Source organism: Chelon labrosus (genome assembly GCF_963514085.1).
Source record: "Chelon labrosus genome assembly, chromosome: 2".
Taxonomy (NCBI): Eukaryota; Metazoa; Chordata; class Actinopteri; order Mugiliformes; family Mugilidae; genus Chelon; species Chelon labrosus.
The window spans coordinates 11,482,257-11,554,345 of record NC_140338.1 but is presented as its reverse complement, the minus strand read 5'-3'; the positions used below and the strand labels follow the sequence as shown (position 1 = coordinate 11,554,345).

Genomic DNA, 72,089 nt, shown 5'->3' with positions numbered 1-72,089 from the left:
CTGTTGACCATTATTGGAGTAATGATGATGATGTAATGATGATTAATGTGGTTGGGGGTGAAGGCGGCTCATATTGCCAGCAGCAGCAGAAGCAGCAGTGACGACAATATTAATCGTGGTCATGGTGACGATGGTGTAGATTAAAGGAACAAATAAAGGGGGAAAAAAACATGATGTATGTGAAGATTAATCAGGGTAATGAATGATAATGACATGCTTGTTAACCTAACTGTAATTGAAATGGGGAAGTAGGGGATGAAAAATCGTACCAAACCCTTAGAGAACAAACTAAAACAATTAATAAAAAGAGGAAGGGCGGTGGTTTTCATCATAATTTTGCTGTGCTGCAGGCTGTGGCATAGTAACCGAAGCCAGCACAGGCTCCCCACCGTGCACTGGCATTCTAGGATTACAATGCACACTTATTTTCTTTGATAGCCTGACAGGCTGTGAGATTTTTCCATTGTGCAAGACTGAGATACAATCAGAGGCACCAAAATGTGACTTGGCGGGTACTGCATGTGGTTCTGACAGTGATTGTAGAGCGTGTGAAGAGAATGGTGTTGCCTGAATTGTGTTAATTTGCTTTTCAGGAACAGAGAAAAATCCTCGGAATGGGAATTACCGGCCCCGAAGGCCATCCTCTGAGTCGTCCTGAAGAGGTGATTTTCACGCGCAATTTATCTCAGTCCGCCTATTACTGTGTCAGTTTGAGGAGCTCTTCATGTCGTTTCTGTGCAGCTGGAGGCTGAGGCGGTGTTCCGTGCCATCACTCTTGGCAACCGTGTGAACTGTCCTGTCTACATCACAAAGGTGATGAGCAAGAGTGCAGCTGAAACCATCACTCAGGCCCGGAGGAAAGGTTGGCATTCCCTTTCTCACTTTTCTTTATCACCTTTCTTTATCACATTATCACCCTTTTCTATGTTTATTGGCAGTTTCCTTTCAGTCTGAATTTTACTGTCCTACCATCGTCTCATCCAGGTTCTGTAGTTTTCGGGGAGCCAATTACAGCCAGCCTGGCCACTGATGGTTCTCACTATTGGAGCAAAAACTGGGCCAAGGCGGCTGCTTATGTGACGTCTCCGCCTCTGAGTCCTGACCCAACAACTCCAGACCATCTCCACACACTGCTGGCCTGGTACGACTCTAGTTTGTTTAACAATAAATGCACTAACACCAACCAAGACCACACCTTAATTGCTGCAAATAAGTTTATTGACAGACAGGTTGTGAGACAAATGGATGGAGGGATGAGAAGGGTCGAAAGGTATGGGATGAAAAGGGGGCGAGGGGATGGGATGAAAAGGAAAGGGGGTCGAGCGTATGGGATGAAAAGGGGTCTTAGGGAAGGGATGGAAAGGGTCTAGGGGAAGGGATGAAAAGGGGTGAGAAAGGCTTTAGGGGATGGGATGAAAAGGGGTCGAGGGGGTGGGATGAAAAGGGCATGGGATGAAAAGAGGTCTTAGGGAAGGCATGAAAAGGATCGAGGGGAAGGGATGAAAAGGGGTGAGAAGGGTTTGAGGGGATGGGATGAAATGGGGTCTTGGGAAGGGATGAAAAGGATCGAGGGGAAGGGATGAAAAGGGGTGAGAAGGGTTTGAGGGGATGGGATGAAATGGGGTCTTAGGGAAGGGATGAAAAGGGGTGAGAAAGGTTTTAGGGGATGGGATGAAAAGGGCATGGGATGAAAAGGGGTTCAAGGGGATGGGATGAAAAGGGGGAGGAATGTGTAGACTGACGATGGCAGAGGAACCCAGGGAATGGGACTAGTTCCTGAACTTAAGTTACAATAACTTATTTTGTGCAATCTTTAATCCAAGATATACATGTTACAATAACAAATTATTACACTTTGTGGAGCCTGACAAAGTACGTTGCCCACAGTGTATTTCATAACCACCAGAACTTGTGAAAGGTTTCGTGATTAATGCAGGGTGAGGGCAAATAAAATGCTTAATTTAGCTATAACCTCTGCACAATGTGAAATGCAAATCAGCCGGATGACATGAAAGGAGGCATCTGCAAGAAACCCTCATTGCTTATACCCCCACGCATTCGTTAGGCATTCATGTCACACACTACTGCTGTCAGGCTCAGTTAAAAAGAAAAGCAGATGGAGAGAAGGTGAAGGTGTGTGTGTGTGTGTGTAGAAAAAGAAACAGGTGAGGAAGACTTAATTATAAATAAACGACTGTGTAATGATTTAGAAACCCATTTAAACGGAGTGTAAAGTACAGTTCATGGTAATAGTTAGTTAAATTCTTCTCACACACACATATGCAATGCACAGCAGTTCCAGCTGTACATTTTTGACTGTCCCCGATTCCAAAAATAGCACAAGAACTAGAATCCTTCATCATCCGTTTCCTTGGCTACCAAGTGCCTCCCTCCTGCTCATCCTCCTCTTCCTCCTCCTCCCTTTTTCCTCCACCCGTTCGTCTGCAACTCCCTCTTCTCAAGGCGGGTCCACGCTGTCAGGGCGGTGGTGTGATTCCGCAGTTGCCTCTCCTGAAACGACACGGTGCATTTCTAGGTTCTTTTTCCAGACACGTGAACAAAGGAACAACACTCTTTCTCGGTTTCCAGTGAGGCCCGTTATTTGCCTAATAAGCAGTCTCTTGGCATTCGGGTGATGATCCCACAGCTCACATATTACTGAATAATCACTGTAATTAGCCAATAAATAAAAGGGCTCATATCGCAAATCATGATAATCGTAGCTCCTTATCTTTCAGATGCAGCCTCTTGTGTGTTAAGCAGTTTTTTTAACAACAAAAAAAATGCAGTTTAGCTTTATGTAATCTCGTAGATGCTTCAGGGTTTGGTACTGCAGCTGTGTTGCACCATTCTGACTAGTTCAGCTGGCTGGTTTTCTGCCTCAGGCCACAACATGACTTTAACTTTAACTCACGCTCGCTCAAAGAGGACACCTGGTGGCTAATTGTTGAAATGCATGTCTTTGTATTTGAACGTAAACATTGTCTGCTTTTCAGACTTTCCTGAGTTCCCTGTATTCAATAGTTCAGCCCTACACTTGACAGGTTAATTATTTATGTATTAAATGATTTCTTATCTTTTTCCTTGTTTCGACAGTGGGGACCTGCAGGTGGTGGGCAGCTCTCACTGCGCTTACAGCACTTCCCAGAAAGCTATCGGAAGAGATGACTTCACCTTAATCCCAGAGGGAACCAACGGAATAGAGGAGAGGATGGGTTTCGTCTGGGACAAGGCTGTGGTGAGCAACGAGGCCACGTGTGTCTTTTGTGTAGCTGCGAAGTTTTTGTGTGTCATTCAAAACGTCATTTTTATTTTGTCTCGCAGGCCATGGGGAAGATGGATGAGAACCAGTTTGTGGCAGTCACGTCCACCAACGCCGCTAAAATCTTCAATCTGTACCCACGCAAGGGCCGGATAGCTGTGGGCTCTGACGCAGATATTGTCATCTGGGACCCAGACAGCGTCAAAACCATCACTGCCAAACTTCAGCAGTCGGTGAGAACAAAAAGAAAACAGGGCTGAGGGAGAGGAAACACGACGAGAGAGAAATCCGAGCGGAACCAAAGGAAAGATTGAGGTGGGGGGGGGGGGGGGGCAGGAGGGAGGTTTCAAGGGAGACTGCGGGAGACATGAGTGTGAAATAGGATAAAAGCGAAGTGAAAGATCACACGAGGTGAAGAGAAACCTGAAAATTACTTTTAGGTCGGAGTGATATTCAGTCAAGTCTGACATTATTGCATAGGTGCGGCGGGTTTAGAAGAACACAAGGCATATATTGCAATACATACACTGTACCTCTGTTTATTAAGGTCACATCTTTGAAGGACACCGACAAAACATGTGCCAAGCGACTATGAGATTTATATTTGAAGAGGCAGTTCACCCAAACGATAATAAATGTATTGTCTCATTTGTCTCAAGCGCTGTCCACTTAGATTGCCTTGATTGGCTCGGGTTTGAGATGCACTCAGCTCTGAGCAAATCTGAAATCAAACATTTCTACTGCCACTTATGATGAATAATACGAATAATGAAGACAAATGGAATTCCCTTTGACATTAATTGGAAATGACGCTGAAAAATTGCAGCACATTTAATTGAAAGTCATTCCGGTGCTCACTCAGTGTGGACTGTGGATAATCCAGGACATGGTTGGTGTAGTCCTTTGAGCTCCGCAAATGAAGCTCCATTCGCACCCCTTTGCGTTACAGACAGCTATAGAACAGCCTTGATAATCAAACTATGTCTACATGCGACAATATATGCTGTAGGTAAACAAGAACATACAGTATGTCGTTTCTTTCAGATTGGATGAAGACACATTTCGAGACAACATGATGCATTTAAATTCCAGCGAATGGAGTTAAAAAATGTGCCCAGGCAATGTGACATAATTCAGTGAAAATATTAGACAGTGGTTAATGTATTCGGTCTGTTCTGCCACTCTCAAAGGCATTTATCCAGACTGGTGTCGGCTTTAGGGTATAATCCCCCTTCACCCCTCACCCATTCTGGGCCACTATCTCCACCCATCCCCCTGTATTAACACTGCCGTCTCTCTACTCTGTGCCCCGAGCCTCTCACTAGTACACCCCCCCATCCTCTCAACTGCGTCCATGAAACCCTCTGATAGAATTCTTGCTCAAATGGCACAGTAGGCCTCGGCGGCAGGGGGAAATGAAAAAGCTCTCTATTGTGCCTTTGCTTAATCCAGATTTCCTTTGTCCTTGTATTTTTCTCCCTCTCCAAACACAGGCTGCAGAATACAACATCTTTGAGGGTCTGGAGTGCCGGGGCGGTCCCGCGCTGGTGTTGAGTCAAGGTCGGGTTGTGTACGAAGAAGGCAAGCTGCACGCTCAGCAGGGCACCGGTCGATTTATCCCACGGAAGCCCTTCCCTGACTTTGCTTACCAGCGCATTAAGTTCAGGAATCAGGTACAATATGCGGATGACTTTAAAAACACTTCTAAAGCAGCAGTAGGGATGTGACAGTTTCTCAGCTCTTATAGAATGAGATGTTCAGTAAATACACAGTGATACTTTCACCACTTTCTCTTAACAGAACTCAGAAATACCTTGAAATAAAACCCTGAACCTTAAGTCACATGAAGATTTGCCTACTCATCAGCACATATTATAAGTATTAGTATTTTCTGCAGGCTAGCTAGACATTGTCTTGTTGCACTGAACATTTTGGTGCTGTGCTGTCTAACTCAGGTAGCAACATCACCAGTAACCACCAGGTGGCAGCCGTTTATCTTTGGATGGCAGCTGTTTTAGCATTAAAGGAAAATAAAGTGACTCCTCACACTCAGCTGCTTCATTGCGTTACATTCCCTTTTAGGTTCTGCAAATTCAAACAAAGAGCACCTGGGTTTTTAATGTGCAGTGGACTAAAACATTTACAGTGCAACCATTGTACCACTTAAACAACAGGCACAGTCACACATCTTACTGTTTATTTTGAAATGACTGGCTCTCTGGCTTCCCCCGGGGATCGGATCAGGTTGCGTATGACAAAATCAAGTTAGTGCAAGCCCTCCAGGAACACATTCAGATTGCATTGCAGTGTCAGCAGTTTGAAAAAAGATAAATTGAATTTATATGAGAGTCTACGAGTATAGGTGGGCTCGTAGACTCTCCAGACATGGGCTCAGTGAGCAAAGTTTGATGCTGATTGCGCTGTATTCGGAGGCACGTACCCTGGCAGAATGAAGTGGAGAAATCCCTTCCTTCCTTCCTTTGGCAGGACATCACCACATCACACTCATGCTGTGATTACGCAGCTGTCTGTGCATCATAATCTGTCTGAACCGACTTAATCACTGGTTGAAGAGAGCAAAAAAAAACCAAAATAAAATACACATGCCACTGGTAATTAAGTAATGCCACAAGTCTGTTTTAGGCCTGAATCCCAACAGTTGCTTAAATGTGAGGATTTCCTGATCATCTCTGTTTTATATAACTGTTAACTGTTCACACAAAACAATCAGTGTCTATTTTTTACTATTTCATGGTTCTGTCATTTCATAGACAAAAACAATTCATCATTTTATTGAAAAAAAAAAGGATGCACGGGTTAATTGATTATAAAAATAATCATTAGCTGCAGCCCTAATTGCCTTCCCACTGTGAGTGTGTTCAAACAAAATACAAATGAGCCAATTAATCCGGTGTTGTTGTGATCAGCGGGTTTTACCGGCGGCAATTTGTTCCTAAAGAATGACTAATAGGTTCGTTTGGGTGTGTGTGTGTGTGTGTCTCTGTGTATTTTCTGTCCAGGTAAAGAGCAAGCAGGGCGTCACTCGTGGGATATACGACGGCCCTGTGTACGATGTTGCTCCCACCCCCAAATACATTACTCCTGCTCCATCAGCCAAAACCTCCCCCACCACACACCAGCCGCCACCAGTACGCAACCTTCACCAGTCCAACTTCAGCCTTTCAGGTAACACAAATCATACATCCAGCTACGTTAAAGTGGAACTACTGTTTTTTTTACAACCTGGAACCTTATTTCTGGCATAAAATACGATTGTTTACTCACCCATATAACTTTGGTGTTCGTCAGATATTTAAATCCGCATATATCCATATAGTGGAAGTGACTGGGGCACCGAAACGCAGCCTCTAAATAACGCATTATCTGCTGCGAAACTCCTTCATTTCACCAATATTTTGTTATGATACACTAGTGCTATTCCCCATTGAGTCCGGAGTTACTTGTAAGGACGTTCATCGTCCACAACCTCAGAATCGGAAAAATATTCAGCCATGTTGCAAAAAACTAGCAGTAGCAAATTACAGGTAAACAGAGATGACATCATCCAGGTCAGAGGTTAGTAGGTCAGTCTACAGACCCCAGATGATGATAACAGGTAACTCTGGACTCAACGGGGAATAGCACTAGCATATCAAAACAAAATATTGGTGAAATGAACGCTTTGCACGGCAGATAATGCGTTATTTAGAGGCTGCGTTTCGGTGCCCCAGTCACTCCCACTATATGGATATACGCGGATCTAGATATCTGACGAACGACTCCGAATGACACCAAAGTTATATGGGTGAGTAAACGATCGTATTTTATGCCAGAAATAAGGTCCAGGTTGTAAAAAACAGTAGTTCCCCTTTAAATTAACTTTTATACACAAGTCATGGGTGAACCTATTTCTGTGAATATATATAATATGTTAATTTTGTACTTATTTCTCAGGTGCGCAGATTGATGATAATATCCCCCGTCGGTCTGGCCACCGCATCGTAGCACCCCCCGGTGGTCGCTCCAACATCACCAGCCTTGGCTGAACACTTGACCGTGCACCGAAGCGTGGATGGTTTTGGGGGTTCCAGCTCTTAAATGTGTGTGTACGAGTGTATGTGTGTGGCTGAGGGTGTGGTCACATGCACACTGGCATGAATGAATTTATTTATTTTTTAATGTGGTACAATCATGACACGCTTTAGGCTGCATTTTAGAAGCACATTTATACTTCCAGCCCAAAAAAGAAAAAGAAAAAAAAAGTGTGATTTACAATCAACTAGATCTTTATGTCAAACTCATGATCGTGACGTGCACAAACAAACACACACACACACACACAGATCCGGTGTTGGTTGGATCCCCTCTTCCAAGTGTGACCCCAGTATTATGTCATAATGTTGTTATTTGCTTCCCCGTGAGCATGACTTCCTACTTATACTTCCTCACTTTCCACGTCCTACTATGTGGGTCTGCTCTCAGACATGGTGCTCCTTTCCACCCATCTGGTGGACAGCTGAAGAAATAACAGATTTGTATTATTATTTTTTTTTTTTTTTGCATCTGGTTTCAACATCTTTGCAATACAGATTTCAGTGTGACTCAAGTGGATCGATTACACATATTTGCATGGACACGTTTTTAGATGTTTGCACACTACATGTGGTTTGTTGTTGCAGTGGAGGAACTCTATCGAAGCACATTCGTATTCAGCGGCACAGGCATATTCTCACACTGTTCACCATATGCTTTGAAGACTTAATGATATTCACTGTGGGTAGAGGCAGTTGATACCAGGTTTAAATCATGCATTTTATCATTGCTGTGCACTTCAGTAAAAGCGATGCACATCATACTATTATGCAAATGTTTCAATGCTCTCCTGTAATGTGTGAAAGTAGAGCTGGGGCAGAAATAACAGCTAATTTAAGGTCTAGATTGGTGTACCTACATGTTAGAGTTTCACAATAAAAGACTTCACGATGTGTGTCATAGTCTCCTGCTGCCAATCACTCTTGCCAGAAATAGATCTTTGTCGTTGTAGTGACATGCGCTGAACTCACTGTTGTAAAAGGACCTCAGCTCTCACCACCACCGCTTTTTAAAACTTTTTAATCTGTTTTTGTTTTTTGTTAAATGTCTTTTGATCAGTTCTGGGTGTTTACTCCTTTATGGTACATTTAGTGTTTCAGTGGCGCTTTGTTTCTGATGCTGTTGTCCGGTGTCTCCAGTGGAACCGCTAATCAATCAATAAAGACTGACTGTTATCAAAGATGACGGTAGAACAATGACACTCTGAGTTCAATGCTAGCTTTATGTGGCTAATGCCACGCGCAATGCTGCCATCAATTTTAATACAGATACCTCGGTCCTCTCTTTTACTACATTTGTCTTTGTCTGCTGAATTGAATTTCTTTGGCCCAGATAATTTATAAATACATTAAGTCAGGTGGAATCCAGGTGCTTAGGTTAAGACAGTATGAGTTCAACATACAACTCCTGAGATACACTCTATACACCATTAAATTGTTAAGTTTTCTGTAACTTTTCTTGGTGTTTAAATACTCATCCAAGTGGCTTCTTCAATTCAATTCAATTCAATTTTATTTATATAGCGTCAATAACAATACAAATTGTCTCAAGATGCTTTACAACATCCGGTCTGAAACCCGGCCTGAAACCCCCAGAGCAAGACTGAAGGCGACGGTGGCAAGGACGAAACCTTGAGCAGAACCCAAGGGAGAGACGGACACACAGCATGCTAAACAGTAATAGCACAGAATTGCATGACTAGTTGTAGGTAGGAAGTTAGAGGACAAGAGCTCGGTGCCAGAGAAAAGAAATCAGAGGATAGGAGCTCGGTGCCAGAGAGAGAGAGAGGATATGGGCTCAGTGCATCGCCCCCCAGCAGCCTAGGCCTATAGCAGCATAACTAAGGGAGTTCTAAATGACTAGTGCAGAGTCTAGGTTTTTTTTATCAGGAACATACACTGATCAGGCATAACATTATGACCACCTTTCTAATATTGTGTAGGTCTCCCTTGTGTCTTCAAAACAGTTGTGACTCATCAGAGAATGGACATGGGCCTTCTGAGGGTGTCCTGTGGTGTCTGGCAACAGAATGTTGTTAGTGGGTGGTCTTTGGGCTCTATGGGTTGAGGGGAGGGGCCTCTGTGGATCATCCCACAGATACTTGATCGGTTTGGGATCTAGTGAATTTGGAGCCAGGTCAACACCTTGTGCTGTTTTTCATGTTCTTTGAAGTCTGGTCTGGTCTAGGTGGGTGCTACATGTCTAAGTAACATCCACACGAATGCCAGGTCCAACACTGAATTGTCACAAGATGGTCAATGTCGTTTACTTCTCCTGACGGTGGTTTTAATGTTGTGCCTGATCGGTGTGTGTGGCCGGTGCCTACCTCAGACTCACATGACTACAGTCTGTTACCGACCCAAACGCTCCCCTGCAATTAGAAGAATTTGTTCAGATTAACCTGTGTGGAGTTTCTCCACAATGAATTGTGTTATGACGACCAACCAATGGACAGAACCAGAAGACTCATTAAGCAAATAGGGATGAAATTTTCTGGGGACAGATGTTAAGACTGTCTAGTTAGTGGCCGATAATTAGCCGCGGATCAGTAGGTACAGTGGGTTGGGTTGTCCACCAACAAAGCTAGTGGTTCACCTGCGGTGCATGAACATGGACCACATGCCAAGGTCTTCTTGGGCAAGACACTGAAGCCTGAGTTGTGGTGAGCGCTTGTGTGAACGAATGGGAAGAAGCGCTTTGAATACAGGTAGGTAGAAATGTACTGCATATGCACCAGTCTTTTAGAACGCAAGAAAAAGGTGTCGAAGAAAACTTTGAACATTCGTGATGAACGCATCATTGGCAGAATGACAACTGAAGTCAATGTTTCCATCTCAAAGTATGCTGATTTAGTGAGATACTTGCAGTAAAGTGGCATATATAAGAACAAATGGATAATTACCAATATAATGAAAGTAAAAAGAAACTTTACCTAAAAAAGAAGAAGCACAAATGTGTGATTGTTTTTCATTGATCAAGACTGATTGCAGGCTTTGGTGTAAATTAATTTTGTCTATTTATCGCTTCATTTCAGAACTTTAATCTGATTAATTGCAAAATACTTTAGAGAAAATGCTTTTTATCTGTGGCTGGGTAAATAAATTAATGAAGAGGGCAAGGTCAGGGGAAGAATTAATTAGTTATTAGTTATTTTTCAGTGTTTACCTCCTTTAGTTCAGAAGTAGCAAATTAAACTTCGTCAGCAATGAGATTCTTAGAAAGATCACATTTTCAGTACATGGTAAAACTTGGCAGTTTAACTTTAATGTGCAGATAAGCAATGCATTTTTAATCCATTCACGTAGCACTCCGAATTCATTTTGTATTTCTTTCAAACATCTGTCAGAGGTCTGTGTAGTAGTTTGTTTACGCATCTTATGAAGCAGAGAAATTTTCCTTGCTGTTTTTTTAAGAAGGTCACAACAGAGCCTGCAGCCAAAACCTGTTCAACCTTCTGTTGAACTCTCAGACAGAGAGGTCTTAACAAACTACCTGCCAGGGTGAGTTTGCTATTGATTTTCATGGACCCTGGAGGATGAGGGTTGTTTTGACCTCCTGGCCTTAATGTGTCAATCAAACTGTGGCCCACAGGAGGGTTTAAAAGACCAAATACACAAGCATTACATAAGAGTATGAAGACTGGATAAATATTAGCAGTCAGTTTATTTAACTACACCAATCAGCCAAAACATTAAAACCACTGACAAGCAAAGTTAATAACATTCACCATCTTGTGAAAATTCAATGTTCTGCTGGGAAACTTTTGGACCTGGAATTCATGTGGATGTTACTTAGACATGTACCACCCATCTAGACCGGACCAGGCACCCCCACCCCATATCAATGCCTTGATAGGACAAGGTGTTGACCTGGCCTCCAAATTCACTAGATCCCAAACTGATCAAGTATCTATGGGATGCACTGGAACAAGTCTGATCCACAGAGGCCCCTCCCCTCAACCCATAGGACCCAAAGCCCTCGCTAACAACATCCTGTAGCCAGACACCACAGGACACCCTCAGGAGGCCCATGTCCATTCTCTGATGAGTCACAACTCTTTAGGAGGCACAAAACGGTGTATATAGAGACATTCGGTTGTTTCTGTAGGTTTTTATTATTGCATTACATTCTGCTAGTGGCACCACCAGAGACCAATCCATAGCATCAGCGTGTGGTGTGGAAAAAGTCAGCAGTGGGCGTTCTAAGTGTTATATATATCAGTGTGCATCTCCTCTTGTCAAGTCTTTCGTGGTGTGCCGGAGAGCTTTGCTACCTCAGAGTAGAGCATTACTTAAAGATGTTTCCTGCCTTTAGAAAGTTTCAATGTGAGCTATAAATCAGTCACCGATCGTCTTTCTTACACTCAATGACGATAAGATACCATTCATACAGACACTTTATACTGTAAGTGATGAATTATAGGTGCTACATTGCCACAGCTGGTCACCCGCAATCACAGTTGCTCACTGATTCAACAGTCTGTTTAATTGCACTTCATCTGTGCCTCTTTTTTTTTTTTTCGTTCCTAATTAGCAGTTCTAATAAATTGTGTATCAATATGTTCAAGGATGTTCCTACATTCATTCACGGGTGTGTAAATGGGGCTTGTGCATTTAGACTGCAAGGTTAGCTACAAGGAAGGCTTAGGCACGGCCTTGCACGGTGAACCGTATGTAAATAATGTACTTTAATGCGTGAGGCTTTCATTTACTTAATAAAATAAAGAAAAACAGAAAACTGAGACAGCAAAGCAGCCCCAGCCCACGCTATTTTTTGATGTTAGTGCTGCGTGTTCTTCCGCACAGTTAAACTTTGATTTCACGAGTCGACATGACGTGTTTTCCAATAGCGCTGCCTCCTCGGCAAACTTCAAGATCACAATCGTTTTTGGAGAGCAGCAGAAGCTTCTTTGAGGATGTGTGTGCGGTGGACTCGTGAACAGAAATGATAACCCAGCCCAGTGATTCAGTTAGAAGTCCACTTTGTAGCATTTGGACTGATTTACTGGCACAAATGACATATATCCATAATTACGTCTTTATCGATATATAGTCACCTACAAGCATCATTGTGTTTCTGTTAGATCTTCCATGTACACTGTGTTATTCCCACAGAAGCCCAGACCAGATAAAATGTTCCTTTATACACCTGGAAGAGGTGAGTCTCAGTAATAGACTCACAGTAATAGAGAAACAATGAGTCTCATTGTGCACTGATGAAATACTTTAACTTGTCCAGAATTCTGCAACGATTCTTGAGCGATATGAACAGAAAACTCAAAATTAACAGATTGGACTTCAAGTATGTTGTTGTCTTGTGTACATGTAAAATTTCTTTTTTCTTTTTTTAACAGTTGGACACAATCATTTGTTTTGCTATATAGTTGTCAGATTTTTTTATTTTTTTTTTAAATAGCTTTCACTTCCAGTTTTTCATGATAGTGTTTATAATTAATTATGCTACAGCTGTAGTATATCTAAGCCCATCTGTGCTCCCGGAGGAAAACTTCCTTTTACTGATGTCCTTGGCAACAACAGCCGATTTACTAAATTTTCAAGTTTGATCTGGCAGAGATTGGTATCACTTGTTAAAGTGTATTCTCAAAGGACAATTCTTTGGCAGATGCTGGAAATTGTTTATTTACGCACCTCATGCAACAGCTGCATATGCAGTGTATTATCAGAATAATATTAACATTAATACACCGTGGCACAGTGAAAGGTGTATTTCCTGTGGCTTTTTGCTAAGATCCTCCACATTGCGGTGTATTTTTGTGAGACCAAGCAGAGAAAATTTGAAATTTTAATAAACAGTGTAATTCTGACCTTTAATCCTTGATACATTATACCTTTTTTCAAACATTACCTTGACATGCAGTGCCGAGGCTTTTTTTTTTTTGCATTGAATCCAGCAGCATTTTATTTTCTATGACAAGAAAAATATTTTTTATGAGAACTTGAGAGTTTCCAATATAAAGACTTTTTATATTTCAAGTGAAGCAGATAGCGCTCTGTAAATATGGTAAAATGGTACAAGCTCTGGAAAAGCTAGTTACAGCACATCCAGTATTTTTACATTTCTACAGTTATGTAATCTTTCCGGTGAAACCATTTTAAATTCATAACATGCAGACCGCGTGTGTCAAAAGAGCATTTTTTTTCTGGCTTGAAGTACAGATGAAACGCAGACAACATCACCTTCACAGAGACCAACAGAGACCAGCACGCAGCCGCTGCCATCTGCTCTGGGAGCTAACCAAGGAGATACAATATTGAGCTTTTGAGGCTGAAATTATGCATGTTTTTTTTTTTTGTTTTTTTCCCCTCATTTTCTGAAGCGGGTCATGAAATCACAGAAATGGAAAACAGCAGCTGGGTGTATGTGGGGTGTATAGAAGTCTGAAAAGGTGCCATAACGACGCAGCGACTTCCTCCCGTGTCTTGAAGGGGTATAGACGGAATAACAGAGGTTCAACTGAATCCAGGCAAATTACTGAGCCAGCTGTGAGGTTCTTCTCCCGCTGATGGACCCACCGGGGCACCTCTGTGCATATCTGAGCCGCATCCAGCCACGGTGCAACGAACCAAATAGTTCTATTCTGACTATAGCCACATTATGGAGTATTTTGAAGGAATTAAATACTTAAAGGAACAGTATGTAAGATTGTGGCCAAAACTGGCCAAAACTGGTACTGCAATCACTTTCAAAATACTGTAGAATGGTGTATCCCCTCCAACCTCCCCCCTGACTCGAGGTTGCCAGGTTACCGAGGTAACGTTAGGCTACTCAATACGTCTCAATTACGTTTCACATTGCCATAATCGACGTGCTAATGTTGTTTTCCTCGGCGTTTCAGCATAATGACAGAGAAACGGGCTCATAATGCATTGCTAATGTTAGCAATGACGACTCGCCGTTTTTATTTCCCAAACAATTCCTTACCTTTTCAATTCGATGAGCCACCTCCTCTGTATGCGCTAACGTAACGTTACTTTGCACGAACATGCATAACTTTGTTCGACTGTCATGAATATTTGAAATGTCCATTTACATTATGTACAAGTAAGTTCGCCAGGAGAAAATTAGCAGCGTTGGCGTCTGTCTTCAAATTCTTCTCCGTTTTCAGCCGTCTCCATCTTTCAAAGGCATCTCCTATACAAATCCTTGTTTTATTTCGGACTTTGTCACGACGTAGTTCGGATTCATAACGAGGTCTTTTAGGTTTCGTAACGTTATACATGTTTTATCCGACACGTTCGTAGCTGCAGCTGCGGTAACTAGAGCAGAGCTGGCAACCCGGAAGACGAAACTCTACTGACTTCGTGATTGGTAGATAGGTGGAGGGTGGCGCCTCAGACCAAAACACAAAATGACAACAATAACATCAGTTGAGGGCTGCAACTCTCACTTTTAAATGACAATATCCTGGCCGGACCACTGTTGTCAGTGATATAAGTATTTGAAATGAACATGATTTCTTCATGTCTAGTGACATATCAGGGCCATTTTATGATTAATTGAAATACATTTCTTACATACTGTTCCTTTAACATTATATTTTACCATCTTCAGTTCCATTCCAATTAAAAGGATGTAGTCAGCAAATTTATCTAAAAGACAAACATGATTGGTTTCATTTACCTCTTGGGCAACACTGACAGTGCATTTCATATTAATATTACCATATTATGTTCAACTGGTGGGACTGTAAGTTGACGCAATGTATTTGTAAGGATATAAAAGCCTCTTTCTATATCATCACGTTTTTATTCAATTCATTTAAATATGTATTTAGGTCCTGTTTATCAAATGTTTATTCCTGTGAATTCAGCAAATGACGTAAACCAAGTCAGCTGCGGAGACTCAAACATTTTACGTGTTTTCTTTGACTGTAACGCCCTCCTTCGTCCTGTTGGTGTCCACGTTGAGCTTTGTTGAAAGGTCAAGCCTGTCCTTCAGCCTTAAATGGACGATGATTCATTACAGAATCTTCCGGGCCCTTTGGCCTAAGTGAACCTGGACTTGTAGGAGATTGTGAAACTCACCATCTGTTATAAGGACGACCCATTTAAATCAAGGTTCAAATGAGGATTATTTGTTTATTTATTCCTTGAAATAAGCGCCAATTGCATATAAGCAAAAAGAGAAACATATGAATGTCCTTATTGAAACCAAGTATACTATTTATTGTGACTACTATTTGCAGATATAGTCAGGTAATTACAAGTTGCAAAATGACAGCATTGTGCTGCCTAATAGCATAGCTACCAACAAATCACTACTGTCACAACTGCACACTGAAGCTGTCAATTATCCGCACGAAAGTGAGAAACTTTCTGGTGGTTAACCGACACAACAGCTGACGGAGCTGCGAGCTGCGAGCTCAAAGGGAACGACACAACAAGAGAGCTGAGCAGAGTGATTTGTCTCTGGTCACTTGGAAACCAGACACTGTCAACTATTGGTCAATCAGCAAATGACACACACCTCTGCAATCACTTGAAACCGCAAATGACATGGCACCACCTGCAGGTTATCAGCCACACACACACACACATACATGTTTTTGTCACTTTCTGTGGACTACAAGCATAGACTTGTTTGTGAGGACTGTGAAGTAATCGCCTCCCAACATCTTCAAACCAAGGATGTTAGGATCCAGCAAATCTAATATTTAGTTTGAATACAGTAACTTCTAGTGAGCATTAAAGTTTGATGTCCCAAAATCCCAGGACCATTACATAAAAACTGAGCTGTGGACTGGTTTCATAAGACTCCACCAGAATACCGGGAGGAAATCCTAATTTCATCAGAAACGTGGGTAGAATTCAAGGCTTAAATTAAAATACATTCACTTGTGAAGTTGTTTGCACCCATCTGCATTCAGACATGTTTATTTAGATTTAGCTGCCCCATCCCCCTAAAGAAGTCTCACCTGTTCCATTTCTCCAGAAATACCACATTGGTTATTTTCTCCCCTACTGAAACATATTCAACATTCAACAAAACCAATGTGACCATTTAGACTCTACTGCCAAACACCTGTATTTTATTGATTTTTGGGAATTAGAGATGCAAGACACAATCCAAATATAATTCATGAGACTCATTTTTTAGTTGTCAAAACTTGTAAACATTCAAAATGCGTGGACAGAACACTTTTAATTAGAAAGATTCTTTCTTTGTGTAGTTGCAGATAGATCACATCCTCCTTAAGGATATGCTTTCATTTAAAATCATCTTGTGTACATGTTATTTTGTGGTATTACAGGAATGCTGATGGCACGGCTTTGATGAGTTCCGGCTGATGTGACCATGAAAAGATGAAAAGACACAAATGACAGCCCATGGAGGAGCACGGGGAGGATCAAATCTCACATCATCTGTCTGGCGTGGTGGTGGTGGTGAGAAAGAATGTTTACAACTCAACTCAAGCCCTAAGGCTTTTCCGATTGGAAGAACACGGCAACGACAGAATTTCTCACATCTGCGACGCTTTAAGCTCGGCTTTGAGTGTGATGCCGGGGAGTGTTGCTTTGGTGTTATAGACGTTGACCGACTGGACATCGGCAGATAGCACAAAATGAATAAGATAGGGGATTTTCAACATATTTCAGGGATATGTCATTTTGCTTTGAAGCCATGACCCCAAGGATGTCTATGCATGTAAAGGCAATTCAAAGGCAATTCACTGCAGCTCGCTGTCACTCAGAAAAAGACTCCACTTAAGCCCCTCAAAGTATCTCACACCTCCACAAACCATTTGATATACTGGACAATGTGTGAGGAGGTTAACACTCTGGGTTTTACCTCACCAGGCACCTCCCTCCTCACAACATTTCCCTCTATCTTCTAAGATAGAGGGAGATCTAAAAATCAATACAATGCTCTATCGCTTGCATTTAATTAACAGTTCAAAGACATTCGTTCTCTTTTTTTCTAATTTTCATTGCAAACAATTTCTTGTCCATTTACCCGGTGAAACCATGTAATTTATCTGCCTTGTACAAAGGCTACTCACATGAGATGACTTACAACTATAATTTGATTGATACAATACCTGATGCTTGTGATGTTTCAAAGAAGGCTGCTAATATCTTTTACTCTGTGGTTCACTGATATTTCATTTAGTTGTGTTGTGAGCTTCCAGAACAATCACTCCTTTGGGGGTGGTAATATCTGGAATGAAGACTTCAAACAGTGTTCAGTCATTTTAATTTTTATTTATTTTATTTTTCTTAGTGGAAGACAGACTTTTATTGGACATGACACGTGCTGGCATTTGCACGCGAGCGATTACACTAATTGAAGATGACGAGGGGGGATAATTATATGGCTTTAGAATCCATGAATTGACATTTTAACTAAACACTAAATCAAACGTGGCATAGTTATAAGCCGGCAGCCTAGAAAAACGGAAATTTAACTGGAAATTTGTTTTAGTCCTTTTCTCAAACACCACAATTAATGTGGCCTGTGATGTGAACATTAAGTTGTAATTGTTCGAAAAATCTAATTAGGAGGCTGCAGCGGATCTGCATTAAGTGCCTGCATGAGACCAAAGTGCAGACCAGAATATGGGTCTGTGAAAATGGGAAAACAGAGTACAGTAGTTTTAGGTTATGTTGATGAAGATAATTAGTAATCAGACATTAAAATGTGTTTGATGTGTTTGTATCTGTCATTATTTTATCTGGCATGTAACAACCAACCCATTCATAAAATAACAACTCTTTCAGTTTATACTTAGATTTGTACTTCTGAATTACACCTACAATAGAAAACCTTTCCATTTTTATATCCGATATGACATTAAATATGAACCACAAAGGGCCTACTATTCATAGATTACAATTTTACAGATTATTTCACATTGAATTTCTTTGTTTTAGGAAAACAGAAGCAATCTGCTGCAACTGTGTTGGCTGCTAAGAAATGCATTTTCAGAAAGAAAATCTCTCGTCTTTCTTTGGTTTTACTTTCATTCTCTCCTATTTACGTCTTTCGTTTCCTTTGCGTTCCCTCTTCAAAATGAATCTGAAACCCTAACTTTGAACAGGGGGAATAGTACAGATACACTACCACATGGTGGCAGTGTTGCATACTGGAGAAAACAGCACAGATTGCTGGACTTTTTTTTATTTTTTATTTTGACATTTTAGAGTCGTTCACACTAATCTTTGCAGCCGTTAACACCTGTGAAGTATTTTCAGATAGCTCAAAGTCTAAATTGCTTCTACATTTTCTACAAGTTTTTTTGTATCAAGTTCAGAAAATTCACCTTTCACAGATAATGCTGATTGGATTGTCCCACATAATACATTCAGGTGACAGCCCGTTGCAGATAGACATTAGAGATTCAAAAAATAAAAAAGCATTTAAATGTGTAATTTTGCTAAATGGGAGGATTTGGTGGTGATGGCACGGAGACAGCTAAAAAATTAATGCTCTCGACCTTGGAAAATGTAGATGTCAGAACAACTCAAGGTCTTCATAATAGCTTGTTCTGGAGCTTTTGACTGCATTGCACGCATTTCCTGAGGAGATAATGTTGGCTCAATTGTTAATGGAAGTGTAAATTCAGACGGTGAAAAGTTTAGATGTCTTGTCACTTTCCAATTAGGCTCCATTTGCCCGTATTTAATGACTTTATTAACAGATAATACAAGCAAATAACAAGAACGTCACATCTGCAGTTAGAAACGCAGGCATGAATAAAGGCTCAGCGCTTTTCTGATTAGTTGTTCACTGGAGGTGTCTGTCTGATGAACTAGAAGATTTTTTATTTATTTTTTTAACACAACCTGGTATCCTAAAAGAGTTCCTCATTAACAGATTTTTTATTTTTTATTTATTTTTACAATTTTTTGTGTAAAGGTCTACCCACTATTTTTGTCACCATCTTAAACTGCTCCTGAGGCAATTATTTTGTTCGGAGTCGCAATATAGAATCCCAGCTACTGCCGCTGCCATAGTTACCCTGCGGAGTAATCTGTGAAAAGAGTTAACAAGCACAATAAGAGTGTTTGAAGTTTTTAATGTCAAAGTCAAACTTTTACATGATTCATCTTCATACCAAACCGTTCGCTGACAGCTCCTCGTCTTCCTCGTCATAGCAAATGCAATTAGTTCATTATGTAATTACAGGACGGGAGCAGCAAAAAAAATAAAAATAAAAAAACAAAAAACAGAGTCAGTCCCTTAGGAAAAAGAAAACAAAGAAAAAAAAGAACACAAAAAAACACATTTTTTTCCTCATTTTTTTGTCTATCAAGTGCAGATTTGAACCTTAAGCATGCCATAGTCTGTTATGGTTTCCCGTCGTCTGTTCTACAGTGTAGTTTTATCTGTACATGGCTAGAGTAACAGCAACAAGGGGAGGCGGGTGACAGGTTGTCTGATTTTAGAAAAGTCTTGATTAGCGGCTGACAGCAAATATCAGACATGGCGCTCTTCTCTGTCCGTCCCTCCCCCCCTCTCCCCCATGTTTCGCAATAGATTCAGGTTTAAACGTGCAGTATAAAAAAAGAAGAAAACAAAAAAGACACACCCACAGAGATTCTTGTACAGAAAGTTCCCCTTAAATCCAGATTTGAGGGTTTGAAAGGTGCCATCGTGGAACTGCCATAAAACAGCAGCTTGAAGAGATATCTGCCAATTTGGAGGCAGGGCCGTGTCGAGAGTCTCTTTCCAAAACACGCAAGCTGGTTCCTCCATGGCTTCTTCATGGCCTTCCAGGTACTGAGACACATTTATCTCAGCTCTTTCTACCAGAGAATGAGCATACGTCCTTTCGTCTCCAAGTATATATATGTACAGTGCAGGATTGTTATTTTTTTGGGACTGTTTTCACCAATCGCATTTGTCAACATAAGGTGTCCATAAAGAGAGGAACTCTGAACGTTTGAAGGCTTCGAATCTTGTCACATCCTCAGCACAGTCCATCAATAACAGAGCTCCGTAAAACAGCCACGTTGGGGGACCTGGGGATAATGAAGGCTTAGGGACAACAGTGGGCTCAAAGCTGACGTTCACACGGTTAAGTGGAAAGTATATACAGGTATACAAAGTGTAATCACGCGCATAGAACATTTTTTCATCCTGATTACCACCTTATTCGAGCAGAAACAGTGCTGAGTAGGTATGATACTGTTGCACGTTTGTTCTTGCTTTTTAACTTCTCAAAAAAGGACGTTTCTACCACCTCGCGTGATCCAAAACAACCAGAAGAATTAAGAGACACACTTACTGGCAAATTCCAGTGTTACATTCGCCTATCCAGACGTTAATGAGATCAGTACAGATCAAGGGAGGGAAAGAGAGGAGAAAGGAAACTCATTAAGACCACAGGGACAACCTAACCCTATTATCCCTATCACACCACTGAGCCACACACTGATGATGGGAATTAAGATGCGTTGGCCTCGATCCACAACCACCCTTCAGCCCGATGCAGCAGAGTGTGCAGGAAGTCGTGCAGCAGCAGCAGTAGCTGATGGGAAGGACGAACGCGAAGGAGTCTGTTATCGGCCCAGTTCAGCACAGCAGTATGGGCGTGTTCAGGTCAGCGCTGCGCGGTGAACCGGGTCGCGGAAGAACTCCGCGCTCCCGACTGCACTTTTTTTTGTTACAGCCTCCGGCACGCCGTGTGCCAGCCGAGTGAGGGCGAGGCCCAAGGTTACCCCGAAACTCGCTCCACGATAAACATCCGCTGAAGCTAACTCCCTCGCTGCCATCATTATCTCCATCCCCCCCCCCGCCGTAAGCGCACACACGTTTAGTACTGATGTATCCAAATAGGCGCGGTATCCCCAAAAAACAAAAAAGAAGAGCATGTGGTTTAAAAAAGAGAGAGAGAGAGAGAAAAAGTTAGTTATCTTTCTTTCATGCAGAGTCTTTTTCCTTTCTTTTGTTTTTTCTTACAGAAATTACAGACATTTTTATTTATTTTTTCTATGAGTTCCTACAGTAGATGTCATTGAAATTCCCTTTAATGTAACCTCATACGTCAGTCAGAGAGATGAGTAATTATTTAAATACATTTCATGTTTAAATACTGGCTGGAGGGGGGGAGCAGGCAAAATGCTACAGCTAGTTCGATGAGGCAACATGTTAAAAAATCATGATTAAAAAGCACATACACACGTAGTGCATATGAGCTGAGCATCGCGTACATCTTAATTACTAATGTTTTAATATGTGTGTGTGTGTGTGTGTGTGTGCTTATGTGTGCTCTCTGTTTCTGTATGAACGTTAATGCGAGTTATCATATACTTATGTTACACAGCCACGGAGTCATGTCATAAACTGTGTGGCCCTATGCATGTTCACATTCTGTAAATGCACCGTACGGGTTTGTGTTCACATGCGAAGGTCTGTGTATGTAAGAAGTGCTTGCATGCGTGTTTGTGTGTGTGTGTTTGCATGTGTGTTTGCATGTGTGTGTGTGTGTGTGCGAAAGAAGGTTTATCATACATGAACACTGTCAGGATACTGTAGATGCGTAATGGAGTCAGGACCTCAGTCTACTCTGAAACGGCGGCCGCCTCAGAGAGATAACGCTGCCGTGTTGTTTTTTTTTTTTTATCAAATACACACACACGATATATACATACAGACCGGGCGTGAAGGCAAAATAAGAAACAGGTATTTTCACACACGCCGGAATACTGTGGCACTACTGACACTCTATGAGGACCTTGTATTCTGGATAGTTACATTGGGTCACTGTTTAAAAAAAATCGTTGCTGCTTCTGTTTTTTAAAGAGCGACACCCGACTTTTGAGATCAGGACTTTTTTTCGTCTTCTTCTACTGTTGTGTCACTGTACAGCAGTCGCACTTTATGACCATGAATTCTCACGGGATTTTGATTGTTTTGTATCCGCCTCTTCCGCTGCGATTAGGTGTAAGAAAGTTTGATGGGTTTGAATTACATCCAAATAACCCAATCAAATACCCGTTAACCTCTTATTTATCTGTTTTGACTGGATGAAGTCTCAGCGGGTTTTTCTTAACCAGATGCTTCATCAGTTGAGGCCAAATCTGTAGCCTCAGTTTTTTTTTCTTTTTCTTTAAGATGCAGCCAGGTATTTAGAACGTCAGTATTTACACCGTCTTAAACTCTCTCTTTTTCACACAGATCCCCCCCTGACAAAGGGTCAGGCATGCATTGGATTCAGGTAAAAAGAAGAGAAGGCGTTGTTCATAACAGGCTCTTTGCCTGTCGGTAACTGTCAGTAGTAGTTTAAAAAAGAAGTCTTAGAAAGTTCTCCTGGTCAGAGTTCTCCGAAGAGTTGATTCTTTACTTGTTTAGGTGCCTATAAATATTAGTCAGAATCCAAAAGTTCCAATTTTCCTGACGTTTGCCCATCTTCAAAGTTTTAAACACCGCCCTTTTTTTCAGAAACAGGGAGTGGCGCTGCGATGACTGCTCCGTTGCGAGGCCGTCACAGGTAGACCTCGCGGCGTGACAGCGTGAGGCAGGATGTGGTCTTGTGGTCCCCTCCTGTCCGCGTCAGCGGTATGACCTCAGGTGGGTTCTGGCCTTCTCCCCCTTGATCCTCCGGCTGGCGCCTCCCGAAGCCCGCGCTGCTGAACGTGTCATAGGACGCCGACGTCATCTTGCGGTTCAGAAGGTTCCGGTTGTGGTCGCCCATGTTCCTGTTGCGGTCTCCTCTGCCCAGGGTGCCGAGAGGATCCCCGTTGGCTAAGGCTAATCTCTGACCTTCTCCGCCGCCGACCACCCCGGGCTCCGAGCTCCCCGCGCTGCCGGCGCTCTCGCTGTCACTCTCGTGGTCGTTGCCGCGGAGGTTGTTGTTGTCGTCTCCCGGGGCGAAGGTCGACAGCCGAGGGGGGTCGCTGCCGTGGCGCTGGCGCTGCCGTGGCGAGGCGCGGACGGGCATCCAGCAAGTGTCGGAGTGGCCAAACTCATCACACTCCCTCGTACATTTTCCTGTCAGAGCAACATCCGGCAGCTGCCTGGCGTCTGGAAACGGAAAGGGGTAAAAACAAGAGACATTTTTAGTGACACCCAAGCCCTCACATGATAGTTATAAGCAGAAAACACAAACAGACAAAGACAAAGGAGGGATGAGTCACCGCAGATATCAACAGGGCCGCCGAGACGCCCCATGAGGAGAGGAGGAAATAAAAAAATACCGTAGAAGTGATGAGTTAAAAATAGGTTTAAAAAAAAAAAAAAGGACAAAGGTTATAAAGTAGGGGACGGAAAGCAAAGGAAATGAGAACGGTAAGAAAAGTGCTGCAGGTGCAAAGTGAAAACTGCTGACTTCTGAAGAACGTTTTAAATAAAAACCCAGCAGTGCTCAGCGTTACGTAAAAGGGCGAAAGGTGAAGTCAGACCGAACAACTGTCGATGCCAAAGATCAGATCTTTGAATGACGGATCTCAATTTCTGCGAGGAAAGGATGAAGTTAAATATTTTTTAAATCCCTCGAGTGCTGGTTCAAAAGGTTAGTGAGGCCACCAGAGACTGAACGCTGATGTCCTGTGGGGTCAAAGGTTATTGCTATTATCTATGTAAACCAATCATTCATGAATCAATACCTGACAGCGAGTTATATGGAGACAGTTATTATGATGATGACAGATGAGATAAATGGGACTTTCCTGCCACATATATAAACACCGCAGTCGTCATGTTACATATACTCATGATGAAACAGGCTACTAATGAGCTGATGAAAGCAACGCACTCGTTTTCTGTTTGATATTCTTAATTCGGGTTTACTTGAATTTAACACAACAATATTTCCATTGTGTCCTGAAAACTAATTTTTCTCGACTGTGAACACAGCGACGGCAGCACAACTCATGTGAAACCAAACAAGCACATCATTATGCAGTATAATTATAAGCAACACAATGAATCCTATGTTCAATTCCTCTCTCCATCTGACCGTGACAAAAACTTATTAAACGCCACAAAAATCCGCAAGATTTCACACGTCGGTGAAAAGGCGGCATTTAACCGGCGAGCGCGGCGAGAGCTCCAGAAGTACTCAGTCGCCAAGGTTGCTGTGACCTTGGTGTGCTGCCTGCCGCTGATGTTCCAGTATGACCGTTTTGCAGGAAAGAGGAACGGAAATATTAAAATAAATTTTTTATTTTTTTTTTGTTGCCTCATGACATCCTTGACAAAGACTCAGTTTGAAAAAGGTAAAAACACAATTTTGTCGTTGAAGCGGAGGCTTAGGGCAAGGCCGCAGATGAGGCTCTGGCACAAAATGCTGCCACACATTAGCTTTTTTTTCAGAAATAAAAAATTTTAAAAAACTCATAATACACAGGAGCCTCACACATGAACATGCTGGATGTGGGGTACATGTATACACACACACACACAGTGAGGACTTCTTTATTTGTATAAAACACATTCCCATCATGTGAGGACAGAAAAGCCTCCAGAGACCTTGACAGGCCTAGTCCAGGCTCTAATGAAAGTGTTTTTCTGTGTGTGCGTGTTTGTGTGTGAAAGTGGGTTTTGAAAATGTGAAACATGCCTAAGCCATTCACAGTAAACGGTCCTCAAAGCCTTGAGAGAGACGACACATAATGAATCAGCCTCTTCATGCAACTTCATGATTTACTGTGTGATTGGTGTGTGGCTCTGCGTACCGTTCTCCACATGCTCCTCTTCGCCCACGCTGCCCTCGGGTGTGGTCCGCTCGTAGCCTTCCTCCGGAAGCGGCAGGGCACCCAGACGTGGCCCCGACGAACTCTTGCTGCTCGGCGTCTCCGAGTCCTCCATGCCGCTGTCATAGCAACCGCCGTCCTGGGGCTGGCTCACCACGGAGAAGGTCACCCGGCGAAGGGTCCCCTGCAGGCAGAATACACACACAATATGGGATTAATCATCCAGGACTCCTAATCTGAGACTCTAAATCTGAGGGATTAGGTTGTTGGGCAGGGGTCTGCAATTGGGATAATCTGATCGTGTTCGCCTTGATTATGGGCTTAGCCGCTACAATGCAGGGTAATAGCCATCAACCAATCACGGTGGTCTTTCAAAGTTTTCAGATGGCGTTTAATCCCGGTTCAGATTAATGCTGCTGGACAAGGAGGATGTTTACAAAAGCGCCGGCCTGGCCCGAAGACACTCACTTTTCATCTGGAGTGGTGCCTAATAGCAGCAGCTGGCTGACACAGAGTCCACTCTCAAAAACACTTAGTGCTCTATTGAAATAAGTGAAGGTTGTTAAACGATAAGTCCTGTGATACATTGTTCCAAACGGAGAACAAAGCCTAACAGCTCCACTCTTCAAAGAAGGACACCGTTGCACGTTCCTTTATAACAAAAGCACTGTCTTTTATTCCAGTCAAGCCGCCCCGGCTGTGTATGTAACACGGAAATCTGTATGCACACTTAGTTACCAAAATATGCATCAATCCATTGGTTTTTAAAGATGAACATCTTCAGAAGTGCTTTGGGCTTTGAGATGAGAGCCACGGACCATCGCATTCGTTAGTCCTTTCTTGAAATATTGCTGTAGCTGTTTTTCTGTTTACCTTTGCCCAATTATTATTATGTTTATGTTCCTTGAGCATGAATGAAGTGGCTAAATGAAGAAAGAAGAACGTCTTCTACTTGTGTAAGCTAACATAGCATCCATGAGGTTTTTTTTAAAAGTCTGCAGCACCAATCACCATCAGCACAAACCAGTGAACCCTCCACAGCCACGTGGAAGTCCTCAGTAATGAATTACGTCATTCAGACAAACCGAACATCCCACCTGCTGTGATTATGACACACAATTCACCCCGGTCTAGTTAGCGGAGCACTTTTCACTTCGCGGAGCGGGGGGGGATAAAAAAAAAAAAAAAGACTCTAATAAGTCCACGCTGAGAGAATATCAGAGAGAGTTAAATGACTCAATCTGGCCTGGAGGGATCGCTCTGCACCAGGAAGCCCATTTTCTATACAACGACCCTCCTATCTCCTCACATGCTCATTTAACGGCACACAAAATTACAGCCCTTTCAATCTAGATGTGCTTTGACACATGCGCCGTATGGAGAGGAAGCGAGGGAACGGGGCGAAGAAGCAGATTAGGGCGGAAAAACTTCGGCTCAGACTGTCACCTCGGGATAATCTGGATGGAAACTGATGGACGGCTGGGATAAAGAAAGAAAAAAAAGAACTGTACCAATTCTTCTCTTTCTTCCAGAGAAAAGAAACATTTGAACAGTTCGCCTGCTGAACGCTTAAGACAAGAGGAGAGAGGAACAGAGCAAAATTAATTAAGCAGAAAGGGGGAAATTAAGGGAGCGCTTGTTTCTTCTGCCACTTCTCAACAACGCTCGAGAGAAAGGAGGATGAGGGAAAGCGGGGATGGCAGGGCAGAGGAAGAAGAAGAGATATTAGAGACTAATGGAAAACCAGCAGTTCATGGGATCTCAGTGGCTTCATCTTAACCCTCCACAGACAGAAATGTATTTTTAGAGCATTAGCTTAGATGGAGCGGCCCAACCTCCTTTCCACTCTCCAGACAAGGGGCAATGGCACAGAGAGGGAAAAGTGGGCGACATAGTACGAGAGGCTGAGGAGGAAGTGTCAGAGCATGAAAAAAAAAAAAAAAAAGATTTTTGTTTTCTTGCCATGAAAAAAGTCAGATGTGTGATCTCGCCTTAATGAGTTTGTTTTGCGAGATCAGAGATGTCGACATGTCACAAATAAATCCTTTCTTTCTTGAATTAACAGCCTGTCAAAACCGTTTCCCCGGGATCAGCACCGTGGCGTGTGTTTTCGTGATCACAGAGTAATTATTTTACAATGATAATGACATGAAATCGCAATTATTTCTGATCACATGAAAGTGGCCTCAACAGCACGATTCTTCCGTGGCCTTCGGGTCGCATAATGAAACAGGAAAACAAAGAAAGATTTAGATTAGATGAGAAGTTTGAGCCCCGCTTCGTGCTCAGGTTTTACCGTGACATTTCTGTCACAGAGCTAAGCGTACAATTTTCAAGATGTCTTTGAAAAAGCCGGAAGGTCACTTAACAACACTTGGCCCCCTGAACACCCTGTTCTGAAGGTATTTCCTCAAAGACTTTCTTTGAACCGTTTGAGAGAAAAAAAGGTACTCCACATTTTGCACAACAGAAAAAGATTTTGAACCCGTGTAATTGCATGGCTGACACAAGTTGTAAAATGCGAATAGAAGTTTAATAAAAAAAAAAAAAATCAGTTTTTTAGTGTTCTTGCAAAAAAAAAAATCAAAAAAAAAAAACCAACAAAAAACACATCAAGTCACTTTTAGCAATATGAATTAGGAAATACACAAGCTGAAATCATTCTTTTGTGCAACGTATCGATTATTTTTTTTTTCCTCAAGGAGGTTAGAAGAGTCTCTGAGAATTCTGGAAATACTTTCCCAACACTGGCTAATGATGTTCGACAAGAACAACTAAAGGGGCATAGACACAGGAAGAGACTAACAGCGGTGTGGAGACGGGAGATCATGAAATGATAATGAAAGTCAGAGAGCCGCACCGACAAAAGGGGAAAAAAAAAGCGTTCGACGGCGCAAAGCGAACTGGTTCCAAGTTGAATCTAAACTTTGAGATTGAGGCAACAACCGATTGGAACGACTGATACAGTTGATTGACATATGACGCAAAAACAGAGCTCATCAAACGTCTACTAGTATAAGGAAACGCCATCCATAACTTTGGTTCCTAGCAACCAGTTGTACCGTGCATGCGGCATACCGGGAGTGTTTGGTGGAAACAGATGGAGCAGCAGCAGCATTAACGGTATTTTGTCCTTTCGAATAGACACCGGTGGTTGGCAAGAAGAGGCACCAGGTTCAGTTTTTTTTGTTTTTTTTGGGGTGGGAAATATACAAGAGGGCTTTACAGGCACTGAAAGCGCAAAGACCACTAACGACCAACATTAGCTACAAAGCCAGTCTAAGCTTTGCTAAATCAGAACCAAGCATAAAGCACAGCTAAAGTCAACGCGTCACTAGAATTGACTAAATACAGTCATGACTTAGAATATTAGATTGATTAAAATGTAGATGGCACTTACATAACCAAAGACATTACAACTCATCCTACGTACCAAACTCCATGGCAATCCATCAGGTAGCCAGAATTGTCAGGAGAAAGTCAGGGGATCAGTAGGTCTCATCCTCTGAGACCTACTATTAGGACTGTAAAAAACGAATCCATCCAGTGGTTCAGCTATTTCACTTTAGACCAAAGTGTTTGACAGACCGGCCTTACCTTGCAAGGAAGGTGGATACTCAAGAGGTTTGCGAGATCACAAGATCACACGACAAGTCTATCTTGCCAGGCTTCAAAGTATGCACTTGAGGCTGATCCGGTGAGACACGGACCAATCAGTCTCCTGTCCAACTACTGGCAGTTATGGACATGTCTTATGTTTGACAACAGTTACTCCTAATAATGTCTTTTATGCACAGATTGCTCTTTAGATGGTGGCAACGGTGTTAGTCGTGAGCACACCCTACGTGCGTACATAGCTAGGTAGACTGACTGCTTACTTGCTTTCAGTGCTCCTCCGTGTGCTTCCTCTTTGGCACACTCCTACCATGTCATATGGTCGATTGATGTGATTGGTTCATGTTAGCCTACAACACAGACAGATGGTTCGGCCGGTCACGTGCAAAGAAATTCTTTGAAAGCGCTTTCCCTATCCAAAATGCTCCAAAGACAAGTCCCTCAAACTGGCCTGTGTGACAAACCATCTGGCCACAACAAGTCAAGTCCACCAGGGTAAGAAGAGAGTCCACCCATCTTTAAAACCTTTTAACAGATAGGTTACACGCTTTGCAAAATTGGATTCTTTAGCCTGTGTCGTGCGTGGATGTATTGCGAAACAGGTGCTGGGATTATTGTATGAATGTAAAGATCCAGGCTGCGCCACAGGGCGGGCGTTGATTGACAAACACTGAGTTACTACTATTGGCGGCCGGGTGCTGCGTGTTCTCTGTGTGTGCTCTATTACAGAATTCATCTGTTCAGCCATGATTCCATCTAATTCAATTTCCTTCTAAACCTCTTTCTGGCCGGAGCTGCCCCCTTTAATTCCTTCACCCTGATAATTTTATTTTCTATTTCTCTCCCTCAACCCTTCTTTCCTCCGGGCCGATCCTGCAGTCAGCTCTGCTTTTCACAGCTGTAGCTCTCCCTCTTTTCTCAGGTCCTCCCGCTCACTTCCTCCTCCTCCTCCTCCTCCTCCTCCTTCATCCCTTCTTCTCCTTGCCAGTCAGCTTTATGATATGGCGATCGATGATGTGTCCTTGACCTCGTTATGAGTCCCTCTCCACTTCCCCACAGCAGGCTTTATTGACCCATAACTCCTCTACACTCCCTAAACCCGCTTTTCCCTCCTTTTCTCACATCTTCCATCTTCTCTAACTCAGTCTTTAACCCCCCCTCCTCCAAAAAAAAATCTGTCTTTTTAACTTTCTCATACATACATTTACTACTCAGCAACTAAAATATTTCCTGTAAACGTCTTCAAAAGCTTTTTACATCTCTGTCTACTTTGCTTATACGTGAAATATATCTCCTATTATCTGCCCTCTGCTTTACAAGCTTTCTCTTTATAAAGAGAAATCTCTCTGCAAGCACTCCTTGATGTCTTCCAACCTGACTCACAATACGTGTTTGTGTGTGTGTGTGCACGTGCATTGTCTGGCTGAGCCACGGCAATAAAGGCTGATTGCTAAATATCCCAAACATCCACTAAACGTCGACACACATTTATAAATATGATCGCACACGCTCGCGCCCCATATGGATGAAACTGGCGGAGGTCCAGCGTGGCCTGTGAATTCACGCCTGATGGAATATTAATTGAGTTTGACGGAGGACATAAAAAAAAAGAAATAAAAAAAGCCTAATCTGACACGGGCCATTAATGTTCAATACTGACATGGGAGCTTCATTCCTCCGAATGCCACGGCGAGAGCACGCGAGGACGTGATTGTGTTTTTGCACGTGCGCGCATGTAATCGCAACAACATAGGTCAAAGCATACGAGCGTGTTGATATTGTATGGGAGCTGTTGTGAAGTTATTCCTAGAAGATCAACGGGAATCAAACAAAAAGCGTGATGGGTCTGAACTAAGAATAAACGGAACCATCTTGCAGCTCGGATGCAAGACAAATAAATTAATAAAGAAAGCGTTCCCAATATAGCTTTCATTTCAGGGCAGGAGCGTGTTGCGGTGCGCCGTGTGTGTGCATATGCTCACGCGTGCGAGTGAGACTTCACACCTTTATGTTTGTGTTTTATGGCAGTGTATGAGCGCGAGACTCTCAAAAGCCTGCGAGATGTGCGATGTCAGCCTGCGAGAGTACACGTGTGTGTATGTGTTTGCAGTGCGAGGACAAGCGTGTGTGTGTAGGTGCGTGCACAGGTTGGCTCAGTCATCAAGGTAATTAGTGTGTAAACCTCCTCGCTGTCGGTTCAAAGAGAATTAACGAGCTCTAGTTAATTAACAGTCTCCCTCTCTTCTCGTTACATGTGTCTGCATATTCAACACGTGTGTGTGCAGATCTGCACATCTGACTGCTGGCGCGTGTGCGAGCACACTTGGGCGTGAGTGTCTGTTTGTGTTTGTCTATGCCCCGCTACACTCTGGTCTGCATAATGAATTGACAGGATGCGGCTTATGCATAAACCAAAACTACAAATATGGTTGTAGGACCGAAGCCACATTTCCCGTTGACTCTCCGCTCGCTCGCATTTATGTTTGACATCATAGGTATGGCGAGGGAGCATGATTTTTAGTTACTTGTACATTCAGTTCCTCTGTCATAAAGAGAAACTACGCTGCCAGGCCAAAAGAAAAGTCGTCACCAAAAATAAAAGAGTCACACACTCGTTTCGTTGGACCGCCTTTAGCTTTGATTACAGCACACATTCACTGTGGCATTGTTTCGATAAGCTTCTGCAATGTCACAAGATTTATTTCCATCCAGTGTTGCATTCATTTTTCACCAAGATCTTGTATTGATGATGGGAGAGTCTGACCACTGCGCAAAGCCTTCTCCAACACATCCCAAAGATTCTCAATGGGGTTAAGGTCTGGACTCTGTGGTGGCCAATCCATATGTGAAAATGATGTCTCATGCTCCCTGAACCATTCTTTCACAATCCTGTTATTGTCATCTTGGAATATGCCCGTGCCATCAGGGAACAAAAAAATCCATTGATGGAATAACCTATATATTCAGGTAGTCAGCTGACCTCATTTTTTGGACACATAATGTTGCTGAACCTAGACCTGACCAACTGCAGCAACCCCAGATCATAGCACTGCCCCCACAGGTTTATACAGTAGACACTAGGCATGATGGGTGCATCACTTCATCTGCCTTCTTCACCTACTTCACTTCTTACCCTGTTGCGCCCTTCACTTTGGAACAGGGTAAATGTGGACTCATCAGACCACATGACCTTCTTCCATTCCTCCAGAGTCCAATCTTTATGCTCCCTAGCAAATTGAAGCCTTTTTTCCCAGTTAGTCTCACTGATTAGTGGTTTTCTTAAGGCTACACAGCTGTTCAGTCCCAATCCCTTGAGTTCCCTTCTCATTGTACGTGTGGAAAAGTTCTTACTTTCACTATTAAACATAGCCCTGAGTTCTACTGTTGTTTGTCTTCAATTTGATTTCACCAAACTTTTAATTGATCAGGATTTTTTTCCAACCACGTTTTTTCCTCTAAGACGATGGTTCCCCACTATCCTTCCAGTTTTTAAAAATGCGTTGGACAGTTCGTAACCCAATTCTAGTAGTTTCTACAATCTTCTTAGATGTTTTCTCTGCTTGATGCATGCCAATGATTTGACCATTCTCAAACAGACTAACATCTTTTCCACAACCACAGGATGTGTCTTTCAACATGGTTGTTTAAAAAATGAGAAGCTACTCATTGCATCAGTTGGTGTTAAATAGCTTGTTGACAGCTGACAATTAATCACCCATGCAGTAATTATCCAATAGGAGGCTCATACCTATTTGCTTAGTTAAATCCAGGTGGCGACTTTTTTTTTTGGCCAGGCAGTGTATGGTGGTTTAAACAAGATCAGACTGGAGGATGGACTCACATACAAATTTGCTCCTCCAAGCTCTAACCTTAGTCACGTTGCGTGCAACCAGAGTCAGGATGTCATCAATAATCCATACCCGACCAAGTGCATCAACCTACTCTACCCCCATCTCGGATATACCACAACATATACGTTACAGCTGCCACTCAGCATACTAAACACGGACAAAATTAACATATAACAATCCTGCGTTGACTGTATCGGGAGGTATGGCTTAACCTCGGTTGACGCCAAATTTTGTTTTTAAATCCTTATCCACTGAGATTGCTTGATAGTTTTGTTTCCTCCTGGATTCATGTTTAATCAGAGTGAATGTTATCAAATTAATTCAGAGTGGAAATTCAATAATTACATTTGGGCTAAACAGATTTAATTTAATAAAAGATGTGTTTATTCTTGCCTTGCTCCATTCTGTTGTCCTCTGTTCATCCTTAATGAAATAAAAAAAAAAAAGTAACCGACTTTGTTATTCATTTAATAACCTTAGACGGAGAAAATATTGGGAGGTTTTCATTTTTTCCCCTTCATCAGTCATAGCTGGACTTGAGTCGGACTTGGCTGCATCGGTAACCGCGCTCAGAAAATAAGCAATTGGAAGTGAAAATGATTTTTTATTTTTCCTTCAAAGTGAGGGTTATGTTTTTGTGTCGAAACAGACAGAAGTCAGACAATTTTGTTGAGGCAAAACGTCAATCAGGCAGACACCTGACATTTGTTTGTAATCGCTCCCTCCAGACATCTGAAATTTTCCCCGTGGCTTTGCAATTTTCCTGCCAGTTGTCCCTGACTGATGAGTCACACCCGAGAACACATTATATTCGACGCCGAGTGTAAATATTTTTTCAATATGATTATTTTATACGCCTGGAATTGGATTGCGTGACCCTCATGGGAGACTGCGAGTCTCAATTAAAGGCCAGATTTATGGAATTCCTTAAGAAGCTTAGCAGCGCTAACCTTCTAGCAGTGTGACCTATTGAATGATTCCCATGACCCGAGCAATTAAATGTAATTTGTGTAGTAACTGAATTATTTTTTTTAATTTTTTCTACAAGAAAATAAGCGTTTACAGGACATTTTCAAGCAGCCTTCAACAGCTCCGGACAAGCAGACATCTGATATATGATGCCAGATCAATATAACAGTCACTATGTATCATCAAATTATATCACCTCATCCTGTTCCTCATGGCTCATTTACCACCCAAAAATAACCGAGCCGATAAAATGTCAGTCTTGTGCACATCAGCCATAACCGTGCAAAATAAGTAAGGTGATATTGGACTGTGCTCCAACAGCACACAATGAAAACTAATATGCCTCTGTTGACACCACATAGGAATAGACCAGACTCCATAACTGGAATGCTGATCAGTCAAAATGACCTTTGCTTCCGCTCTCTTGTTTTGCCTTCGCCGTTTAAAAATCATGTTTGCACTAACGCAGCTGGCAGATGTGAATGTGCTCATACTATGGGAGCGGAGCGAGTGTTGGGGTGATTGAGTGAAGTCAATGGCAGTGAGCATATTTCGATGTACTTAATGTGTGGTGTAATGCACGGCTTGCTGTTGGAGAAACACCGTATCGTCCTGGTGGGTAGCGCATTCCTTCCCCACTGTGGGATAAATAAAGGATTATCTTATCTCGTCGTATCTTATCTCATCTTGTTGGAAAATAATACACACGCTCTTGTTGTTTCAAAGCAGCCATGCCGTCACTTTGCATGATTAAACCGCCGCATGAGCGTGTTTTTTCCACTGCGGGCTGCCGCTACATGTCTGTACCGCATTTCGTTTAAAGTTTGCGCCTCCTCGCCTCTCTTTGGTTTGGTGCGCGTTAAGAGTCTCGTGCCAACTCCAGACGTCTTGCATCATATGAGTTTTCAAGGATTTCTCAACAAGCACCTCATGTGTGAAATTCAGTGGTTAAAAAAAAAAAAAAAAAACCCACATGAACCGTGTTGGTAGTTTTTTTATAGCTCATCTGCAAAAAGTTGATTTGAATTTTTTAGCATTCTGTTTTAACACTGTTCTCTGTCGCTTTTCTCCTGAGTTTTAGCACCACGCTAATGAGATTAACAGTATAAATAAAACATAAATAAACTTTGACGAAGAGATTGAGTCAAGTTTCTTTGCCATGACATTGGCAAATAAAATCTCTAAGAGGTTACTAGAAGATATTTAGAAACATTTTGAGGTCAACTTAAGTTTCGCGTAAAAGCCAGCGATGAGGAGAAAGAGTGAACTTGTACTGGCAAATCACAATGCGTTCAAAATTACACTGGCATCTCTACTTAATTTAAAGTTTGCTTTTCCTTTCTTTTTAGTATGGTTTTATAAATATATTTAATTGCACGTCAGACCCTCTTACTCTCTCCAGGTGTCTTGCTTTGTCTGAGTTTTCTAAGATTTTCCAACAAGCACCTAAAAGTGTGAAATTTGGTGGTGGAAAAACTCACATGCCTTGCATCGTTTATTTTTGTCCCATCTGTAAAAAGCTCACTTGACTTTTTCGACACTTCTGTTCCAGCGCTATTGCCGCTGGTTTTCTTTTGAGTTTTATCATCATGCCACTGACTTTAAGCCAAACTTCGGCTGGGGGACTGAGTGAGCTTTATCCTGAAGTTGGGAATCAAAGGCAACAACGAAGAGAAGAGGGGAATAAGTGAAGTCAATGGCAGTGAGAGTATTAGTGTCATGGTTCTGTTTTTTTGATTCCTGTGTTCATGTTTTGAGTTTCGTTCATGTTTCAGGTTTTCCAGTTTCCTGTTTTATTTTGTTAAGTTCTCGGTTTCCTGTCTTGTGTCCCTTCCCGCCTTTGTGATTGTCTTCCTCGTCTTGATTAGTTTCACCTGTTTCTCGTCACCTTTCTATCCTGTGATTTCCCACCTTTGTAACTTGTTTTCACCTGTGTCTCCTCTGCCCTTGTGTGTATATATAGTCCTGCTTTTCCCTTTTGTCCTCTGTCGCGTCATACTGTTTTTTACCGTTTCTCTGTGTTTCCAGTGTTCTTGATCTCTAGTCTTGTAATGTTACGTTTTTTGTCTTTCTGAAAGTTTTGATTTTTGTTTTTGCAATAATTGCTGTGTTGGTCTTGTTTCCTTTTTGTTTAATTAAATTCAGTTTTTGCCTACTCCTGCCCCCTCGCCTATTGTCCAGCATTTGAGTCCTACCTCTCCTTGAAAAACAGTGACAATTAGAATTGAGTTATTATTGGAAAATTGTTCGTAGAGATGGTTTTCAAGCAGGAATGCTCTCATTTTGCCAAGTAGTAGTTTTTTTGTGTGTAGTGGCCAACTTTTACAATTGATTCTCACTACCGAAGTGACTCTACCACTTATAATTGAAAGTCCACTTTACCTTGCCTTTCTTTACGATTGTTTTCCACCATTTTAATTGCCCTTTAGACTCTCTGACCCATTCCTGATGTCTCGCTTCACACAGGTTTTAAGCTTTAAGCACATTAAAGTGTGAAATTTGCAATGTTTAGCATTTGGTTGCAAAACTTATTCTCCCAATAAGTTCAATAAAACAACTCAACTCAACTAAGCGACTGAGTCAGCTGGTCGAATCCTCTCTGCTATTCCATGTGCTGATATAAATCTCTGAGAGGTTACTAGAAAATATTTAGAAGCCTTTTGCTGTATCCTGAAGTCAGGAATGAAAGGCAGCAATGAGCAACTCAACGGCTGTGAGAGTATGAAATTCAGTTATTATGGGAAAATAATACGACTCTTAAAGCAGGAATGCTGTCATTTTGACATGTAGCTTGACATTTGTTTTTTTTTCCCCAACAATTTCACAACAGATTCTCACTACGTGACTCCACCACTCATAATTGGAAGTTCACCTTACCTTGCCTTTCTTTATGATTGTTTTCTACGATTTTAATTGCCCTTTAGACCCACTCCTGATGTCTCGCTTCATACGACACGTCACCATGGCAATAAGTTTAATAAAACAAAATCCAAAAATCTCTACTAAGCGATTGCGTCAGCTGGTCAAATTCTCTCCGCTGTTACATGTGCTAATAACATTTCTGAGAGGTTACTACAAAGTCTTTTGAACCCCTTTGCTGTCAAATGAAGTTACGCATCAAAGGCAGCGAAGGGAAGGAAGAGCGGAATATGCTGACAGAACGCCTCTCGCGGTTTGCCGCGCGAACAGGACAGACGGGTTAACAATTCATTTGACGATGATATATTTACACCGGCTATTTAAATATAGAACTGACCTAAAAGTGTACTCAGGCCCTCGGTGCTGTAATCGGGGGATGTGTTGCAGTGTTGGAATGCAGCTTCCTGAGGCTACGACGAAAAAAGAGGAGACGTCCTGCTCACGCGGCAGTGTCGGCGCAGGGTCAGTCAGACAGGTAGAGACATGTGGTGAGAAGCCGAGTGGGAGTGAGAAAGAGAGAGAGAGCTGGACGGGTGATGAATAGAACGACTAATCAATGACGGAACGAGAGGAAAAAAATCGAAGAAAGGACCAAAAGTGTGTTAGTCAGCAGGGTAACGTATTAAAAAAAGACAAAAAGACAAAAAAAAAAACCTCCGCATGACCACAAACTCTTGGAAGTAGAAATGAAGAGATGGAGAATGCTGTTTGGGGTGGGTGGGGGGGACCGTGGACTTGTTGTGGTATTTGCAGAATGCAGAAAATGGTTTGAAGCAGGTTGAAACTCAGCTCAGAGAGGGATGAAGCAATATGAACGGCATTTCTTCAGCTGCCTGACTCACAGACGTTGAACACACGCACATCTTCCATGCAGATATCGTAAACGCACACATTAGGCACACCTGCGTGCTTATGCTCACACTTGCAGGTGTGCACTTTCACATGTGCACATAACTATGCAGCGTGTATGTTGTTGCGGTGGGACCACCTCTGCAGTAAGAGCAGTCCTCCCTTCTGCACCCTCCCGCTTCTCCCTCTCTCTTTCCCCCCCTCCTGCTATATATCCCCCCTGCTTTCCTCTCCTCTTTCCTCCTTTTCACTCTTTTTATTCCGCAGTCCGCCGGTCTTCTCCGCATTCCCCTTTCTCCCTTCCCTCTGCCTCTCGCCTCTCCACTGCTCCCTCTAGAAGCAGGTGATGTAGAAGGGTGCTCAGCAGTATCTGACTATCAGGCCTGACTCTGTGAGAGGAATGATAATCACTGTGCTGCACTGCAGAGAGAGAAAGAAGAGAGGGAGAGACGGGGAGAGAGAAAGAGGGAGGGAAAGGGGGCATGAGGTAGAGGAAAAGGGGGGCAAGTGCGGCAGTAGAAATTGAGGGGTGGGGGGGCAAAATAAAGCGGAGGGGAGGGGGGCTGAGGCGAGGAGGACAAGCGAGCGGGACAAAGAGAAAAGATGCAGAAGAAGACAAAAGAGGTAAAAGAGTGAGGCGGAAAGGAAGACGGGATTACAGAAATGGAGCACTGCTGCTTTGCTTTAGTAACATGCACCTTCTTGGTGTCATGCTCCCTCTTTCCCCTCACAAGAACACTTTCTCCTCTTCCGCTCCCCTAATCTGTCTCTTCCCACACACACACACACACACACACACACACATCTAACAACACTACCACTACCAACACAATAGCTTGTAGTACAGCAGCCCCGCGGAATGAGAGAGAGCCTTAGCCTTGTGTCTGAGCACCAGAGAACATTAACTGCAGCAGCGAGGTCATCTGATCGGCACTATGCGGACCCTTTCCCTCTCTCTCTCTCTTTCCCTCTATACTCCTCCTCAGACTGCTGCAGTCTGCTGCCAGCCCCCCTGTGGCCATCTCTGGAACTACCAGCCTTGCTGCCTGCTGGCACGCCTGCCTCGATGAGCAGTTTATGCACCGTAAAATGCATGTATGCAATTTGCCCAAGCGTCTCGGGCATAAATCTCTTTTGTCTCATGTGGGCGACTATAAAGCTAAATGCCACGGCCGTTGATCAGCATCATAGCAGCCCTAACTAGTTACTGTAAGAGTGAGTGTGTGTGTGTGCGTCTGTCAGGTGCGGCGTGTGTTTGTTTGTGCAGTGACAGGCACAGAGTCCGTTTCGCTGCATGTGGATCTGCTGCATCGCCATCCACCACAGCTTTGTTACCATCAAGCTGTCCACTCTGGCATTGTGCTTCCTCCCTTCTCCCTGTCTCCATCTGGGCTCTCCACCCTGCAGATACACACTGAAAATCACTGACTCTATTCACAGCGTCGAGCCTTTGAAATGTTTATCCTTTTGTGCAGCCGTGGCCGTCTATAGGGGCAGAGACAAAACAGAAACAAAAGCTCATAGAGTTGAGATGTAAAGCGAGGCTTACAGGACAAATGCCCGTGATTCAGATTAGCCCCCTTTGTGTACGTGCGTGTGTGTGTGTTTGTGCGTGACGGTGATGTTCATCTCTTTCCACTGCCAGTCCTTAAAACAGTCATCTCTTATAATATCCATGACAGCGGTCATTGTTAAGAAAGATGCAAACAGGATGGTGGAGTACAAGCGGCCTACTGTGTGCATGCGTGAGCAAGCGAGACCATACATATGTATGCCTGCTATTGAGATGGCATTTACTGCCCATTCTCCGTGTGTGTGTGTTTGAACCATTAGACTAATAGTATGCGTGTTAGGAACAGGCTTTTCCCACCCACTGCCATTGTCCATTAAGGTTGACCAGATGAAGAGTGAACAATGGCTTCTCTGTGGGGGGCAGTTTATGAAAGTGAGGATGAAGCTAAAGATACGTATTTTACACACAAGGCTGGAAAACAAGAGCACACGCACACACGCACACACCCCAACACAACCTCCCTGTTGAGAGTGATTAGGAGTGCTGCTGTGAACAATAGACAGAGTCAATAAAGGACCTCAGAGACATCCGGATACAAGAGCAAGGTCTCTACCCCCACCTCCACCACCACCTCCACCACCTCACTCACTATCCCAGTTTCTCCTCAGCATCCTCTACACTTTCTCCTCTCTCTGCGTCCCATTCTTTCCCCTCTCTCCGCCAAAAACCCCCTCCTCTCTCTCCCCCACTTCTCAAACTATACTGTTTATCAAATCTGGCCCTCGCCTTCTCTCTGTATCTTTCTCATTTTCTTCTTGTTTTTCGCCCTCTCCCTATCTCTCTCTCTCTCACACACGCTGTCTCCTTTGTGGCGCTCCTGTCTTTTGTGCGAAATGGGCGGACGGGCTGAGCTGACAGAGGCTGACACGACAGAGCGCCGTGGCAAACTGAAATCCATCCTGTCAGTTTAGAATCAGTGTCACTCATTTTACAAGGTTAAAGATAGCTTTGCCTAATGTGCTGTCAGATACAAACAAACGCGTGCGGCTGCCACAAATACACAATCGCGGGGGGGGGCGCGCGGTGCGAGCTATAAAGTGCACTTGAACCCTGCCACACATGCGCACACACGCGCACACATGCACAAGCACACACACACTCTGCACTCCAGGAGGGCAGCGCATTAACTCACCTACCAAGATATAAATATGACCTAAAAATGATAAGACAGCATTTTTGAGTATTGGATAAGTTTGAGTGTGTGTGTGTGTGCGTGTGTGTGTGTGTGTGTACATGTATTACTCACGTTGTGGGGACACGACTCTGTTAATACAGTCGCACACAGTCCCCAAATTGCAACTTGTTAAATTTTTGAGGGAAGACTTTGATTTAACAATTTATAGGGCGAGGAACCACATTTGGCAACTTCAGCACACGTGTTAAATTGCATCCGAGTGCCTCTCAGTGAGGTTTAAAAGTGTGTGGTTTTAGCGCAGCTAGTCAGCGAAGATCAAGGCAACGTTCAAAAGGTCAAATGAGGCTCAAATGTGGTCTGCAAGGTCCACCTCTGCACCAACGCTTAGCTTAACTGCTTTATTACGCACCATGAAGAAGTGTCCTAATGTTGTCTAATGTGATAATGTGTATGTTGACAAGTGTCTCAATCTGCACTTATGTTCTAATGGTCTAAAATACATATTTACATTTGTTTACCACTTAAGGGCAAGGAACCATATATGGCCAATTCATTGACCTTGATTTTCTACACGAAAATGAAAAATTTTCAAAAATTTTCACAAATATAAAAAAAAATATCGTACGCCCTACAATAACACTCTAGGGTTGAAATTTAGTAAGTATTTCAATGAGTGCTTTATAAAGGGGTAAGGGTAAGCTTATTGTTAGGGTAACTGTCCAAGACAATGAGCATGAGACAATGTTATGTCCTCTAAAATTATAGAAACATTCCAGTGTGTGTGTGTGTGTGTGTGTGAACCCCATCCCAGCCCTATCACCCCCGTGACAGACACAGTGCCACAGAAATGTCTTGGGGCGCATCGCCCAATGTCTTGACAATAGTCTCAGTGTGTGTGAGTGACAGAGAGTGGCTCGGGGACACAGAGGGGGCGTTATACTGGGTAGACGACACGCACGCAGATACGTGTACACCCAAACGCACACACACACACACACACGAAGAGCAGACACACACATTAAAGAGGTGAAACAGTGCACTCTTTCTCTCCCTCTGCGCCATTTCTCATTCCCTCTCTCCCTGACGCAGAGAGACTCAATCATTCTCACACTCTGTCTCCTTTGACGCAGAGGAAAAAACATAAAATAACTGCTCCCTGACTCTATCTCACCCTCTCTCTCTCGTTTTTCTGTGTTTGTGTGTGCGTGCGTGCATGCTCCAACGTGGACTGTATAATTAATAGGGCTTTCATTTTCTCTGAGCTATGAAGTATGCTTTTGGTATGCAAACAGACTCCTTGCATGCAAGCGTACGTATGTGTGTGCGTGCGACCGTGTGCGTGATACACCAGGGACCGAGTGCAAAGTTGGGCCACTGAGCGGAAGGAGTAGGAAGGAGGAGAGTTAATGAGAAAGCGGGGGAGAATCCGAGCCGTTCCCATCATCGATAACCTCGCAACCGCACTTCAAGCGTATTTTTTTTGTGCGCTGGCTCCATTTTGCAATCCCCTTTGAAAATTATGGTTCAGCATTAGGGTTAAGAAATGACTTCAGTGGAGTCATCTTGAGCAGAGTTTCACAGGGCTGATCCTCTGCTCAGGATTCAGCCTGATTATTATGCAACCCGTGGCATTAAAGAAATGTCTTAAAAAATGCAAATTGGTTCACAGCTACTTCAGTAAAATAGTTAGGCTGCAGCTGGAAAAATATGTTTGTTGCACGCTAATACTATAGCCGTATACTGCACTAATTACTAATAAAGTGTCAAAGTATATTCCCTCTGACTAGCACATTAATGTTCATGCCGAACGCATAGACTTATAGTGGTTCATTTGGGGACACGAGGGACACGGGGACACAGAAATATCACCATTATTGCTTTTTCTGTAGATTGTTTTTCACAGTAGACTAACAGTTTAGTTCTAATAGTCCAATAGCATCACAGACATGTCTTGTTGTATTCAACAAACAGTCCAAAACTTTGTCCGTTGTCATTGTAAATGATTAACAAAATGTTGAAACTGTTGCAGACTTCTGCTCATGTGCAGACAGCTACATATGTCCAAAGTTTTAAGTTTTGGGAAAACAACCCAATTATTTTTTTATACGTATCAATGGAAAAGGAATACATTTTAACTTACTGAAAAGGAATTTCCTGCATTGCCTTATCCTCATATATCTATCTATACATACATATACTGCATGTCAGCAACAAGGCTTCTAACAAGGCCTCTAATGTATACAGTGTTTATATAACTTAATTATATATGCTGAGCTTAGGCCTTGAGTCAAGCACTTTATAGATGCGAGCACACCAGCTACCGTCTGCACCAGTCATGACGTGCTGTGTGTAAATTAGTTTTATCACAGTCCCGATTTCAGACTCACATTCTACATAAATCCACATATGGGAGTTGGGAATGAATTATTAAACCATTCATAATGATCACGCCATGTGAGAGTAACACACTGCTTTGTAAAAGTCACGCATTTTCCTGCAGGAGCGACTCAATGGTCTCATGAATATAACATCAGGTTTTTTATTTTTTTTAGATATTCAATTAGTAGTTTAGTCAATAATTTTGAATTGGATGTTTGATCCGTGTTGAAAGTACAATGGTGCAGCTGCATTGTGATTGAGGCGTACTTGAAATGTAGCCAAGCACGCTTGACTTCTGCCTTTTAGAAAATTCAAGACAAGAAAAGAAAAATAAACGGGGAGGAGGGGGAGGGGTGGCGGTGGCAACCAATGGAGAGCACGCAGAGGTGAAATCGTTGATTCAACATATTTTTGACGGAAGGCTCCCTGCAACGGCTCTGCTGGATTTAAAAGGGCCGTTGTCAGCAAAGGCTGGCATTAAGAAACACTCTCGCGCATCAAATTCTAATCAAAGCCTGCTCTTTTTAACAGCCGTGAAAGCTTTCATGTTAACACGACACCACGACCAAAAGCTTTATTCACGCTCTTAAAAGGGACTGGCCGGTCAACGAGCGTTTGTGCGCGTGTGTCTGCACCTGACAATGCACCATATCTGTGTCAACACACTCTATCCTCGCTTCTCATCTTACCGGTGATACTGTGTGTGACTCGCCTAACCGTGCATAAATTGCCTGTGATCCCCACTTACTTTGTGTACACCTGTGCATGTGCGTACGCATGCATGCATGCACGCAGGGATGTGTATGTTTTCCAAACCGTCTCAGGTTGTCGGCTCAGATGTGAGCATTCTTTTATCCAGCCAATTAGGGGTTGCTATTTCATCCCCATGGAAACCTGTTTGGGGCCCTAATTGGCAGATGGATTTGCATGACTTTGATTACAATTTTTTTTTTTTAAAGGCGCTTGCATTCAAGTTTGTGCATATGTCAATCTAAGTAACGTTCAATGAAAGGAAGTTGTTTTGTATTCCCTTTTGCCTCGAGTGCTGTTATAGTTTCCATCTTCACAATATCGCCGTATTTCTGAAACGGGAGAGGAGAGCCTCTTAAATTATGTATGTCTGATTTGTACCTGTGCAGTGTTGACCCATTAAGAGCCAGCTTTATGGTAATGCTGTGCAATTACTGCGCTGTATTAGGAGCAAGCCATTGATTTGAAGTTTTAGTTGGATTCATCAAAGGTCGGTTTGTTTGGTTTGGGAGAGTCTGTGTTTGGGGGGGAAAAGAAAATCATGTTAGTTATTAATTTTTAATGTCCATGGGAGCAAGTTAAAACTGATATGAGCACACGGCCCGAGCATGTGAGTGTGTATCACAAACTAATGTAATGGCTTGGTTTTGAAGATGCCGAGTAGCTCAGGTGCATCTGTCCGTCTGTGTGTCTGTGTATACGTGAGTGTGTTTGTGTGGGCATCTTCATCTATCCATCTATTTCGGACATGAACAGGCAAGTGGGACTAAACAAGGATCAAAGACACGCACGCATACACTCGTATATGCATGCACACATACATTGGGAGAGGTTGGGGTCAGTGGTATAATATGGAGCATCGCTGCAGGCAGAGGCCTGCCCACTCAGATTTATGTAACTCCTTCAATAGGGCAGGTAGAAAGCTCTTATTTCTTTGTCTCTCTCTCTCTCTCGCTCTCTCTCTCACACACACACACACCCATACACACACCAAAATAGCCTGAAGAGTCTGAGCTGGCTTTACTCTCACTGAAGTTCCTTCCCCTCCTCTCCTCTCTGGTCTTCTTCTAACCCTAGACCCAAATACCTCATTTCTATCCTTTTCATTTCATCTCCTCCTTCACTATCCCCCATCCGTATTCCATCCCTAGGCGATAGCTATGAACGCATTCTCATTCCGTAGCTTCACATCTCCCCCTACCACTCACTGAACCATTGCCTGTTCTTCCAGCTACTTCATTTCTCTTCACCTGCCTACCCAAATCTCCAGCCACTCATCCGCCACCGTCCTCCTCCCTCTCTCTCCTAAGCCCTGGGTACTGACCAGGATTTTCTTTTCTCCTCTTCTGCCCATTCTCTGCCTCTTCCTCTGTTCTCCTTTCTCTTCCGCTATCTCCATCTCGATCTTCCGATTTATCCGTCTTCCACCAACAATCCTTAAACAGATGGCTACACTTAGCCTGGAGCGAAAACATTGGCTTCGGACTACAGCGCTACCAGGGCCAGTCTTTTCTGCACTCACGCAAGATCTAATAAGCAGATATCCGTCGAGAAATGTGCTCAGATTCGCCGGTAGCAAAAATGCATAAACCATATTGCACAGTGCAGATATTCACACTTGAGGCTTGTTCCTTGGTAGCATGCTTAATTTTATCCAATCAGGAGGAGAAAAAAAAAAAGGAAATGAAGAGCCGACTTTAACCACGGTCTAAAAAAAGAAGAAAAGGCGGAGAGGAAAATGGAGAGGGTTGTTAAGAGCCATTTGTAAAATTTAAAGAAACTATTAAGTGTTATGGAAAAAAGAAGTTTGGAACCATTAAAAACACGTTTTGAAAAGATGGATCCAGATGGAGAGTGATGAAAAGAGATGAAACCACTTAGGGAGAACAGAGAGATCAATCAGGAGGAAGACAGACGGAGGAGGATGTGGTTGTGTGCGTATGGGGGGGGATGGGGTGGCAGACAGACATTAGGGATGGAGGATTGGAAAGAGATGCTTTTTTTATTGGACGAGTTACACGGCACTGATTTCAAAAGGAGACAGTGCATACTTAATAATAATCATTTCATATTGATGGGATCGAGTTCTTGCTTGTCACCTTTGTTTTGCAAGTTTGCATCCGCAGCTTGTTTCGAGAGCCGGGACGTGACTGCATTCCTTTTTTTTTTCAGTTTTCACATACCTTAATTGCTCTGAGCTTTATTTTTGTCATACAGCTAGAAACTATTCATAAAACTTCATAAAACTACTTCCAGCATCTTTTAAAACGATGTTTTGTCAGTCCACAAATAAAATCACTGTCTCAAAAACACCAAGCTGCCGCCTGCAACATCCAATAGCAAAGCAGGCAAAATTAATCGACTCGCTCCGGCTTGATTCAGTTTGAGCTGACTCAGTCCAACTCCAGTTTCAAACAATTGGAATCATCCAATTTGGCCGACTTGGGCTCAGTCCAATTCAGTTCAGTTCAAATATCCGTTCATGTCAATTTAATTCAGATCATCTCAATACATCTTAATACTGATGAAATAGATTTTTGCTTGTCACCTTTATTTTGTTAAGTTTGTATCTGTAAAGTCTGTTTTGAGAGTTGGGACGTGCCTGCATTTCTTTTATTTGTGTGTAATCTAATACTAATCCATGCGTATATCTTAAAGGGGAACTACTGTTTTTTACAACCTGGACCTTATTTCTGGCATAAAATACGATCGTTTACTCACCCATATAACTTTTGTGTAATCTGTATTCCTTCGGGAGATAATTAGATCAGCGTATATCCATATAGTGGGAGTGACTGGGGCACCGAAACACAGCCTCTAAATAACGCATTATCTGCCGCGAATCTATTGGATGATGATAACAGCTAACTCCGGACTCAACGGGGAATAGCACTAGCGTACAATAACAAAATATTGGTGAAATGAACGAGTTTTGTGGCATATAATGTGTTATTTAGAGGCTGTGTTTCGGTGCCCCAGTCACTCCCACTACATGGATACATGTTGATCTAATTACCTCCCAAAGGAATACAAATTACACAAAGGTTATATGGGTGAGTAAACGATCGTATTTTTTGCCAGAGATAAGGTCCAGGTTGAAAAAAAATTTGTTCCCCTTTAATTGCTTCAAGTTTAGATTGGTCACACAGCTAGAAACTATTTCCAGCATCGACGTCTATATATTGTCAGTCCACAATTACAATCAGTGCCTCACACACCGAGGTGCTGCCTGCAACATCCAATAGCAAAGCAGACAAAATGAATCGACTCGCTCCGGCTTGATTCAGTTTGAGCTGACTCAGTCCAACTCCAGTTTCAAACAATTGGAATTATCAAGTCCAGTCCATTTTTTTTGCTTGTCACCTTTGTTTTGCAAGTTTGTATGTGCAGTTTGTTTTGAGAGATCGGATATGCCGGGATTTCTTTTTTTCCTGTGTAATCTAATACTAATCCATGCATATACCTTAATTGCTCCAGGCTTAGATTGGTCATACAGCTAGAAACTTCATAAAACTATTTCCAGCATCGACGTCGATATTTTGTCAGTCCACATATAAAATCAGTGACTCGCACATCAAGCCGACGCCTGCAACATCCAAAAGCAAATTTAATCACATCGACTCGCTCCGGCTTGATTCAGTTTGAGTTGACTCAGTCCAACTCCAGTTCCAAACAATCGGAATTATCCAATTTGGCCGACTTGGGCTCAGTCCAATTCAATTCAAATATCCATTCAAGTCGATATCATTCAGACCAACTCAATACCACTTAATGCACTGAAGATTCTTTTGTGTAGGTGGATAAAACCAGTCACGGGGGCTACTAAGCAGCCTAGAATCCATGTCTAGTGTGAGAAAGAGCGCTTTTGTTTAGCAATATTGGGCAAAATTGCTCAACCCACAGACAGCCATTAAGGTAATGCTGGAAGGCAGATGAGCTCAATGCCGAGCAGTACAATGCAGAGCAGAGTCTTCAAGAAGCAAATAAAAGGAAGCATCTCAGCGAGGGGCTTGCTATGTAGGTCTTTGTGTGTGCTCGCGCGCACGCGTGTGTGTGTGTGTCAGGGAGTTAAGATGGAGTGTGTTTGTAGGCCTCGTGGATGTGTGTGATTCTAGGAGACAGAGTGTGCCTGGGCTTGTGCTCGTGATTCGATCCGGAGGGAATGGAAGACGAACCTGATGTAAGAGATGGAAAACTTTCCTATCCGCTTGTGTGTCGTCATATTCTCATCAAACTTCATTTGCTCGCCGCGGAAAGTGTATATGCATAAGGATCTGGGAGGGTGTGTAATTATGTGCTATTATGTCCACACACACACACGCACACAAGAGGGCGTCTCGGTGGGCACGTCTGCATGCGTTACAATCACAAGTCTGGTGGTGTCTGCCGCGTGTGTCCATGCCTCAGCTTGCCTGTGTGGGTGAGTGTGTGTGTGTGTGTGGGTATGACATTCCTGCCATTTCACAGAGAAGTTGAAACAAAAGCTGAAGGGAGGAGTTGTTAACACAGTAACATTATCAGCCGAACAGCCTGTCTGTATTATCTCGTGCGGTAAACAGCTAAGACAGACGGGGGACTTCCAATCACATTCCAGCTCTGTGCGACCTTGATGTGAAAGGAAACAGACAATCTCTCTCCTTTTGCCTCCCACAATCGCCTTCCCTCTGATTCCCTCCTCTCTTTGTCTTTCTGTCCCAGACTCCCTCAAATGGAAACGCAACTTTTATTTAATAATTCGGCGAGGATGTTCCACTGACTTTTGTTCCACGGCCACCCTGAACCTAACCTTCATCGCTACATGTCTCTCTTCACCTGGTCATTATTTGGATCTCAAGCCACGAGCAAAACATCCTTTCTGAGGTCTCATCTTCGTCCCACTGGGGACATTAGGACGTGCGCTTCGTCTACATTGGCCACTTTGTGAAAGCAGCATGTCAGCACAGCAGCAGTGCTGCAGTCCTCCGTCATTTTGTGTTAAGCCGCAGCACTGCTGTGCAATCTAAAAAGTTCGGAACGGGACTCGTGCCCAAATACACCGTCACTAAATAAAAAATAAATAAATAAAAACCTATTAAATGGACCTTGAGTTAAGAGCGGCTGGTTTCCTTTAGGCTTGCACGAATGCAGTCATTCAAATTTTAGTGCAGAACTAAGCAGCTACACAGCTTTGAAGTGAATCTGAAGCACAGATTAAATTAACACTAAAAGAGTTATCTTTATGATCCACTTTCTGCAAAGGTATCAATTGATTCAATCGTTTTGCAAGAGTAGAACAAACGTTTTTTCCCCCCCATGTTTGTAATGACCTAAAGTGATAATTTATGACAGGTGAGGCCCACCAGTCGTACCTAATAATGCTCACATCTGGCTATTACTTTAAAGGGCTCTTTGAGACCTCAAGAATAAATCTGCCAAGTGCAAAGTGCGGCACGACTTGTGGTCAGTAAATGTTGCTGCATGTTTCTGCTGCAGGTCCACATAGCACTGCTCCACAACAGGTCAAGAACACTGCCCATAGCTGGTCAGTTCATGCAATATAACGCTTTTTTGTTTTTTAAAGTCTTCGCTTGTGCTAAATTGAACACAAATCTATACAAAAAAAAAGGCTCAGATTGTGAGTGCGAAGCTGGACAGCGGATGTGAAAGCACCTTCAAACGCAGAGTATTTATATCCATAGGATCCTGGTTGAGCAGAAAATCAATGTTTACAGGATAAGCACGTGCTCCCATTCCAGGACGGAGCATCGAACAGAAACACACATCTGTCTCTGTTTCCCAGTAACGTCTGAGCCTTTCTTCATCTCCTCTCATCGTTTATGCTTCTCTCACTCCGTTTCACTCCATTCTGTCTGGCTCGTGTTCCCTCTCTGATGTCCGCCGCCTTGCGCTTTGCGCCTCGCACCCCGTCCCTGTCCCCCTCCCCTCGCTCTTTGCCGCCGGGTCAGTAGATCAGCTTTCAGTCTGGCTCGTCGGACGATCCCCGCTTTGGTTACCTGGTCCTTCTCACCTCTCGCTTACCCCCACCTCCTCGCCCCTCGAGCATATGGCAGGCTGCGTGGCCTGAACTCGCCGCGGCTTTAATAAACACATCAGCGCGCAGGTATCACCGTGACAGAGGTCACGGGTCGGTTACAGTGTTCGAGCGTAACCGAGAGAAAGATGGAGTGGAGAGCGTGTGCGTTTCTTCTCGCTTTATTTATTTTTTTTTCCAGTCGACAGTCCTGTCACCTCTGTGACCCAAATGCACGCCACATGTTATCACAGGAGGCGTACGTGTGGATGAATTCGTGCGGCATGCTTGAGCGCGTGTGAGTCTATGACAGACGCTCATCATATTTAATCCAGTGGGGATTTTGTTGAAATGAAAAGCTGCTTTTCAATTTTATAATCCCGTATACCTAATCTGTCCGCCCGCCCGCCTGCGCCCGTCCATACAGTCCAATTAGACCAAGAACAAGACTGGCCGGATGAGTCCTGCTCGCCGCAAACTCGCAGCCCGTCCCCGCTGTGCGCCAAAACACTGAGGAGCCCCCGTGTCGTGAGAGCCAAGCGTTGACCTTCACCGAGAGCTGCAGGATTGTGCAATGCAGGAAGAAAAAAAAAAAATGCGCCGTCAACCCACCTGTTTCCACTGTTCCACTGCAGTCTTGGCCTTGTTAACGGGGCATTGATTGGATTTGGACTGAACCCGTGTGTGTGTGCGTCTGGTTCGATTCAGCCTTTGTGGCACCGCGCCCTCGCCCGCCCCCGCACACACCCACCCCCGCTGGGTCCAGAGAGAGAGAGAGACAGAGCGAGAGAGAAAGTGCTCGCTAGAGTAAAAGAAGTGGCACTAGTAAAAATGCTGAGTTGATTCTTTCCCAGAGGTCAGCGCGGCTCGTGGAAGACACAAAGGTAGCGGTGGGTGGAGTGTTGAGAAGTATGGCCCCGGCATATGGCAAAGAAAGTTGGTAGACGGACAGAAAGGAACAAAGGGTGAGAGTCAAAAGGGGAAGTAGAAAAGAAAGTGCAAAATAAGACAAACTTAACTTGCGTAAATACTCGGTTTTGTGACCTTTGTTGTGGTCGTGTGAGGGCAGCAGGCAGGAAAAACAGTTTCATGGTCGGAGTGTGTGTGTGTTATGCGTGTGTGGTATTAGTTGGAGGGTAGAACGAGGCCACTTTGCCCATATTGACTGCAGTGCCATGTGACTGCTGTGATCATTAATGTGTCCTGATGCCAACGGGTATCCTGATGACCCACATCTCAGCAGTCCACTCTCACTCTTTGGCTGCCACCCAAACCAGACCTCTTTCTCTCTCTCGCTCACTCTCTCTCTCTCGCTCGCTCACCCACTTTCCTCTCGCCTCTCCCTACTTGGATGCACGTCGTACTCCAAACCTCCTCCCTTCCACTCTCTCCATTAGAACTTGGTACCGAACTCCTATACTTTTCTGGCGCTGACCGAAATGTGCCTGCGGCGCCGCGAGTTCAAAACCGGCGAAGCGCCGAAGTTTGGCGGCGAATGCACGGTCAGATCTGTACACTTAGTTTCTCATCCATTAATCATGTGTTTGCTTGTTTAAGACTACATTTTGCTTGAACTTTTTACAGAAACATACTTTTATCCCTCAAAGTAAAAAAAAAAAAGTAAAATTTCTGAAAAACTACCTCACCGGGGCCTGTCGGGTGAATGTTTTGCAAATTTCCCACACCGTGGTATAAATAAAGGATTATCTTATCTTATCAAAATAATTTCAAATAATAGCCACACTCTTTCATTCGGTCTATTTTTGACATTCTTCCTTTTATTGTTTCATACAAACTTTATGTCTCTTGCACATATCTTTACACATTGCTTTCCCTTAAAGGGGAACTACTGTTTTTTACAACCTGGACCTTATTTCTGGCATAAAATACGGTCGTTTACTCACCCATATAACTTTTCTGTCATTCGTAGTCGTTCAGGAGATATTTAGATCTGCATATATCCATATAGTGGGAGTGACTGGGGCACCGAAACGCAGCCTCTAAATAACGGTTCGCCAACAACCTCAGAATTGGAAAAATATTCAGCCATGTTGCAAAAAACTAGCAGTAGCAAATTACAGGTAAACAAGCAGACTGTGGCGAGTGCGTGAAATATTGGCGAAATGAACGAGTTTCGCGGCAGATAATGTGTGATTTAGAGGCTGTGTTTCGGTGCCCCATTCACTCCCACTATATGGATATACGCAGATCTAAGTATCTCCCGAACGATTGCAAACTCAAAAGTTATATGGGTGAGTAAACAATCGTATTTTATGCCAGAAAAAAGGTCCAGGTTGTAAAAAAACAGTAGTTCCCCTTTACGCCCTTACCCCACATTCTTATAGATAAGATATCCTTCCCTTCTTCACTGTCTTTTCAACTTGTCGATTCTAAATCTCATCTACGACGCCTATTTCTGCATTACTCTCATTTTTCCATTAGGTTTTTTTTTTCATATTCTGGGCACCGTAGTTGGTCTGCTGATGTGCTGACTTCAAATGAACAGTTTTTAATGTTTTCACTGACCCAGTAAAGTAGCTTTGAAAACCCCCCCTCCCCATCTCATTTACTCCTCCTTTCTCCCCTCCTAACCTTCCATAATTCTCTCCCACTCAACGATCTAATGCTCTTCCAATTTCTGTTGGCGCCCCGCTTCCTACATTTGTCGCATCCCTGCCACCTTTCACTCCCCGAGTCTATCTCTCACTGGCACTCACGTATAAAATGCATATGCCTTCGCGAAAATAAGCAGTCCCCCGAGCCCCTGTGACAGGCACCCACCAACACAAACCTGCTCATGTCGCCAAACTGTTGGAGTTAACAAATTCTGACATGTACGCGAGCGCAGCCACGCATGAGCGCCCAAAGTCTTAGCGCGCACGCACGCACGCTCACTGAGTGGTGTATGAAACCGCTGGCTGTTGGATATTTTGGGGGAGGGTTCTGGTGGAGAGGGGGCGGCCCACCCCACTGCAGCAGAGGAGTTAATTACCGCATACGATCAATAATTCATTAAGCTGTCAGATTGTGTGTCTGCATGGCTCTCTATGTGTGCTGGCATGTTTTGAGTGCACGTTAGCATGAACACCAAACTCTCCAAGTAAGCATTTTCTTTCCCAGGGAATGGCAGATTAAGAGGATTGACTCCGTAATGGATTAACCTCTGGAGTTGGTGTGCTCATGCGGATGTGTGCGTGTTGAGCAGGATCAGAGAGTCCGTGTATGAATTGATTAGCCTAAGAAGCTCCTCTTCTTCCCTTTTAATGACCACATCAGCACTTTTTCACCACGGGGAGGATAAATGTGGAGCTGTCTGTCAGGGAAATGAGACACCGCCCCTTTAAGAAGGGCTCGCTGTCACTCAAATATCACTCTTGGGAGCACTCCCCTGGGACCACAGAGACCCTGCTGTGTCAGTGTGTCTACGATGATAGATGGTGCCTGGATTTGTGCATTAGCGCGTGTGTTTGTGTGTGTGTTGGTGTAGGGTAGCGGGGTGAGTGACCGTCCCTGTGCAGAATTTATTTGTCAGCAGGACTCCAGCTTTCAAATGTACCTTCCTAAATGAACTCCATTATCCATGGAACTGATATTGTTTAACATAAACATATGAGCTAAATGGGGCGGCACAGTGGCGTGGTGGTTAGCACTGATGCCTCACAGCAAGAAGGTTCCGGGTTCGATTTCCAGGCTGACTGGGGCCTTTCTGTGTGGAGTTTGCATGTTCTCCCTGTGTCTGCGTGGGTTCTCTCCGGGTACTCCGGCTTCCTCCCACCGTCCAAAGACATGCTCATTAGGTTTATTGGTGATCCTAAACTGGCCTTAGGTGTGCGTGTGAATGGTTGTCTGTCTCTCTGTGTTAGACCGTCTCATGCCCCCCCGCTTCCCTTCACAGGACAAGCGGTTACAGAAGATGAATGAATGAATGATATGTGCTAAATGGCATAACGTTAACAGCTTGACAAGGCAAGCAGAAAAGGAAAATGACCAATTACCCTGCTGGAAGCATCTATATTCGCCCACTCCGTCTGTGTCTTTACGCCAACTGAACTCCTCAGGGGTTCATGTATGTGGTCCCACACATACACATGCATGTGTACACAAATGCACGTTCACATATTGTTTGGCTACAGTGTGGGCCTGACTCATGTGCCTCGCAGTAGATCGAGCTACACAGAGGACTGATGTTTGACACTGAGATCACACACGCTCTGACAGCGTGGCACCGTCACACCGCTCATAGGCTTAGCATGCTGACACAGACGCGTGTACACGCCGGCACACACACACTCGCATGACAGCTACTTTGTGCAGATAAAATAGCGTTTAGACATTAGCGGCAGGGTGCGCCGCACAGTGTGCCAGCAGATGTGTAAATACGAAGACATGAAGGCGAGGTGGAGGAGGAGACGGAGATCAGAAGCCACGGAGAAGACAAAGAGGCAGAGAGTCAGAAAGAGCTGATTAAAGAAAGAGGTCAACACTATATTGAAGACCCGCAGAATCAGAGTTAATTTGCAGAGCTCCTACCTGTTTGCTGTACTTGTTTGCAGTCTGGCAGCCATAGTCTGAGCACTGGTCAGATCCCAGGGACATGGCGTCTGCGTTGCCGCTGCCTCCACTACTGCTGCTGCTGGAGCCAGCGCTCCCCACGCATCCACCACTGCCCACGAAGGTGTTGGACGGAGGCAGCTCCTGGACCGCCTGGTGCTTCTTTCCCTCTGCCGGAGGCGAGTGAGGCTCTAGGTTCACTGCAGGGAGAGGGGAGCTGGATTTGTAGTGCCTCGCAAAATCAGGGCTCGACTGGTGCCTCCTGCCGCCGCTCATCCGCGGGCTGCCGGGGTCACCGTCCACGGCGCAGTAACGGGCTGCCACGCGTTCACTGGCGCTGCTCAGGTCTTCCTCGTCGTCGTCATTGACGTGGCGGCGCAGCCCGTTGACCGTGACGATGCCGCTGTACAGCGACCTGTCCGATTTCCCTCCTCCAGCTCCACCACCGCCGCTCCCATTGCGCTTGTCCCGTCGAGGTTTGCGCCCGCGGTCAGACCCCCCGCCGCGGCAGGCCTGTGGTTGGGCCCCAGATGTGCCGAAGAAGTCTTCCTCTGGCTCCTTCTTACCGGCCTCGTAGCCGTTCTTGCCCTGAGCGCCGCACTGCCGCGCCGTGACTACAAGAAGAATAACCAGGATGACCGCCGCGGCTCCCGCCAGGACGCCGATGGCTACGCTGAGCCGCTGTTTCCCTAATGCCCGCTCACTGTCTGGGTCCCCGGCAATGTCCAGTGATAGTGGAGCCATCAGGCTTCGGGCCACCTGGGGTGGGAGGCGGAGAGGAGAGAGATAAGAGAGAGAGAGAAGAAACAGAGTAAAAAAAGAGAAAAATCATCAGTAAGAAAAAGAGTCCAGATCAGCGACTGTAAAAGATGACACAGTGGGTGTGAGCCACAGAGAAACATCAAACAGCATCTTCATCTTAATTAAACTCTTCACTATGTTTTAGTACGGGAGCTTCTCCATTATTCCCTGACTTATCGTGTCACTAAATATATAATTGCTCTTGCTTCCCAGTTGCAGCATTTCGAGTTGCGCCTGTAATTCCCCACTTGTGATGCCGCATCATCTGATCTGCCGCGGCGCAGGAAATGCCAAGGCTCACACAGTTTACGGCTGACTGAAGGAATAAAACTTTAGACACAGGTCAGGGCCTGTTAGAAGTGAGAAGGAAGGGAGGGAAAGCAGTCGATAAATGTGGAAAATAAAGGCGAGAGACACGCCATGTCGACATCCTCAGAACACAGACACATTTTCTGTCTCATCAATGAACAATGTCTCTATTATAAATGATAGCGTAGGCGTGGATTTGTTAAGGATTTGCTACCACAATTTTTGCACAGAGAATTTGATGGATAGACAAATAGAAGGCTACTGTAAATATGTGTGCTCTGTGGAATAATTTTTAGATGCTTGTTTCTTTTTGTCTCTTTAGGATCTTGAGTTTCTTACGGTCGACGTGAGGATTTTTGTTGTTGTTGTTGTTGTGGTTCCTGCAAGGCAAAGCCATGCTAATCCACATTAAATTATTCAATGAATATGATTTGATAATCTAAATTATACAGAATTAAATACATCTTACATGTAAAAAAGGTTTATATTTGTGTTTTTAAGACAGGAGCAACAATATTGCTCCATTACGGTCGACTGTGGGCAGTCATACAAACGCCCACGCACACATGCTCTGTGCTTGAACACTAATAAAAGGATCATTACAAGAAAGTGGGTTATGCTGAAGCACAAATGCAGCCATTACTGGTTATGGAGGTCTGCTCGACAGGAGACAATGAGGCTGCAGAGTTCTCGTCTGCAGGCCCCCGGCTGGTAACGCGGGGCGGGAGTCTGAGGATAGGTAATCAATAAACGGCAACTTTGCCGGGGGAATCATTATGCAGACGTAACACAAAATCGCACACCTACATGAGCTCACGCTGCGTCTAAGCCGTCTGTTACTGAGACATCTCATTCTGCAGCCCCGACACCTTGTCTCAGAGCTCATACGGCAATTTCTTTGGCCCGTCAAGGCTGGAAATTACAGATTCATGTAATCCCTGCCGCCTTAAGAATGGTGGGTAATAAAGCTTGCAGGAATAAATGGGAGCGAGGGAGAGAAAGAGAGAGAGAGACAGAGAAGTAAAATGTGAGCCCTGATGTTTTGAAATAGTCAAATAAAATAACCTCAGTAACTAACCTGCAGTGTCTGTAATACTGCAGAGAATTACGCTCATTCAGCTGCACTGTGTAACTTGCTTATTGCATTATCCAAGGCGAACAGCGTATACAGCTGCATTATTCACTCCCTCTTCTTGTTACCCCCAAGCTAAGAATAAGAGTGTGTTATATTTCATTGTTTCATCACCATCTATCTGCGGGTTAAGTTTCATTGTTTTTCACTGAGTTGTGTTGGTTCTATTCCATTATTCTGCTTCCACTGCAGAGGCCCTCTCTCTGCCAGGCGCCGCTCTCCCATCAGCCCCGCCGTTCTTCTTCTCCTGCCTGCCTGCCTGCCCGCAGTATTGCTTTCCATTCTCATTCTGCAGGGCATCCCTGGCAAAAGCGCGTCCCAGCACTGTCTGCTGTATTGTGCGCGAAAAAACAGAGGGAAGATAGCGACGCGGTGCCATATGTACACGCGCCGTATGACAGTGCAACAGCCAAGTTTCTGCGTTTGTGTGTGTGTTTGGGAGTCTGCGTGCAGGAATACGTGGGGGAAAAAAGAAGCATCGGACAGCCGACTCATTACAACCAATGTATAGACATCCTGCATAGACATCCAAGTGTAGGCATGCATGCAGTCGTGCGTGTACGAGCACACCCGGGACACTTCCAAGTGCACGACAGTACATGCAAACACCTTTCCCACAAACCCTCTGATGCGTCACCAAAATCCCAGTGGAAACTTGCATTCTTCTGCATGAGCTTTGTTCTGGCTGGTCTTCACATCACCATCTGTCTTTTCCACTCTCCAAGGATTCCTTCATCAGTACGTCACCGCAGATGCCAAGGCAGGGAGTTCTCCCCTCGACCACACTATTGACCCAAGCCTAGAAAGTACCTGATCTCAGACGTATCTTCAGTGCATTCCCCACTCCAGCATAGCAACAAAGAGATGCAGTCTGCTGTAACAACAGAACTTTTATATAAACATAAACCTGACTGCACTTCAGAAAAAAAGAAATAAATAAAACGCTGTTCGCGTATTATCAGCAAAAGTCTGAATCGGCTTCAGAGTGCAGCCTTTTGCTTCTGATGTACAAAGCGCCTTAAAGGACAACCGTGTCTGAAATGTGACAACCGCATTCCTCCTTCCTCCACCTCAAACTCTGCGGCAAAATATTACAGATAATTACCCCGACATGTGGCTCACCCAGTACTCTTGGATGGGAAAGAGTGGAGTAATTTTCTGCTGCGATGCTGCAGCAGCAGCAGTAGCAGCCGTTTTCGTTCCCTAATTGCATCTGGCATCCATCCACCACTCAGTTTGACTTCATTATGAGATGGAGGTATTCTCACTTCAATGACTTCTACTCAATTACTCCGCCAAGTTCCTCCCTACAATCAAACTAAACTGTGCATATTGTAATCAAAGGCGGCTTTTATACCTGCTTGGACATATAACACCCTATTGTTTGATTCAGGGGCCTCCGCCATTAAGGCAAGTTGCACTTATTTCTACCAGTCAACGCTATTGTTTCATCTCTGCCACATGCTCTGTTCTATTCCTCACCTCCCTGATTTTTCAGTTTGTTGCATTATTTGTTATCGGGTGGTCCATTTAATCGCCACTGGTCAGATCCTTCTATCTGCACCCAGCTGTTTTTATCTTTCTTTGAAAGTAGTGCAGTGGAACGCTCCGTTTTTTTTTTTTTTTTTTGGAAGCTGTCTCCGCACGAGGTGAGTCAAAACTCTCAGGCTGTGATTATAGGGGGTGTTCCATTTTTCTCTCGCTTAAAAGCATTATTTATCTTTAAGTTTCGTTCAAAACAAGGATACCCAGAGGGCACACAAAGCGCAACCTTATTGTAGTTGCTATGCAACTGTTTAGAATAGCTAGACTGACTTAACTGAAAATGAGAAATTAGCTGAAGTTTACATTATTCACTCGGAAAAATCCTATATATATACCTCAAACACATATATTCCCCAGGTGCATCTTATTTTATCCTCCTCCCACCCAGGGGAGAAACACACAACAATAAGATGCACAGTTTGCATCTTTATTTTTCCTGCTCAGGTTAGGCAACTTTTTTCTTTCCTGTGCATGTTCGGACACAAAATGACCCCGCCGGTGCTTTGACGCCTTTTCCCAGACGTGTGCCTGTTAGTTATCAGGCTGTTCTTTTCCACTTAAAAACCTCAGAGCTCTCTGGGGGTTAAACTTTACACATCATGTTGCATGTTCAGACCTGAGAGCTTGAGACGGTTTCCTCAAAGAATGTGTTGCAAGCCGGGTTTCAAGCAGGCGCTGAAGCCACAAGCTGTTAGTCTCAGAGCAAACACCGAAACCACAAACCCACTGAGATGCTTTAATTATTAGTCAATACGAGTTATTTAGTTCTCACCAGAGATGAAGTTTCAGTAATTATTACCTGCCAGCATTTATAGCTTAATTGAACATTTTAAAAGCATAATGGGAAGTTGGCTTGATTAATACACGGGCAGAGAGGAATGAGAGGTTTCCACCGGCATACCACGGCCTAAATTTGGACTCATACCGCCGTAGTTATTTCTGGTATCTCAGTAATGTCTTTGAGTCTAGTCAATTACCTCTGCACCTCGGTGCAGATCTTTCAGGCCAGCTCTGCTCTCGCTGCGAAGTCCTCTGTTCCAGAAGACCACACAGATTTAGTCGGTTATGGCAGACGCCATTAGTACACACATATTTCACATTTCCTCTGTATTGCCCGTGTCAACATTATTCATTTAAGGTTTAGAGTGGTTTAAAGATACTTCCCCCAAAGTCTGACCACTTCTGTCCTGCTCAGATCATGCTGAGCAACGCAACACAAACTCCTAAATCTCATCAATATTCAGGCTTATGGTGAAGAGACACTACTGGAGTACACTTTCTACTCAAATGTTCAAATATACTTCAACCTACTCTGTATTACAAGGCCAAAACTGGGACATACCCATCTCTCTCTCTCTCTCTCTCTCTCTCTCTCCCCCCTCTCTAACACACTTTGTCCTAATGCTGTCTCTCTCTGTATCTCACTCTCTCTCACACACACATAAACACACACACCTACAGAGACACACCTACACTCATGTGCAAACACACACACACACACACACACACGTACCTAATGCTCTCAGAGTTCAATGTACCATAAAAGGAGAACCACTTCAGTAATAACTGTTATTTTAACCACATACTCATTATAACAATGCATGCTGGACAAAGAACACACTCCAGTAGGTCCCAAACTACAAAGAAGCTGGAATTGCCAATGGCCTTCAAATGAGAAATGGGGTTCTTTATCTGGGGCAAATATAGACACGATTATTTTTTCACCGAAAAATGGGGAGAAAATTGCCACACCGTGCAGCCTGCTGAAATTGCGCATTTATCTCATTCTATCGGGAGAATAATCTTTTTACCAGTTTGGTTTAAACAGCCACAATCGGTCATTACAAGCCCCCTTCGACCGTAATGCGTTATCATTGTGGCCGTTATTTGAATAGATCAAAGGACAGTGTAATCACTGTCATTATTGGTTATGATTGCCAAATGTCTGGAACAACAGCGGTCAGCGCACACTAAAATATATGGGAGGGAGTGTGGGTTTCATTATTCTTTTTACTTAATATTTCTTTCAGTCAAGTTTGGTTCGTCTGAATGGGTGAAATCAGTTAGAAAGACGGACATGAATGCGTGAGAATTACCTGTGCATCCACCAGTGTAGCGTTAGCCAGGCTCTCGTTAATGAAGACATGCACCAGCGCAGTGGCACACAGTGAGGGGATGCCGCTGTCGTTGACTCGGACCACCAGACGATGAAGACCTCTGTGGCGCCGCTCCAGAGGCTCTGCCAGCGTGATCACTCCGTTGGTGTGGCCGATCTCAAACAGCCTGAAGGGATTTCCTCCAACTAAAGCATAGCGGAGGTCCGCATTCGGGCCCGTGTCTGAGTCCAGGGCTGTCACCGTCCTGACAATGGTGCGAGCACTGCTGGCAGGCGGCAGGAGGGTGTAGGACTCGTTGGCCGGGGAGGTGACCGAAGGGGCGTTGTCATTTTCGTCCGTGACGAAAAGTGAGACTGTGGCGGTGGCGGTTTTGCGGGGCTCTCCTCCGTCCACAGCCCGGACACGGAAGGTGTAGGTGGACAGCTTTTCGCGGTCGAACGACGCGGATGAGAATATCGTCCCTGTGTTGTTCTCGATGGAGAACACCTCGTCTCGCTCTTTCTCGCCGCCTTCCCCATCCTTCTTCTCGTCAACTCCATCCATCTCTACAAACAGGCTAAGTTCGGCATTCTCACCTTCGTCGGCGTCGGTTACAGTGACCATGCCGACCGGGCTGTTGGCGAGCAGGTTCTCTTTGACGTAGAACGTGAAGATTTCCTGAACAAACTTCGGCGGGTTGTCATTGCGGTCGGTCACCTGAACGACAACCGTCGCAGAGCCTTGCAGAGAGGGGGTTCCTTTGTCCTTAGCAATAACCCGCAGTTCATATCTCTCTCGCTGCTCGCGGTCCAGGATCCCAGTGGCACGGATATCTCCATTGTCTGCGTCGATGTAAAACGGCCCGTTGGCGGCGGAGTCCAGGGAGTATGCAATTTCTGCATTCTTACCGCTGTCTGCGTCGGTAGCCACAACAGTGACCACCCTTTCGCCAGGTGAGTTGTTCTCAGCGAAGTGGACCTCCACAACACTCTGGGCAAAGGCCGGGGCGTGGTCATTGATGTCTACCACTCGCACCATCAGCGAGCTGTTGCTGGACAGACTGGGACTGCCCGAGTCCACGGCCACAATGGTAACACTGTACTCTTTTGTGGCCTCGTAGTCCAGCAAGGCAGACGTGTGCAAGAAGAATTTTTTCTTGTTCCTGTGAAAATGATTAAGCAAGTCATTAATTCGGTAGCTATCTTAAATGGAAATAACAAAGGCCTTGTCACTAGTGTAGTAAAACAAAGCTTATAGTGATGCCCCAAATTAGCTGACCTATCAGTCACAAGGTGCTGACTGAGTAAGGGTTCTTTTGCAGGTAGTCATTATGTTAGTCTTTTCATGGGCAATGTTCAATTACATGACTTAAAAAAATTATTCCTTTTACAAAGCTCAAAACTCAAGCTGACATCCGCACATTTCTCGTGCCGTCCAACCGGCCAACGAATGATGTGTAGAGTGATTGGAAACAAAGACAAAAAGCAGAAAGAACTTCCATTTCAAAAACATTTCTGCTTGAGAATTCACTGGAACGATTAATCAACTGACAAAATTATTTGGCAATTACTAATCTTGTGTCATTTCAGCCCTAATATGCTTTCCTTTAATGCACATTAGATTTGAAGAGATTCCCCTGATCTGCAGAGAGACAATAATACCGGAGTAACTGTGACTGTGACATTTTAATTAAATCCACTTATCGATTTGCTAGAGACCTCTCATGATTATTGCTTCGAATAAATTCTTCAGGCAAGGACAGGCCTGAATTAAATACAGCAGCCAACCTCATTGCACAGGTGTCATATGTGGTAGCAGTGATATCAAGGACTTATCTGTTTCCCTCATTCTCTTGTTACACTGTCCATTCAATAGCTACAGAAAATATTCCTACCAATGACTGAACATTGACTGAGCATTGACATTTGTCGTCTGCACTCCTTGAATGGCATTATTAAAAAGTGTACAGTAAAACCCTTGACTTCGTTAATTTATGCCTCAGCTCCGCAGATTGTAAGATTGCCTAACTACTCTACTCCAAGTGGCACCACTTGAACCAAGTTTAAAAGAAATTTGCATACAAGACTTTTCTTTTCTGTGGAAAAAAGGAAATGTAAAAGCTAGCTGCTGCCAGAACTGCTTTCTGTGTGTGCAGATGTCAAGATTAGAATACATACTGTATGACTCACACAGTATGTACTGATTGCTTATGAATGGTGCCACCGGCGCCGAAATGTAGCCCATAACTGAGGATATACCAAGAGATGAGTCACAGCTTATCCCCAAATCAATGCAGTTCACAGGTAGTTCCTGTGTAATCAGTTATGGTTTACACTAGTAGATAACTGAGAACAGATTACCCAGTGCAGTGCTTATGAACAAGTGTCTGATAATCCATTTTCTTAATGAATGACAGTCAGTTGTTAGTTATTTGTTGTTTGCAACTTGCAATCAGATGCTTAATGGCACGTGTCCGAATATTATTTGATTTGTGTCTGTCTTTTAGTTAATGTTCATGTAAAGTAGTGAATGACTCTGAACTTTTATTTGAAATGCATCATTACTTTTATAAGAGCCTCACATCGCTTAGGCTTTGTGTTCCATTAAGAAAAATAGCGCGTTCCTATTCTTAGACAAGTACTGATCCAACTGTGTGTGCTTAAGAAACTTATCTAATACAGTGTTCTTGGTTCAGAGTTTTTCAGGAATAACTTATTGATATATATAAGATATTGACTCAGGATTGGTGTGAACTGTTACCATTGGTGTATCTCACCTGTCAAAGGCTTCATCTGCAGGTAGTGGTGGGAGTGCTGTTTCACCAGCTGGCTTCAGCGTGAATGGGACATCTCCTACGACTGTGCAAGTCACAGCGCCGTTCTCTCCCTGGTCCCGGTCTGACACCTGAACCAGAGCGACCGGTGTGTCCACCAGGACGTTCTCTGGCACCAACGCCGCTCCGTCTCGAACAGGAATCCGCCCGATCTTTCGGATCTCCACAACGGGGACGTTGTCGTTTTCGTCCCGGACGGCCAAAATGACCGTGGTTCGGTCGGTGCGGGGAGGCTGACCTCGGTCCCTGGCCATCACCGTGAACCTCAGCTGTGCCACTTCTTCTCTGTCGATCCTGTGCAGGACGCTCAGCCACCCGGTTGCCTCGTCCAGGCGCAGAAGTCGCCTGACGGATTCGGTGGCAGCTCCAAAGACGTACTCCACCTGCCCGTTGACTCCGATGTCGCGATCTGAGGCTCTGACCTGGAGGACAGGTGTACCTGGAGGAGCATTTTCCGCCATCTCTGCCTCATATGTAGATCTCTCGAACTGTGGGCTGTTGTCATTCACGTCTGTGATGGAAACTCGGAGCATGGCTTGCGAGGAACGTGGTGGGTTCCCTCCGTCTCGAACCTTGAGGATGAGCTCATATGAGTCTTTCAACTCTCGGTCCAATGTGCCCTTCACAATGAGCTGCGGTTGTTTCTCACCATCTGGTATATCGGCCACTTGCAGTTCAAACACAGTGCTCCGAGGTCCTCCTCCAATATCTCCACTTCTACCCCTGCGGTCTCCAAGTCCATCTACTCTACTAATGGGGTTTCCTCCTGCTGTGCGTCTCGTTGAACTTGACACAGTTGTACCATCTTGGATGAGCTCATAGCGGTCGATGCCATTACTCCCAAAATCCCTGTCTGTTGCGGTGGGAAGCAGGTAAAGGGTTCCTATTGGGCGATTCTCTTCGACCGAGAGCTGCAGAACAGGTGAGGGGAAGGAAGGTGTGTTGTCGTTGATGTCTGTTATGACAACGCGGCCTTCGAACAGGTCCACCCAGCTCTGCAGCGGACCTATCACGGACACCTCAAAATCCAAGAAGCACTCGTTTTCATCAAATATCATCTGGCACTGTGGCAGCTTCTCTCTGTCGATGCGCCGCGGGCCGGTGGTCAGCTCACCTGTCACATTGTCAATCTTGAAGAACTCCGAGCCGCTCTCCAGGGCGAAGGTGACATCCCCGCTGCCCGTGCCCGCGGTGAGGCCCAGGTCAGCGGCCACGTTGCCAATCTTGACGTCAGGCGGGCCCTCCTCCGCCACCCGGTACCGGAGAGCTGAGTCGGCACCCGGTAGCTGAGTCAGCAGCCGCAGCACCAAGACCACGAGGCTGAGAGCCTGCGCCGCGGAGGAGTGCACTGCACCAAGCCTCTGCATGGCTCCTTTCTTCCTCTCGCTCGCCTCTCTCCCCTTCCCGCTCCGTCTGCCTCCAAGCCGCGGCAGCAAGTACCTTCTTTATTGGTGTTTTGTGGGTCTGGTGTAGCTCACAGCGTGGGTGTTTGATTTATCCTTCCTTACCTTCTCACTACCGCTCGATGCGGACTGACGCCTGAGGTCCGGGGAAAAGCTCTTGCGCTCACAGCTCCACTTCAGCGGGTTTTCTCCAACTTCTACAACACTAATTCCGCTATCTTCCAGCGCTGCTCGAGCCACAACGATATAAAAAAATCCATGCTGCTGCGAAAGTAAAAAAAAAAAACTAATTCATCAGATTTTTTTTTGATTAATCCACTTCAGTCTTCCCCTCTCCTTTCTTCTTCCAAAAAAAAGCAGAGCTATCCCGTCGGCACAAGGGGAAGCTTATCAGTTCATAATGCCATTTGTAAGTTCTTTTTAATTCCAGTCACATTTGGGACGGCGGCTTTTCTCGCGTTTCTCACAGTTAGAAACTGCAATGCAGCACCACTACACAAAAGAAAGAGGGAGAGAGAGAGAGAAAAAAAAAACACACACACACTGCTCAGCTCTCCGGACGCAAATCAACCAGCATCTCCAAAGAAGAATATAAAAATCAGCAGTTTGAATAAAGTCTTTAGGATGCTGCTGGTGGATCTTTTTCTTACCTTCAGATCCAGCTGCGTTCTTCCTCTTTTTTTTTCCCTCCCCCTGCAGTGGAGCAACGTGCCAAGCAGTCGGATTCCTTTACGCAAGTTATGAGGAGAGAAGAGTGCTCTCAGGACGAGTTTTTGTAATATATATTTATATATTTTTTTTTATCTCAAAAAGAAGGGAAATTAGAGCCTCTCTTGGTGGGCTGACTGGGGAAATCCCGACATCAGCATCAGTACGGCATAATCCTGTGCAGCCCGTGCTCGGGATGGATGCCTTGGTGATGGACCGAGCGTAGATGCGTCTTTTTCCAAGAGTCCCGCATTCTCTCTCTCTCTCACTCACTCCTCCACATGCGCCTCCTCCTCCTCTGGCTCTTTTTTTTTTTTTTTTTTTCTCTCCTCTCACCTGCACTGCTCGGGACTGCTGCTGCTGCTGCCTCCGGTCTCTAGCGATGCTGCAGTCTCTCTCTCTCTCTCTCTCTCTCTCTCTCTCTCTCTCCTCTACTGCAACATTTTCCCCGGCCGCGTAACTCGATCGCTGAGCTGTAACGGGAGAGGCAGCAGAGGCGGTGTTGGGTCGCTCTGTGTGTATGTCGGTTACCGGGGACGGACCCCCCCCCCCCCCTCCCACCCCCCCATCCTCCTGTCATATAGGAAGATTAAATGGCCCGGTGTCCCGGCCGCTGACAGCTCCTGGTGGGGGGAAATATCTTTATTCACATATTCATACAAGAGGACAAAGAGGGACGGGAAGAAAAGAGTGTGATCCCTGATTCAACACAGCCCGGTGCTCAGTCATATTTCTGCTGGTGCAGCTTTTTTTTTTTTTTTTCTTTTTTTAATACCAGGGCAAGTGTAGAAAGCTTCATTCATTCTTTTCAGAGAAGGCAGAGATTGTCACATAATGGGACATTGCTGTAATATTTATGGCCTGCGGTATGCCTAGAAAGCATTCCTCGCACACTATTCCCTTACTGCAACTATTATGGACAGATAAATAAACAAATACAAATATAACTTTTTCTGTTTCATAGCTTTTTATTTTTTTTTATATATATAGACATTTTTTTTCCCCACCTCTCACTTTCTCACAAACGTGCACAGCACTCGCACGCACGGCGCTGCGAGGATGCTGTCTCTCGGCGGACCGACCTGCTCGGTGAGGAGCGCAATGCAGCATCGGTCTGCTGCTATTGAACACTACCGGGGTTTCCACGCTGCCGCTCTGTTAAACCGCCTCTGCATCTCTAATTTTCAAGCCAGTCAGGTCGTTGCAGGCACCAACCAACCAACCAGGCTGCCCGGCCCGCGAGAAGAAGGGAGTTCCCCCTAACATAATGTTATTGACGGAGAGCGCGCCGCGCAAAAGCCATTAGTGAACAGTTTATGGCTGGCAGACAGTAAACAAAGACTGACAAACTGCAGAGAGGGGGTCACATATTCTTGTTTCACCCTCTGCCCCCCCTCTTTCCCTCCATCTCTCAGCTGCACCAAGAAGTGTGTGCCTGTGTGTTTGTTTGTGTGCTCGTAAGCCCAAGTGCTTAACATTTCAGAGGCATCGGCACGCGCCTGCTCCAAGCGCACTCACGCCCTCTATCGTTCCACCCAAGTGGGCTTTTATTTTTCCACCCCGAAATCAATCGAGGATTTCGCCCTGCGGATCTGCTGGTGCATGCATCTGCATTCATAACAACTTTAGAGGGAGTCACTGAGAAAAGCAGCTTAGAGGAGTAAAAACAACAACAACAACAACAAAAAGATATGCATGTGTGCTTGTGTGCAGTCTTGCTGCCTGGGTCAGGTCAGATCACTTTTACTTTAACTGATTTAGGAAGATTGAGATTTGACCCAGTGAAAGAATAATAATTAAAAAAAAAATCTAATCGAAACCTGTTGGTCTGAGCATGCTGTTATATCCAACCCATTAAGATATAATTGAGCATGAATCCTCTTTCATCAGCAAATGAACTGCGGCTTCAATTTGCATATTGAATGAAAAGTGAACTGTTTGTGTGTGTGTGTGTGTGTGCCTGCGTGCACACCGCGCTCGTGTGTGTTCCCGTTAAAGACGGGATGTTCTTTGGAGAAACACGCCTGGGTTGTCATCCACTATAGCCCGAAGGCCCAATCTACTGCTTGTGCCGCCACCACTAAAGAAGATCACAGCTTTGCGCGTCCTGTGGTCCGCGAGTGCGAAAAGAAAAGAGCGCTCGACAGCATTTGGCAGCAACAAATGATTTTCAAGTGAAGTATGGATCACATTTACTCGATAGCCCGCAGACAAACAGATCAATGGGCTGGTTTGGAATAAATGAGCGAGGACATACTTTATAACTGCTTTCATTCAGATTTCACTGATATCCGTCCAGAATTGAGACATACTGTAGCTCTGGCTAAGTTGAAACATAACCACCCCTTAAAAGGTTCATCGCATTTGCTGCAGTGCACTTATTTATTACAATATCCTTGTTTTTTCCCCTCACCTTTCTCCATACAAATTACCGCATAAATGAGCATTGCTAACTGCTTATTGATTGCTGGTCTTAGACTTGAGAGGTTGTCTGGTGACACAACACTAATTGCAGTGTATTTGTGACAGGTTTGATGCTTTGAGCAATGCCTTATACGACACTAGTGGAACACTTGTTCTATTCTCGGAAAGCTCTACAAAAAAGGCCTGAGTCACTGCCACTGTGACCTAAGTGGTCACAAGGCCTTTTAAGAATCTTGCATTGACTCACCTGAATCATTTTGCAGACCACACTTGACCCTGTGCAGTCCACCTCCCACGCAGCTACAAGCCCAGGAATATGTTTTGCCATTTTGTGTGGCGATGGGCTTCAGCTCAGGATTCAATGATCTGATCCATGAACCGCCTCAACCCGTGCTCTCCTGATTCTCTTTGCCAACCTCCATGTATCACAGGACAAGCAGCCTGTTATGGCAAGTTTACATACTGGTAAGTTGAGAAACTCTTTCAGCCTCAGCGTCATGGAACAAAAACCGAGAACAGGGTTTGACTTGAGAAGGAGCTTTGTACCAGAACTGAGATGGGAGTGATGAACTTTGACTTCTAAAATTGAAAGCTGGGAAATATTCCATCGTGCAAAAAGCCAAATGTAAAATGCAAGTGAATCCGTTGGTTTTGCTTTACCCTGAATTATTGAGTCTGTGTTAACCACTTCTCTCTGCCTGGTTTGACTTTGACACCAAAAAAAGGGCACGAAAAGCCGTCTGTTCTGTAAAAGATAAAGAAGTTAAGTTCAAAACGATAGGTCAGCTCAATTATGCCAATAATTACTGAATTATAATCAAGAGACGACGACTGGGGTATGGAAATAATGAGATCAGATGGAAAAGGAACTCTGCTAGATATGACTCAGGGTGACTCAGGCAACATGTTTGGAAGCAGTCTTAAGGCAAAGTTTTTTCCAGAGAAGAAAATCTCTTGAATGGTAGCCAATCACTTAAATCATTTGTTCCCTCAAACCAGGTGTTTCAGACCATGGAGCACCAACGCGGTGAGGCAACAGAATGGATTTGTTCCATGTATATGTACTGTCAACTTATAAAAGGCTGGCTAAGGTCAGAGTAGCACCTCCGTGGCTTAACGCTATTTGGAAACAGTTACAGTTAACATACATTTGCGCATTCAACTGCACCGATTTATCACCCTTTACACGTATATCTGCAGAATAGTCTGGGTGCTCATGACCTTCACCGTGAACAATACCACAAAGCACAAAAGTTTACAATCGTTTTTATGATTTGCCGGAGAGGCAGCATAAATATTGTCGAAGCCAAAAAGCTCAATATGCCAGTCAAGAAGGAAAGCTCTGTTGTGGGACTGAATCCACACTGTTTGGCCGTAGTCACTGAGAGTGGCGTAAATATCAAGGCTGAATCAATCGTGCACAACCTTCACCCTCTTTGTAATGATGATAGGACAAATTGACCAGCAGTTCCAGCTCTGATGTGAGACTTCATCCTCTGCCACTGTTCTCCGGCTTCTATCAAGGACTTCCCTTAAAGTGGAATTACTGTTTTTTACAACCTGGACCTTATTTCTGGCATAAAATACCATCGTTTACGCACCCATATAACTTTTGTGTAATTTGTAGTCAGTCAGGAGATAATTGGATCAGCGTATATCCATATAGTGGGAGTGACTGGGGCACCGAAACGCAGCCTCTAAATAACGCATTATCTGCCGCAAAACTCGTTTATTTCACCAGTATTTTGTTATCGTACACGAGTGCTATTCCCCGTTGAGTCCGGAGTTACCTGATATCATCATCCAGGTCAGAAGACATCATGTGTAGGTCATTCTACTGACCCCGGATGATGATAACAGGTAACTCCGGACTCAACGGGGAATAGCACTACCGTACCATAACAAAATATTGGCGAAATTAACGAGTTTCGCGGTAGATAATGCGTTATTTAGAGGCTGCGTTTCGGTGCCCCAGTCACTCCCACTATATGGATATACGCCGACCTAATTATCTCCCGAAACGACTGCAAATTACACAAAGTTATATGGGTGAGTAAACAATGGTATTTTATGCCAGAAATAAGGTCCAGGTTGTAAAAAACAGTAGTTCCCCTTTAATGGCTTGTATGGAGAGTTCATTCTATACAGTAATACACTGCCTCAATGTTTACACCCGACTGCCACATGTTTTTAATAGATATGCAGCGTGTGTTGTCAGAGACAAAGGCCATATGTAATTTAATTACATATTATAGTGCAATGCATATGTAGCATGGAAGCCAACCCGAACTCCCCACCCCCGTTGGAAGTTGACCTTCCTCTGGGAAGGTCGGTCGGTCCAGTCAAATGGTTTGGGCAGGTTTGGGTGATGTGGTGATGGATGATGGAGAGAAGAGTAGTGCCACTGAGTTGAATTATTTTACAACAATAATCCAAATAACGTGTTACCAGACTCATATTCTGATCATATTCTATGCCAGGCTAATGTGCACGTGCATGTGTGTGCTGATAAAAAATATATTTCAGTTTATATGTTATTGTCATAGTAACAAAGAGCTGGACGACAACACACAATCTCGGCTAAAATAATGTAAACACTCCATTAAAATGGACACTGGAGTAGCTTATCGAAACTGCACAGAGGTGGGCCGTATTAGATGGAATGCCAATTAGTTGCTTTTGTCAGCCAGATAAGGCCTGGTAATCAGGAGTTTGATGTCTTTTCAAGGCACGATGAAACAACTCCTACAACAGAGCTCTAAAGAGGCCTAATCATCCGCACTCTAGCTGCAAGAGTATCAGTGAAAAACTGTTTAAATATTGAACGTGTCCAGGGGAAGGATTCTCTGAAATTGTTAAGGCATATGCCAACACAGACAACCTGCAGTTACAAAGGGGAGCAGCAGACACAGACTGAAACAGAAACAGGGAATGCTGATAATTTTGTCGAAATGGGACATATTTGTCTGCTTTGCCCATGGTCAACTTCTCCCCATACATTGTTTTTGTAAATTCTCTTGGAGAAGGTAACACCCACAGAACAGTTGACTCTAATTACCACGTTATCTGTTTTTTTTTTTTTTCTATTGACATCTAAACTTACCGGCATCTGTACCACAGCCTATGGCTTGCATCAGATCAACCGTAGCTTTTATATCAAATCGGATTGGACAGTACTATATCATATTCTGTCTTTTCCCATCTACTACTTCAAAGTATGTATGCGGCATAAAAATGACATGAAAACATCATTGGATTTTCACATAAGTTCAGACAATTGACAACAAGAACCCAATCAAACAAACAAATGAAATAGAAATATTATGCTTTGTATTTGCTTATTCAAGAAATTTTGAATGGCCAAGTCATAGTCTTGACCTTAATCCAATGGAAATGCTGTGGAAGGACCTGAAGCAAACCAACAAAGGTTCAAAAAAGGCAACTGGAGTGGTGAAACATCTTCTCAAGAAAACTCTACAAGTCCAGTTGCCTTTTTTGAACCTTTGTTGGATATACCATGACCTGGATGACTGAGAACCTTCCAGACGACCTGAAGCAAACACTTCATGTCAGGAAACCCACCGACATCTCAGAGCTGCGGTGCTTCCATACAGAGGAATGGGCTAAAATTCCCCCAGGCCGATGTAGAGGACTGATCAACGGTGAGCATGGGATTGTTCTTTCTGGCCAAGGGGCTCACACCAGATAGTGAAAACAATGGTCCACTTACTTTTGCACCTCTTAGATATGTAATATTGGCTCATTTTCCTGGATGAGCAAATCCAAAAGGATATTATTTCTGTTTGACTGGGTTCTTTTCGTCTATTTTCAGGACTTGTGGGAGAATCCACTGATGTTTTGAGCCATTTTTATGCAGAAATGTCAAGAATTTTGAGGGCTGCATGGAGCATACATTGCATACTTAATAATAGCTAGCTCAACATTCTTGTGCATTACGTGCTGCTGTACTGTTACACTTACCACTGATAGTGCTGTCAATACATTTGACTCCAAGGTTAGGATTCCTGTGGCCTATCTTCATCATACTGGGTATTTCCTGTACTTTCCATGATGTTCTGGATGTAATTCGATTACTATTATTATTATTTATTTATTTTTGACACGTGTGTTGTAATTTACCGACGTCTTTGAAGTGTTATGAATGAAATATTCGCTGAAGTTGCCAACCCGAGCATAAATTCTGTCTCGGCTTTTAAAACTTCCGGTTTGTTTACATTCCGCTACTGATTGGTCAGTCCAGAAGCAAACGTCAAGTTCCGTGGCTCCTGATTGGCTGGAGCGGGAGGAAGCGCAAACAAACAGAGATGCGTTTGTTTGACAGGTGACGATGACCTGGCCCGGTCCTGGGACGGTCAGGCCTTCAGTCGGTCAGGATAATAAGGGATCAAGAGTTTGTAACAGCTTTGAGAGACAGTTGCTATTATTTTATTTTATTTTATTTTTTCGAATTTCAGTGTTTTCAGAATGCTTTAACTTTTGTGTTGGCTTTCTAAGCTAAGATGCTAACAACAAAATTAGCTTCTGTTTGAGGCTGGACTAGCTGTGGAGCTCGCTAGCACCTTTGTCATCTCACAGAGGGAGTAGGTGAATAATCAGCAGCCAAGACACTGATTCTGATGGAAACAGCCTTTGGAAACAGCTGCACCACTAGACAATGAGAAGTCAACCTGCTGGTGGGTGAGTAACCTATTTTATTTTTATTTTTATTTTTGGCCGGTCTCTGTTCTTCATCATATTTATGGTCCGTATAATCAAGGCGCTATTAAGACCACAATACTGTTTTATTTTATTTGAACTGACGGCTTTATGGTTTTGTGTACCCCAGTGTGGGCCGAGAGCTATGGGAAAGTGCACTTTATGCACATATTGCATTCACTTCTTTTATTGGTGCAGATGAGTAAATGTGCACGTGTATAAAATGCATTTAATAATGCAGGTTTACTTTTTACACATTCGCAGATATTTGGAGTGTCTCTGTACTCGAGGTGCTTGAGCGTTTGGTAATATATTTGGAAATTGTGGATATTAAAAATAGAGATGTTCTGAGGCCATCCTAAGGATCCAGACATATTTTGATTGCTCGTTATTGACTAAAGCGGAACGGATCAAAATCCAGTCCTTTTTCTTTTCTTGTACTCCACTGTGGATTGTCCACCTTTGCTGGTGCTGTGCTGCTCTTCTTAATGACATCTGGACCCACTACAC

The 72,089-nt window shown here is 44.0% G+C and overlaps 2 protein-coding genes across 3 annotated transcripts in view; one reads left to right on the top strand and one right to left on the bottom strand.

Annotated features, from left to right (window-relative positions):
- crmp1 (collapsin response mediator protein 1) overlaps nt 1-8,654 on the top strand; it is an 11,245-nt gene extending 2,591 nt beyond the window's left edge. For both annotated transcript variants that reach the window (XM_084571060.1, XM_084571061.1), the window contains 8 exons: nt 594-662; nt 742-862; nt 985-1,141; nt 3,097-3,238; nt 3,325-3,495; nt 4,756-4,935; nt 6,283-6,448; nt 7,217-8,654. In XM_084571060.1, coding sequence (XP_084427186.1) covers nt 594-662; nt 742-862; nt 985-1,141; nt 3,097-3,238; nt 3,325-3,495; nt 4,756-4,935; nt 6,283-6,448; nt 7,217-7,308 — 1,098 coding nt within the window. In that variant the 3' untranslated portion in view covers nt 7,309-8,654. The remainder of the gene's footprint in view (nt 1-593; nt 663-741; nt 863-984; nt 1,142-3,096; nt 3,239-3,324; nt 3,496-4,755; nt 4,936-6,282; nt 6,449-7,216) is intronic.
- Nucleotides 8,655-19,355: 10,701 nt separating this feature from the next.
- pcdh7a (protocadherin 7a) lies at nt 19,356-64,952 on the bottom strand. The gene is made up of 6 exons (XM_084566654.1): nt 64,382-64,952; nt 62,272-64,223; nt 59,496-60,657; nt 53,592-54,371; nt 24,994-25,195; nt 19,356-23,341 (listed from the first exon to the last, which is right to left on the bottom strand). Exons 2-6 carry the CDS (start codon nt 63,693-63,695, stop codon nt 22,803-22,805), a joined length of 4,107 nt encoding a protein of 1,368 aa, XP_084422780.1. The 5' UTR covers nt 63,696-64,223; nt 64,382-64,952; the 3' UTR covers nt 19,356-22,802.
- Between the last annotated feature and the right edge of the window lie 7,137 nt (nt 64,953-72,089).

Coding starts and splice junctions, on each gene's coding strand:
- pcdh7a (XM_084566654.1), bottom strand. CDS start 63,695: ATGCAGAGGCTTGGTGCAGTGCACTCCTCCGCGGCGCAGGCTCTCAGC. Junction 60,658..62,271: donor GCAGATGAAGCCTTTGACAG/GTGAGATACACC, acceptor TCATTTTCACAG/GAACAAGAAAAAATTCTTCT. Junction 54,372..59,495: donor CTACACTGGTGGATGCACAG/GTAATTCTCACG, acceptor CTCCCACCCCAG/GTGGCCCGAAGCCTGATGGC.